This window comes from Notamacropus eugenii, chromosome X, assembly GCF_028372415.1.
Source record: "Notamacropus eugenii isolate mMacEug1 chromosome X, mMacEug1.pri_v2, whole genome shotgun sequence".
NCBI lineage: Eukaryota > Metazoa > Chordata > Mammalia > Diprotodontia > Macropodidae > Notamacropus > Notamacropus eugenii.
The window spans coordinates 94760544-94831404 of NC_092879.1; the positions used below are offsets into that span (position 1 = coordinate 94760544).

Below are 70861 nucleotides of genomic sequence, written 5' to 3' on the forward strand. Positions count from 1 at the left end.
CTCACACTTCTGTTCATGTGGAATAGGGAGGTAAGGTTTACTAAAAGGGGTACTTATATGAAGGGGTGGCAGAACCCTCCCCCCCCCAAATTGTGACACTCTAGGAATAGGTGACATGATGAATCCTTTGGGCTTCAGCATAAATTAATTTATCCCCTCCTCTCCCACTGATTTCGATGGGGGAATTCTTCCATGCTTTAAAGAATGAATGGACCCTAGGGGCAGAGTTGGAGAGAACCTCCAGAAGTCATCCAGTTCCATTCCCACATTTTAGAGAGGAGGGCAGTGCCCAGAGAGAGTGTGACCTGTCCTAGATCACAGGGATCCAAGTGTGAAAGTCTCTGTGAGTTCCAGTGCAGTGCAGCCCACTTGGCGATACACTGGGTGATTTGTGGCTCAACTGGTCTTTTCTCTTGGTTTGCTTTCAGTCCAGTCCAGCTGTCATTTGGGGCAAAGCTACTGGAGTGATTTGCCATTTCCTTCCCCAGCTCGTTTTGCAGATGGGGAAAGAGAGGCCAACAGGTTCCCAGAGCTAGTCAGAGTCTGAGGTTGCATGCGAAGTCAGGTCTTGCTGCCTCCAGACCTGACATGCCACTGTACCCACTGGGGCACCCAGCTGCCCTAAGGAAGCCACCCTGCTGGTGTTGTGTGTGCATTTGGTGCAGGCCCGTCCAAGCCATGTGAGCTGGGCCTGGAAGGAGCGGTTTCAGGTGGGCTAGGCCACGAGCATGGCACTGGTCCCCATCTCTGGCTTGGCACCGCCCCGGCCTGGCGGCCGTGGACGTGGAAGAGTGCGGGCCAGGTATGGCTGGCCAGGGTTCCAGCCCGGGGGGCGGGGTCGCGCTCGAGGCCTACGTCCCTCCAGGACGCCCAAGAACCTGCTTTGTGACCTCATCAGGGGGCACGAAGGGCAGACGGCCGCGCAGACTGAGCCAGGGAGAAGCCGCGGGCAGGCTCGTCGTGCGCAGAGGCAGGGCGCCTTCCTCCTGTCCGCTGCCAGGCGCGAGGCTGGCCGGCCCCTGCCTCGCCATCTCCCTCCCTTTGTGTCCTTCCTCAGTCCCCTCCCGACAGACACTCTCTCCCTCGGGGCCTCCTTCTTGCTTCCCTCACCCTCCCGCCCGCAGCCGTGCCCTGTTCGCTGCCGCGCTGGCCCCCACCGTCCTCCTTGTCCTCGGCGTCGTCAGCGTGCTCCTGTCCTTGTCCTCTTCATCCTCCTCGTGTCCTCGTCGTCCGCCTGTCCTGGTATCCTCGTCGCCTGCCCAGCCTCACCTGGCGCACCTGTGCCTGTCTCCCGACTATGCCTGTGAACTTGGGGCCAGCTTTCCTCCTGCTCAGCGCTGCCATCTTGGCCAGCCTCTCTGCCCTGCTGTGGATGATGGGCTGCAGGTGGTTTAAGGTAGACAGTTGAGCCACAGCTTAGAGAAACAGGCAGACAGAGGCAGAGAGAGAGAGAGAGGAAAGGGGAGGAGGAGGAGGAGGAGGAGGAGGCGGGGCAGGAGAGGAGAGACACCCCATTGGAGAGAGAGAGTGTCACTGCCCCTCCCCCTTCCTCTGCCCATGCCAGGAACCCCTTCCACCCTCAGCCCCTTGCCCACTTCTGCCTCCCCTCACCCCTTCACTCCTCACTCCAAAAAGGGAGACCAAGTTCCTTGGAAGTGGTGAGCCAACCTAGGGAGACCCTCTCCTTCCCTCTTCCCTCCCCCCACAGGGAGCCCAAAATACAGGTAGCCACCAAAGCAGCTACCTGGAGGCAGCTCCTGAGGCCTCTGTTGGGGGCCCTCTCCCACTCCTTATCACTCCAGCTCTGGCCTCCACTGCTTCTCTTGGATTCTCCTGCCTTCCTCTCTCTTTCTCCCCCTCTCCTGTGAGTATGCCTTAAGCTGCCCACTAGCACCTGTTCTCTGTGGGCACCACTGAGGACTTCTCCAGGTAGCTCAGGCCCAGCCTCAACAACACTGAAATGTATTCTTGGAACCTGGGTACTTGAGGGGGAGCAGGTGGAGGGGGAGCGGGAGGGGAAGGTTCTGCTGTGGAAAACAGACTTGGCATTGCCTGCTCCCAGCAAGCTCCAGTAATCAAAGCCTAGAAATGATAGGAGCTAAGGGCAGCTGTACCTTGACCTGGAAAAGGCACTTTTCTATGAAGAATGCATTTCTTTTTGAAAATCAAGCCACTGGTCTTAGTTCATAGGCAGGGTGGCCTTCCCTTGGGCAAAGTCTGTTCACATATGTTGACTTTTAGGTCAACTAAGTGTTCTTGCAACTTCTAGTTCATTTGGCTCCATCCTGCAACCATGCCCAAGGAGAGTTTTGAGCAGTTAGACAAGGAGAGGAGGGAAACCCTCCTGGCAGGCTGGGCTGCTTTAGCATGTCTTCCTGGACCTAGTAGATGTTCATGTTCTCCTCACTGCTGCTGAGACCACTATGGCATGTAGAGCATCAAGAATGCTTCCTCTGGTCAGGAAAGGTGTTTCCATGCAAATTCTGGTGCTGATGAGTTTGAGAATGGGCCAGTAATTGTTCCTCACTGAAAGAGCCTTTGCTGTGTCCTTCAGGAAGATGGGGACTGTGTGGGCATGAGTCTCAGGGGTTGTAAGTCAGTGGAGAGAAATCAGTTCTTAAATGGGGGCTAGTGCAGGCACTCCACATGTACCTTACATCCCTGTGGCTCAGAACCTGGGCACATTGACCTTGATCTGGTTGGTCAGCCTGATCCTGGCTCTTGAATTCTTCCAGTGCTGAGGCTGGGGAGACATCCTGTGAGTTCCTGAGCCTTGTTTTCCCAGCCCAATTTAGAGAAAGAACCCCCAGCGCCTAGCTGGGTACCATGCGCAGCCTAAGTGTTTCATCAGTGTTTACCAAGGGCTTCAGACTCAGAAGGGCCAATCAAAGTATTTTCTACCTCTTATCTTTGGAAAGGTTAGAGGTGAGGTGGAGGGAACAGGCACAGGTTCCACATCCTCTAACTACTGGTCGGAGATTTCCAAAGTCCATAACCACAGATGCATAATTTCTTTCTTTTTCCAGAAAAACATCCATGAAACCACAGCAGACAATCATGATGTTGCCTCAGAAAACAATAGCGATACTGCTTTGTCAATGCGGGAGCTGTCCCAAGGCACCCGGAATGATTTCGCACATTCACGTGCCTTGCAGCAAAGAATTCTGGTAAACCTCAGAGCAGTGGAGCATAACCTGGCCGAACTTCGCCAATTTCTACTTGCTCGGCGCATAAATGCAGAAATAACCTACCGAGAGATGTGTAAAAGAGAGATCCGAACCGCAAAATTGAAGCAAGCTAAGAATAAAAGTCACTGAATACACACAGAACTCTTGATTTTCGTGATATCATAGGTATCTGTATGAGGCAGCTTGGTGGCTCAGTGGCTAGAGGACTTGACCTGGAGTCAGGAAGGGCCCGAGTTCAAATTCATCCTTATATACTTGCTAGCTATGGGAGACTGGGTCAATCAAGTCCATGAAGGGGCCTCAAGTGCAAATTCTCTTAAGGTGCTCTTTGCTCAAAGCCTAGAAAGTGTTAACTGATCATAGTCAGGTCCCTCCAACTACCCTTTCTACATTTTACCCTCCACTCACAGCAGGGGGCTGCCACAAATCCTTTGGAAAGCCTTGACATTTTTAATCCTAAAATCTTCTTAGTGATCTTAAACTTGACTATCCAGCATTCAAGGACTCAGTTTCCTTTCAATCACATAAAGGGTTTTCTATTCTGAGGTCTGTAAAGGGCTTGTAAAGTTTCATCCTTAGACACTTCTGTGTGCACCCAAGGGACATTCAGCTCCAGAGGCCTCAGGTTCAGGCAGAATGGGTGGAGGGGCCTCTAGTCTAATTGCCCTTAAGGTCCTGTTTTCTCTGTGTCTGCAGACCTTCAGATGGTCACACTCAGGTTCCATAAGCTCTCTTTTCTACCTTTTACCCTCCATTCAAAATCCTAACATGTTGTAAGTGATCTGACACTTCATTATCCAGCTCTCTAGATCTCAGCTTCCTTTAGAGGCACATGAAATGCATGGACACTAAGACCTGTGAAGGACGAGACCCGTTTATTCCTTGGACTTTTCAGGCTGATCATGCAAGGACCATGAGGCAGAACTCATGGATAGTGGTCAAGTGCAAATCCCCTTGAGGTCCTCTTTGCTCTAGGCCTGGGAGACTGTAGGTGATCCCAGTCACATCCCTCAATCTCCCTTTTCTAAATTTTATTCTACATTCACAACAGGAGGCTGACTCACAAGAGTTGGACCAGCGTGACCTTTTTACTCCTAGGATCTCATTAGTGATATTACATGGGCTATCCATGTGTCCAGGACTCTGTTTCCTTTAGAGTCATAGAAAGGTTTTGGATTCTGAAGAGTCTAAAGGACCTGCCACTTTTTGTGCTTGGACACTTGTGGGTGCATGTACAATGGACATCTAGCTCTCTAGGTCTCAGTTTCAAGCACATTGCATGGATGGGCCTCAAGGGCAAAAGCCCTGAAGGTAATCTTTGCTCTAGGCCTAGGATACTGTAGGTGACCACCTTGAGTTCCCTCAAGCTCCCCTTTCTACAGTTTAACCCAACTTCACAGCAGGGGGCTTGATAACAGGCTTTGGAAAGCCTGGGCAGTTTTCTTCCTAGCATGTTGTTAGGGATCTTACACTAGGCTCCCAGGTTGCTAGGACTCTGTTTCCTTTATACTCACATAAAGCATTTAGATCCTGAAGACATTGAAAGACTTGTCCCATTTTTTACTTGGACACTGGTGGGTTCTAGTAGATTGGTCATTCAACACTCTAGGCCTTTGTTTCAAGCAGAATGAATGGAAGGGATTGTAGGGCAAATGCCCTTAAAGTCCTCTTTGGTCTAGGCCTAGAAAACTTTAGGTGATCACAGTGAACTCCGTGAAGATCTCTTTTCTACATTTTACCCTGAATTCAAAGCTGGGTACTGGCTCCAAAGCTTTGGAAAGCCTTGACATTTTTCATCTTAGGATCTTGTTCATGATCTAACACTTGTTTATCCAGCTCTCTGGATCTCAGTTTCCTTTAGGGGCACATGAAACGCATGGGCACTAAGACCTGTGAAGGACTAGTCATGTTCATTCCTAGAATATTTCTGGGAGATCAGACAATGGCCATTTGGCTCAGTAGGGCTCACTTTCAGGTAGACATCTTTGAGAGTCTTGTACTGTAAATGGTCGTAAGGCCTCTTAACCTCGAGGACAAGAAAATTTTCGGTGATAACATGCAGGTACCTGAAGCTCCCTGAGTCTCTGTTTACCCTTCATTCACAGCAGGGACTGGCTTAACAGCTTTGGAAAACCTTGACATTTTTCATCCCAGGATCTCATTGGTGAGCTTACATTGGGTATTCAACTTTCCAGAACTCTGTTTCCTTTAGAGTTATAGAACAGTTTTGAATTCTGAAGAGTCTAAAAGACTTGTCACTTTTTGTCCTTAGACACTGGTTGGTGCACGTACACATTGGTCATTGAGGTCTTCTAGGCCTCAGTTTCAGCAAAATGCATGGAGGGGCCTCAAGTGCCAATCCCCTTCAGGTCCTCTTTGCGCTAGGCCTAGGAACTGTGGGTGTTCACAGTCAGGTGCTTCACACTCACTTTTCGACATGTGACCCTACATTCACGGCAGGGGGCTGCCTCAAGAGCTTTGAAAACACTTGACATTTTAAATCCTGAGATATGATCTTCAACTTGGCTATCTACCATCCTCAGACTCAGCTTCTTTTCACTCACATAAAGGGTTGAGATTCTGAGGACTCTAAAGGACTGGTGACTTTTTGTGCTTAGATACTTGGGGTTTTACACAGTGGACATTCAGCTCCAGAGGCCTCAAGTTCAGGCAGAATGCATGGAGGATCCTTGATTGTAAATAACCTTAATGTCCTCTTTTCTCTAGGCCTACAAACCTCCAGGTGATCTCAGTCTGTTGCCTCAAGCTCCTGTTTCTACATATTACCCCCAATTCACAGCAGGGGGCTGGCTCACTTGCTTTGGAAAGCCTGGACACTTCACGTTCTAGGATCATATTAGGGAACTACCACTGGGCAAACCTGCTTGCTAGGACACCGTTTCCTTTAGAGTCACCTAAATAATCTGGATGCTGAAGACTCCAAAAGACTTGTCCAATTTTTTCCAGGGATACTTGTGGGTTCCCATACAATGTTCACTCTGCACGCTAGGCCTTATTTCCGTCTGATCGCATGGAGGGTCCACTGGGGCAAACTGCCTTAAGGTCCTCTTTGCTGTAAGAGAAGGAAGTTTTTGGTGATCACACTCAGGTCCCTCGAGATCCCTTTTCTACATTTTATCCCACATTCACTGCAGGGGGCTGCCTCAAAAGCTTTGGAAAGGCTTGACATATTCCATCCTAGGATCTTGTTAGTGTTATTGCATGGCGTTATGCAGCTTTCCATGACTGTGCTTCCCTTAGGATCACTGAAAGGCTTTGTATTCTGAAGACTCTTAAAGACTTGTCCCTTTTTGTCCTTGTGAATGCACATCCAATGGTCATTGAAAGCTCTAGGCCTCAGTTTCAGGTACGATGCATGGAGGGTCCTCAAATGTAAAGGCCCCTAAGGTCCTCTTTCCTGTAGGTCTAGAATACTGTACGTGTTCACAGTCAAGTCCCACAAGCTCTGCTTTCAACACTTTACCACAAATTCACAGCAGGGGACTGGCTAAGACTGTTTCGAAAGCCAGGACCCTTTTCATGATAGGCTCTTCTTAGTGATCTGACATCAGTTTCCTTTCACTCACATAAATGACTTTGTATTCTCAGGACTCTAAAAGATTGATCATTTCTGTCCTTATGAGGAGGTTTAGGGGTGATCAAGACCCCAAAATACCGACAGTCTGGGGGGTGCTCAAATGAATTCGAGCACACCCCAAAATACCGACAGTCTGGGGGGTGCTCGAATGAATTCGACTCAAGCCTTCTTCAAGTCAAAGAAAACAAAGTTCATTAAAGGTTCATCAAATTTGGTTGGCTCTTAAAGAGCCTAAGCATTTGTGATGCTTGTATGCACAAGCAGGCCAGATAGAATCCCAGCTAGGCAGAGTCTCAGCTGGATTGAATCTGAGCACCTTCATGGAGGCAAGATGGAACTAAGTACAGAAAAGACTATAGGAGGGATCTGGGGGGGGTGATCTGGTAGTCCAGGGTGATGGGAGGAGGGGTTTAGGGAGGGTCCTGGGGAGAAGTCCAAAGAGGGAATTCAGGAGAGTTGGAGACAGCTGGAGGCAATCAGGAGATACTAGACAATGGAGCTTCTGGGTGGGTAGCAGGTGAGGCACTCAAGAAGGAACACATAATGGCCACAGATTTGAGCGTGAAAGGCTGGGTTATGTGAGGAGATTCTAGGATAATTCAATTTAAGTATGACAAGCCAGGTTCTGTGGGCAGATACTAGGAGAGCTCAATTTGAGTATGAAAATCCAGACAATTCAAGAGAGTTTCCAGAGTCTGAACCCTATCACTTATATCCTTGTAAGTGTATACAATGAATCTTCAGCTCAGTAGATCTCAGGTTCAGGCAGAATGCATGGAGGGTACTCTATGGGAAATGCCCTTCAGGTCTGCTTTTCCCTAGGCCTGGAAACCTCCAGGTGATCAGTCAAGTCCCTCCAGCTCTCCTTTCAACATTTTACCCTGAATTCACAGCAGGGGACTGGCTCAAAAACTCTGGAAAGCCTTGGCATTTTTCATCCTAACATCTTCTCAGTGATCTTACACTTTCTCATCTAGTTCTCTAGATCTCACTTTCCTTTAGAGGCACATGGGGTGCATGGACACTAAGGTCTCTGAAGGACTACTCACGTTCATTCCTTGGACCTTCCTGACTGAGCAGTAGATAACATGGAGAGCCTTGTTGTAGAAATGGTTTCAAGGTCTCCTAATCTCTAGGTCAGAAAAATTGTCAGAAAGCACATACAGATACCTGAAGCTGCCTGGGCCTCTGTTTCCCCTTCACTCAGAGCAGGGGCCAGGCTAAACTGCTTTGGACAACGTTGACATTTGTAATCCTAGAATCTCCTTTATCTTACACCTGGGTCTCCAGCCTTCCAGGACTTTGTATCCTTTAGAGTCTTTGAAATGTTTTGGCTTCTGAAGACTCTCCATGACTTGTTCCTTTTTGTCCTGGGACTCTTGAGGGTGCACACACTATGGTCATGAAGGTCTATGGCCTCAGATTGAGGCAGAATGCATAGAGGGCACTCAAAGGCAAATGCCTGCCCTTGAGATCCTCTTTGCTCTAGGGCTAGGAAATTGCAGGTGATCCCAATCAGGTCCCACGTGCTCCCTTTTCTACACTTTACCCCAAATTCACAGCAGGGGGTTGCACCCCAAGCTTTGGAAAGCCTTGACCTTTTGAATCCGAGGATCTCCTTAGCCTGCTTACACTGGACTGTCCAGTTTTCCAGACCTCTGTGTCCTTTAGAGTAATAGAAACATTTTGGATGCTGAAGACTCTGAAAGACTTGTCACTTTGTATCCTTGCACAATTCTGGGTGCACACACAATGGGCATTGAGCTCTCTAGGCCTCAGTTGCAGACACAAGGCATGGAGGAGCATCAAGTGTCAAGGCCCTTCAGGTCCTCTTTGCTCTAGGCCTAGGGAACTGTAGCTGATCACAGTCAGGTTCTTCCAGCTCCCTTTTCTACATTTTACCCTATATCCAGGGCAAGGGGCTGGCTCTAAAGCTCTGGACATTTTCCATCCTAGGATCTTGTCAGTGGTATTCAAACTGGCTCTCCAGCATTCTATGTCTCAGGTCCCTTTCAGTCACACAAATGGTTTTCTCTTATCAAGACTCTAAAAGAGTTGTCCTTTTTGTCCTTAGACTCTTGTGGGTGTATACAGTCACTATTTAGCGCCACAGGCCTCGGGTTCAGGCACAAGGGTCCTTTAGTGTAAATGACTCTAAGGCCCTCTCTTCTCTAGGCCTTCAAATGTCTAGGTGAACACACTCAGTTGCCTCAAGCTCCCTTTTCCACTTTTCAGCCTCAATTCACAGAATGGGGCAGGCTCACAAACTTTGGAAAGAGTGAACCCTTTGCATCTTAAGATCTTATATGAGATCTTACACTGAGATAACCAGCTTGCTAGGACTGTTTCCTGTATTGTCATATAATGGGTTGGGATGCTGAAGACTCAGAAACACGTGTCCCATCTTGGACTTGAAGAGTTGTGACTTCACATGCAGTGGTCATTCTGCACTGTAGACCTCAGGTTCAGGCAGATTTCATCGAGGGGCCTGTAATGCAAAACCCCTTAAGTTCCTCTTTGCTCTAAGGCCATGGAAAATGTAGGTGATCTCAGTCAGGTCCACAAGCTCCCTGTTCCAGATTTTCCCATACATTTTGCATTCACAGCAGGGGGCTGGCTCAAAATCTTGCCAAAGCCTTTACATTTTTAGTCCTAGGATATGTTTAATGATCTTTAACTTGAACATCCAGCATGCTAGGACTCAGGTTCATACAGCCACATAAACTGTTTAGATTGTGAGGACTCCAAAATCCTTGTCATTTTTGTCCTTGGACATTTGTGGGGGCACACACAGTGGTCATTCAGCCCCATAGGCCTCATTTTCAGGCAGAATGCATGGAGAGGCCTCTAGTCTCATTGCCCTGAAGGTCGTCTTTTCTCTAGGCCCACAACATTCTGGGTGATCACCCTCAGGTCCCATGAACTCTCTTTTCTACATTTTACCCTGCCTTCAAAGGAGGGGACTGGCTCAAAAAGTTTGGAAAGCATTTTCATTTTTAACCCTAGGATCCTGTAAGTGATCTTAAACTTGTTTATTTATCTTACTAGATCTCAGTTTCCTTTAGAGGCACATGAAGTTCATAGACACTAAGGCCTCTGAAGGACTGGTGAACTTAATACCTTGGACCTCTCTGGCTGATCATGCAATGATCATTGTGCTGCATAGGTCTCAGATTCAGACAGAACCCATGGAGAGGCATCGAGTGCACATGACCTTAAGGTCCTCTTTGTTCTAGGCCTAGGAAACTGTAGGTGATCCCAGTCAGATCCCTTCAACTCCCTTTTCTACATTTTAGTCTACCTTCACAGCAGGGGGGTAGCTCATAAGCTTTAGAAAGCATGGACCTTTTTAGTCCTAGGATCTCGTTAGTGATATTACACAGGGCTCTCCAGCTTTCCAGGACTCTGTTTCCTTTCAAATCAAAGAAAGATTTTGGATTCTGAAGAGTCTTCAAGACATGCCATTTTTATCCTTGCATGCCTGTGGGTGCCTATACAATGGTCATTGAATGCTCTAGGCCTCAATTTCAGGCACCATGCATGGAGAGGCCTCAGGTGCAAATGCACATAAAGTCCTCTTTGCTCTAGGTCTAGAAAACTGTAAGTTATCACAGTCCTGTCCTTCAAGCTTCCTTTTCTAGGTTTTACCCTAAGTTCACAGCAGGGGGCTTTCTCAGAAGCTTGGTATCGCCTTGAAAGTTTTAATCCAAGGATCCTCTTAGTGATTTTCAACTTCACTATACAGCATTCTAGGACTCAGTTTCTCTTTAGTCACATAAAGGCTTTGGCTGCTCAGGACTCTGAACAACTTGTAACCCTTTGTCCTTGGACACTTTTTCTTGCACACGTTGGAAATTCAGCTCCAAGCCCTCAGGTTCAGGCAGGATTCTCTTTTCTCTATGCCTACAAACCTCTAGGTGATCATAGTCTGGTCCCTCCAGCTACATTTTCTGCATTTTACCCTCAATTCACAGCATTGGGCTGGCGCGCAAGGTTTGGAAAGCATGGACACTTTTGATCTCAGGGTCGTTTGGGGGATTTTACATTGGGTACCCAGTTTGGCAAGACTGTTTCCATTAGAGTCACATAAAGTGGATGCTGTAGACTCAGAAAGACTTGTGCCAGTTTTTACTGGGACACATGTGGCTTCTCACACAATGGTCATTGAGCTCTGTAGGCCTTAGTTTCAGGCAGAATTCATGGACAGGCCTACAGTGCAAATGCCCTTTATGTCTTTCTTCCTCTAGGCCTAGGAAATTTTAGGTGATCATAGTCTGCTTCCTCAAGCTCCCATTACCCCATTTTTCACCAAACTCACAGCAGGGGGCTGGCTGAGAAGCTCTGGACTGCCTTGATGTTCTTAATCCTAATATCACATTAATAATCTTACACACTGGGCTATCCGGCTTTCCAGGACTCGGTTCCTTTAGGGTCAAGGAAAGGTTTTGGAACCTGAAAACTCTAAAAGACTTGTCACTCTTTATCCTCAGATACTTGTGGGAATACAAAGAATGGTCATTGACCTGTCTAGGCCTCTGCATCAGGCAGGACCAAAAATCTATGGTGCATCAAAACTGCTCAGTGCTGATGGAGGCACATTGATCAATGATAAGGACATGATCCTAGAGAGATGGGCTGAATGCTTCCATAGTGTTCTCAACAGACCATCATCAGTCAGTGCTGAGGCCATTGACCCTTTCCCTGAGGTTGAAGTCAATCCCTCCTTAGCTGAACTTCCAACTGAAGAAGAGGTTTGAAGGGTCATTAGGCTCCTTTCATGTGGCAAAGCACCTGATGATCTGTTCCAGCTGAGATTCACAAGGTAGGGGGACCATTGCTCCTACAAAAGCTGACTGAAGTTTCCAGGTTATATGGCAAGAGGAGGTTTGCCCCCAGGAGTTCAAGGATGCCTCCACCGTCCATCTCTGTAAGGGTAAAGGGAATAGGTTGTCCTGTGACGGTCACAGGGGGATCTCTCTCTTAATCACTGCTGGCAAAATTCTTGCTAGGGTTGTTCTTAATAGCTGATCCTTCACCTGGAAGATGGTGAGCTACCTGAGAGCCAGTGTGGCTTCAGAAAGGGCCGAGGAACAGTCGATATGGTGTTTGCTGCCCAACAACTCCAGGAGAAATGTCAGGAGCACAACAGAGGTCTGTACACAACATTTGTAGATCTCACCAAGGCCTTTCACACTGTTAGTCGTGAGGACTTATGGAAAATTATGTCAAAATTTGGTTGCCAGGAGAAGTTCACCAATATTGTGCGTCAATTTCATGATGGAGTGTCTGCCTGGATTCTGGATAATGGACAAAGCTCTCGTGCCTTCCCAGTCACCAGTGGAGTGAAACAGGGCTCTGTGCTTGCTCCCATGCTTTTGAGCATGATGTTTTCATCCTTGTTGACAAATGCTTTCAAGGAGGATGAACATGGCATCAAGGTCAACTACCGTACTGATGGTAAATTCTTCAGTTTGAAAAGGTTACAAGCCAAGACCAAAGTGGAGGGAGTGTTGGTGCATGATCTTCTGTTTGCAGATGACTGTGCACTCAATGCAGCCTCTGAAGCTGAGATGCAGCAAAGTATGGATCAATTCTCTGCTGCCTGTGCTCATTTTGGCCTAATAATTAACACCAAGAAAACACAGGTGCTCCATCAACCACCACCACACCATCCATGCGTGGAACCATCAGTTACCACAAATGGAGAAGTTTTGAATGCTGTGGATAAGTTCACTTACCTTGGTGATGAACTTTCCAGGGATGTACACATTGACAATAAGGTTGATATGCACATTGCCAGAGCTAGCTCAGTGTTTGGGAGGCTCTGAAGAAAAGTATGGGAGAGAAGAGGTATTAGACGGACTACCAAACAGAAGGTCTACAGAGCCGTTGTGCTGACTTCATTTTTGTATGCCTGTGAAACATGGACAGTCTGCCAGCACCATGCCAGGAAACTGAATCACTTCCATTTGAACTGTCTTAGGAAGATTCTGAGGATCACCTGGCAGGATAAGGTATCAGACACTGAAGTCCTTGCTTGAGCTGAACTGTCAAGCATTCAAACTATGCTTTGGAGAGCGCAGCTCGGATGGGCTGGCCACGTTGTTCAAATGCCAAATGTACGGTTGCCAAAAACACTATTTTATGGAGAACTCACATGGGGCAGGCAATCACACGGTGGCCAGAAGAAACAATACAAGGACATTCTCAAGGTCTCTCTCAAGAACTTTGTATTTGACTGTGCAACATGGGAGGCACTGGCACAGGACTGCTCAGCATGGCGTGCCCACATCGGAAAAGGAGACAGCACAAAGTAAACGCAAGATGCTCAGATTTGGGATATCCACCCCAAATATTCACACGTACTATCTGTGCCCAGCTGGTGGTAGAGCATTCCCAGCTCATATGGGTCTGATCAGCCACAGTCAGACACACTGAAATTTCACTTTACCATGGTGATGTCATTTTGTTCCTCTTGAAAGATGAAGGACAACAAGCATCAGGCAGAATGCATTGAGGGGCCTCAAGTGCAAATACCCTTATGGTCCTCTTTGCTCTAGGCCTAGGGAACTGTAGCTGATCACAATCAGGTTCTTCCAGCTCCCTTTTTTACACTATATTCACAGCAGGGGGCTGGCTCCAAAGCTTTGGAAAGCCTTGACATTTTGAATCTCAGAATCTTGTTAGTGATGTTGAATTGGGCTACCTAGCATTCTGCATCTCAGTTTCCTTTCAGTCCCATAAACAGTTTGGATTCTAAAGACTCTAACAGATGTGTCACTTTTTGTCCTTGGACGATTGTGGGGGCACACACAATCACCATTCGGCTCCATTGACCTCAAGTTCAGGCATTAGGCATGGAGGGCAGTCACATGCCAACGCACTTCCTGTCCTGTGCTCTACTCCTAGGAAACTGTACGTGATCCTAGTCAGCTCCCTCAAGCTTCCTTTTCTACATTTGACTGGACATTCACAGCAAGGGTCTGCCTCACACCCTTTGGACAGGCTTGATATTTTTAATCATAGCATATCGTTAGTGATCTTATACTGGGTTATGCAGTTTTCCAGAACTCTGTTTCCTTTAAAGTCATAGAAATGTCTAAGATTCTGAACATTCTAACAGATATGACACTTTCCGTCCTTGGGAGGATTGTTAGTGCACAAACAATGGCCATTCAGCTCCACTGACCTCAGATTCAGGCATTAGGCATGGAGGCCCCTGAAGTGCAAATATCCTTAAGATCCTCTTTGCTCTAGGCCTAGGAATCTGTAGGTGATCCCAGTCAGCACCCTCAAGCTCAATTTTCTACATGGGACCCTGAATTCAAAGCAGGGGGCGGGCTCCAAAGCTTTGGAAATTTCAATGTCACTCTGTGTGCAATAGAAGAAATTGTCATAGACTGTGTGGCTGCTTTTGTTGCTATTCAGTCATATATCAGTTGTCTCCAATGCTTCAGGATGCCATTTGGGATTTTCTCTGGGTGCTGTCCACCTCTCTTTCTTCTCTCCTCATATAAATGCTTTGAAGCCTTCTCTAGGACCATTGGAAAGGACTCACAGGGAAATGCTGAGAGACAGAGCTGGACATACATATAGGTGTCTAGATGTCCCTATCCACAGGGGTCTACCTTTCCTCCCCAGACCAAATCAAGTAGATTCCCAGGCTAGGAGAAAGGAAGTAATTGAAACATCCCTGTCTCCTGCAAGAGACCCTACCCACTGCCCTTTCTGGCTGGCAAGATGTTCAGTAGCTTAGTGCTTTCTCAGCGTATCTTATTCTTGTCAGTGGGGAGGAGTGAGCAGAGCTAGGGCTAATATGGTCTTAGGCTACATGAAGAGAAAGATGAGCCCAACTTGTCCAGAAACAAATGACAGAGAACTGGAAGAGAAAAGGAACACCCGGGATGCCAGAGTGAAGACACACAAAAAAAAACGAGACAGGCTAGAACACTAGGCTAACCCTAAGGTGGGGATGGGGGGATTAGATCAGTGGGAAGGGGGGTGCTTCATCTTCCAAAGATCTAGGCTGAAGTAGGGAACCTGGAGGCCCCAGGGGGCCTTCTGGGTCCTCAAGTGTGGCAGCCTTTGGACTGAATCCAAACTTCAGAGAACAGATCCCCTGAGTCAAAGGATTTGTTCTGTACAGCTTGAAGTCGTGGTCAAAAGGCCCCACTTGAGGAGCTGGGGGGCCCTTGAGGCCTTGGGGCCACAGGTCCCTCAGCCAGGACCGGGTTTTAATGGGCTGCAAGCTCCATATGAACCTACTGTGTGACACAGCAGCCAAGGAAGAGAATTTGGTCTTGGGGTGTGCAGAAAGCTTTCTCCTCCAAGAAGCAGTAGGTCATAGGACTGTTGTCCTTTGTCTGGCTCAGATTCAGCTGTGGGGAGCAACCACACGTTAAGAAGGACCCATGGGGATAGGCCTTGAGTGTGAGCTCTGTTGCCACAGGTTGAAGAAACAGAATGTTAGCCTAGAGAAAAGAAAAGTTGGAAGAGGTGGGAGAAATGGCAGCACGCACTTAAGCATTTGTGGAAGAGGCTTGTGACTTATGTTTGGCCCTGAGAAGGTGGAAGAGGACACTTCCCAACACTTCAAGGTATCCTGGATTACATGTCACCTGCCTAGAGGTCTGGAAGCAACCAAGACAGAGCAGTGAAATGATGTCCCAAGACAGTCATCTCTTGAAGAAAGTGTAGATGTTTAGCGTGGCCAAGAGAGGGCTGAAGGCAGGAATTCCCAATCCGGGGTGCCCTTAAGGCAGGGACTCAAGAAGCTTGTTCAATGGCCAGGGGGAATATTCTCCTCCATCAGTATGGTATCCTCCTGAAATGAATGAAATCTATGATTTTCTTTATTATGTGCATATGTATGATACTCTCACACTTCTGTTCATGTGGAATAGGGAGGTAAGGTTTACTAAAAGGGGTACTTATATGAAGGGGTGGCAGAACCCTCCCCCCCCCAAATTGTGACACTCTAGGAATAGGTGACATGATGAATCCTTTGGGCTTCAGCATAAATTAATTTATCCCCTCCTCTCCCACTGATTTCGATGGGGGAATTCTTCCATGCTTTAAAGAATGAATGGACCCTAGGGGCAGAGTTGGAGAGAACCTCCAGAAGTCATCCAGTTCCATTCCCACATTTTAGAGAGGAGGGCAGTGCCCAGAGAGAGTGTGACCTGTCCTAGATCACAGGGATCCAAGTGTGAAAGTCTCTGTGAGTTCCAGTGCAGTGCAGCCCACTTGGCGATACACTGGGTGATTTGTGGCTCAACTGGTCTTTTCTCTTGGTTTGCTTTCAGTCCAGTCCAGCTGTCATTTGGGGCAAAGCTACTGGAGTGATTTGCCATTTCCTTCCCCAGCTCGTTTTGCAGATGGGGAAAGAGAGGCCAACAGGTTCCCAGAGCTAGTCAGAGTCTGAGGTTGCATGCGAAGTCAGGTCTTGCTGCCTCCAGACCTGACATGCCACTGTACCCACTGGGGCACCCAGCTGCCCTAAGGAAGCCACCCTGCTGGTGTTGTGTGTGCATTTGGTGCAGGCCCGTCCAAGCCATGTGAGCTGGGCCTGGAAGGAGCGGTTTCAGGTGGGCTAGGCCACGAGCATGGCACTGGTCCCCATCTCTGGCTTGGCACCGCCCCGGCCTGGCGGCCGTGGACGTGGAAGAGTGCGGGCCAGGTATGGCTGGCCAGGGTTCCAGCCCGGGGGGCGGGGTCGCGCTCGAGGCCTACGTCCCTCCAGGACGCCCAAGAACCTGCTTTGTGACCTCATCAGGGGGCACGAAGGGCAGACGGCCGCGCAGACTGAGCCAGGGAGAAGCCGCGGGCAGGCTCGTCGTGCGCAGAGGCAGGGCGCCTTCCTCCTGTCCGCTGCCAGGCGCGAGGCTGGCCGGCCCCTGCCTCGCCATCTCCCTCCCTTTGTGTCCTTCCTCAGTCCCCTCCCGACAGACACTCTCTCCCTCGGGGCCTCCTTCTTGCTTCCCTCACCCTCCCGCCCGCAGCCGTGCCCTGTTCGCTGCCGCGCTGCCCACCATGGCCCTCCTGGTCTTCGTCGCCCTCGTCGCCCCTGCTGTCCTCGTCACCTGCCCACCTGTCCTCACCTGCCCACCTCTCACCTGGCGCACCTGTGCCTGTCTCCCGACTACGCCTGTGAACTTGGGGCCCGCTTTCCTCCTGCTCTTCGCTGCCATCTTGGTCAGCGTCTCTGCCCTGCTGTGGGTGACGGACTGCAGGGGGTTTAAGGTAAACCGTTGAGCCACAGCTTAGAGAAACAGGCAGACAGAGGCAGAGAGAGAGAGAGAGAGGAAAGGGGAGGAGGAGGAGGAGGAGGAGGAGGAGGAGGAGGCGGGGCAGGAGAGGAGAGACACCCCATTGGAGAGAGAGAGTGTCACTGCCCCTCCCCCTTCCTCTGCCCTTGCCAGGAACCCCTTCCACCCTCAGCCCCTTGCCCACTTCTGCCTCCCCTCACCCCTTCACTCCTCACTCCAAAAAGGGAGACCAAGTTCCTTGGAAGTGGTGAGCCAACCTAGGGAGACCCTCTCCTTCCCTCTTCCCTCCCCCCACAGGGAGCCCAAAATACAGGTAGCCACCAAAGCAGCTACCTGGAGGCAGCTCCTGAGGCCTCTGTTGGGGGCCCTCTCCCACTCCTTATCACTCCAGCTCTGGCCTCCACTGCTTCTCTTGGATTCTCCTGCCTTCCTCTCTCTTTCTCCCCCTCTCCTGTGAGTATGCCTTAAGCTGCCCACTAGCACCTGTTCTCTGTGGGCACCACTGAGGACTTCTCCAGGTAGCTCAGGCCCAGCCTCAACAACGCTGAAATGTATTCTTGGAACCTGGGTACTTGAGGGGGAGCAGGTGGAGGGGGAGCGGGAGGGGAAGGTTCTGCTGTGGAAAACAGACTTGGCATTGCCTGCTCCCAGCAAGCTCCAGTAATCAAAGCCTAGAAATGATAGGAGGTAAGGGCAGCTGTACCTTGACCTGGAAAAGGCACTTTTCTATGAAGAATGCATTTCTTTTTGAAAATCAAGCCACTGGTCTTAGTTCATAGGCAGGGTGGCCTTCCCTTGGGCAAAGTCTGTTCACATATGTTGACTTTTAGGTCAACTAAGTGTTCTTGCAACTTCTAGTTCATTTGGCTCCATCCTGCAACCATGCCCAAGGAGAGTTTTGAGCAGTTAGACAAGGAGAGGAGGGAAACCCTCCTGGCAGGCTGGGCTGCTTTAGCATGGCTTCCTGGACCTAGTAGATGTTCATGTTGTCCTCACTGCTGCTGAGACCACTATGGCATGTAGAGCATCAAGAATGCTTCCTCTGGTCAGGAAAGGTGTTTCCATGCAAATTCTGGTGCTGATGAGTTTGAGAATGGGCCAGTAATTGTTCCTCACTGAAAGAGCCTTTGCTGTGTCCTTCAGGGAGATGGGGACTGTGTGGGCATGAGTCTCAGGGGTTGTAAGTCAGTGGAGAGAAATCAGTTCTTAAATGGGGGCTAGTGCAGGCACTCCACATGTACCTTACATCCCTGTGGCTCAGAACCTGGGCACATTGACCTTGATCTGGTTGGTCAGCCTGATCCTGGCTCTTGAATTCTTCCAGTGCTGAGGCTGGGGAGACATCCTGTGAGTTCCTGAGCCTTGTTTTCCCAGCCCAATTTAGAGAAAGAACCCCCAGCGCCTAGCTGGGTACCATGCGCAGCCTAAGTGTTTCATCAGTGTTTACCAAGGGCCTCAGACTCAGAAGGTCCAATCAAACTATGTTCTAACTCTTATCTTTGGAAGAGGTTAGAAGTGAGGTGGAGGGAACAGGGACAGGTTCCACCTCATCTAACTACTGATCAGGAATTTCACAACTCCACTAAGCACAGATGCATAATTTATTTCCTTTCCAGATACAGAGCAATGAAACAACATCAGATGATCCCGATCTTGCTTCAAAAGGCAGTATTGAAAATTGATTTTATGTGCGCAACCTCACCAAAGATATCCTGAATGATTTTCCCCCTTTAGTTGCCATGTTAAAGAATTCTCTTAAACCTCAGGGTGATAGAATATAAGCTTGCTGAGTTGCACGAATTTCTGGTTGCACAGGGCCTAAGTGGAGAATTAGAATTCCAGAAGATTTGTGACAGAGGTCCGGATTGTAATATTCAAATGAACCAGGAATAAAATAATTGAAGAAACTCAAAACTGTTTATTTGTTTGTTGTTGTCGGAATCAACATGAGGCAGCTTGGTAGCTCAGTGGCTGCAAGACTGGACCTGGAGTGACACAGGACCCAGGTTCAAATCCAGCCTTACACACTTGCTAGATATGGGACCCTCGTTCAATCATTTAACCTTGGTCTGCCTCAATTTTCTCACTTGTCAAATGGGTATAGTGGCACCCACCTCTCATGGTTGTTGAAAGGATCAAGTGCAATAATATTGGTAGTATGCTATGTAAATGCTAGCTATCATTTTTTTATTCCTGATGAAAGTATCCTTTGAACCTTAAGCTATAGTAACTCTAACCTCAGTGACCATCTGCTGGTGGATTTTAATAAATTCATGTTTATTCATTGATAATGGACTTGGTGGCATCAGAAAGGAAGAAGTTTAAGCAGATGATCTACATGTTGAAAAAGTGATCCGAATTGTGATATCACTTAGATGGTATAAATGTTCCCTATCCTTTCCCTCCCTTTCCCACACCATGGGGTAGTCCTAATAAGAAGCTATGATAACAGGAATGGAAAGGTATGCCTGGGATCCATAAGTGCTTTTTTTAAATCCTGAATAGCATTCCCACATTCCAGTGGTATTAAAACACACTGAAATAAATGAATGGAAAGAAGCATTTATGAAGTACTTACCATATAGTAGGCCCTGTGTTAATCACAGGGAATACAAAAGCAGGCGAGGCAATCCCTTGAGGAGTTTCCATTCTCATGGGGGAGAAACAATATAATGGGAATGGTGGTCAGGGAAGGCATTGTCAGATAGGAAGAAATAATGGTCATTTGGTGAAATATCACTCAAGTCAAATCCCATTACAACAGAAACCTATTCAAGCTCTTGCTGATGCCTTATTATTTAGAGTAATATTTGATTCAGAAGAATTGCAATATACAAACAAGGACTGAATCCTTTGGGTTTTGTTTTAGCAATGTTTGATTATAATACACTTAGCACTTTAAGATTTATGAGGTCAGGGGCAGAGCTAAGATGGCAGAGTAGAAAGACATAGATACAGAGGCTATTCCTATATAGCCCATAAAAAAACTGTAGAGAGAGACTCTCAACAAATTGTGGAGCAGCAGAAGTGGAGAACAACAGAGTGGAGGAGATTTCCAGCCCAGGGTGACCTGAGAGGCCCATGGGAAACATCTGTTGCACCAGATGCAGAGTGGAGCCCAGCCCAGCCTTGGCCGTGACACGACTCCCGAACAGCCCTTGGGGGTGGAATCTCCAGTCGTGGAATCCGAAGTCCCAGCAGCAGCAGTTCCAAGATCTCTCAACCCACAGGTGCCAAAGATCATTGACGGGGGTTTTTTCAGCTGGCCAGGAAGGGAGAAGGGCCTTCCCATAGCTCCAGCAGCAGGCAGCGGCCACAGAGGCTGCACAGCAGCCCGTACAGACCGCTCCATTGTTGGACCGAAAAAACCCCTGGGGGCACTGAAGAGCTGAGTCTTACCTCAGCCCTGAGTAGAGGCCCTGAGGCAGCTGGTCTTTGTCTCGCACTGAATGGCAGCCCTGCCCATCCAGCTTATCTGAAAATCAGCCTCTAGTGCTGACTTGGCAGAACTGGAGGCCAGGAGGCTGTGGAGAGGTAACTGCTAAGATTCTGGGCACAAAAGTCCCTTTCTGCTTCCAGACCGGTACATGTTTGATTGTGCCACCTTGGAGGAACTGAGATCTTACAGATTCCCAGAGTATACCCTACTCTTGACAAAGGACCCAAAAGTCATGTCACTGGTTGGGAAAAGTGCCCAAGAAAGGGAAAAAAAGTAAGACTATAGAAGGTTACTTTCTTGGTGAACAGATATCTTCTCCCATCCTTTCTGATAAGGAAAAACAATGCTTACCATCAGGGAAAGACACAGAAGTCAAGACTTCTGTATCCCAAACATCCAAAATAACTATTTAATGGGTTCAGGCCATGGAAGAGCTCAAAAAGAATTTTGAAAATCAAGTAAGAGAGGTGGAGGAAAAAGTGGGAAGAGAAATGAGAGAGATGCAAGGAAAGCATGAAAAGCAGGTCAATACCTTGCTAAAGGAGACCCCAATTAATGCTGAAGAAAATAGCACCTTGAAAAATAGGCTAACTCAATTGGCAAAAGAGGTTCAAAAACCAATGAGGAGAAGAATGCTTTAAAAAGCAGAATTAGCCATATGGAAAAGGAGGTTCAAAAGCTCACTGAAGAAAATAGTTCTTTCAAAATTAGAATGGAACAGATGGAGACTAATGACTTTACAAGAAACCAAGAAATCACAAAACAAAACCAAAAGAATGAAAAAATGGAAGATAATGTGAAATGTCTCATTGGAAAAACAACTGACCTGGAGAATAGATCCAGGAGAGACAATTTAAAAATTATGGGCCTACCTGAAAGCCATGATCAAAAAAAGAGCTGAGACATCATCATTCATGAAATTATCAAGGAAAACTGCCCTGATATTCTAGAACCAGGGAGCAAAATAAATATTGAAAGAATCCACCTATCACCTCCTGAAAGAGATCCTAAAAGAGAAACTCCTGGGAACATTGTGTCCAAATTCCAGAGTTCCCTGGTCAAGGAGAAAATATTGCAAGCAGCTAGAAAGAAACAATTCAAGTATTGTGAAAATACAATCAGGATAACACAAGATCTAGCAGCTTCTACATTAAGGGATCGAAGGGCATGGAATATGATATTCCAGAAGTCAAAGGAACTAGGACTGAAACCAAGAATCACCTACCCAGCAAAACTGAATATAATACTTCAGGGGAAAAATTGGTCTTTCAATGAAATCAAGGGCTTTCAAGCATTTTTGATGAAAAGACTAAAACTGAAAAGAAAATTTGACTTTCAAACACAAGAATGAAGAGAACCATGAAAAGGTGAACAGCAAAGAGAAGTCATAAGGGACTTATTAAAGTTGAACTATTTACATTCCTAGATGGAAAGACAATATTTGTAATTCTTGAAATTTTTTTCGGCATATGGGTAGTTGGTGGGATTACACACACACACACACACACATACACACACACACACACACATACACACACAGAGCACAGGGTGAATTGAATAGGATGGGATCATGTCTTTAAATAATGAAATTAAGCAGTGAGAGAGAAATATATTGGTAGGAGAAAGGGAGAAATGGAATGGGGCAAATTATCTCTCATAAAAGAGGCAAGTAAGACTTTTCAGTGGAGGGAAAAAGGGGGGAGGTGAGAGAAAAAACATGAAGCTTACTCTCATCACATTCGAGTAAAGGAAGGAATAAAATGCACACTCATTTTGGTATGAAAATCTATCTTACAATACAGGAAAGTGGGGGAGAAAGGGATAAGCAGGGTGGGGGGGATAATGCAAGGGAGGGCAATGGGAGGAGGGAGCACTCTTGGGGAGGCATAGGATCAAAAGATAGAATAGAAGAAGCAGGGGGCAGGATAGGATGGAGGGTAATATAGTTGGTCTTACACAACACGACTATTATGGAAGTCATTTGCAAAATTACACAGATATGGCCTATATTGAATTGCTTGCCTTCCCAAAGGGAATGAGTCAGGAGGGAGGGATGAAGAGAAGTTGGAACTCAAAAGTTTTAGGAACAACTGTTGAGTATTGTTCTTGCAACTAGGAAATAAGAAATATAGGTAATGGGGTAGAGAAATTTATCTTGCCCTACAAGACAAAAGAGAAGATGGGGATAAGGGAAGGGAGGGATGTTAGAAGGGAGGACAGATTGGTGATAGGGGCAATTAGAATGCTTGGCGTTTAGGGGTGGGGGGAGGGGAGAACTGGGGAGGAAATTTGGAATCCAAAATTTTGTGGAAATGAATGTTGAAAACTTAAATAAATAAATTTAAATAAAAATCAAGATTTATGAGGTTATTTGATCATAACCACCCAGAGGTAGGCAGTACAGATATTACTCCATATTATAGATCTGAAAACAGGCTCAGCTTGTGACCTGTTCCTGGTTATATGGTTAATAAATGTCAGCTCAGCTTTGAACCCAAGTCTCCTGTCTTCAAGTATGATGTTCACCATGCTGGCTCTGTGATAACAGAACCATATACACTAAAAAAATCCATGAAATGTTAAGCGCAGGTTAATTCTTTTTCTAAATGCTATTTTGCTTTTTCCAATTACTTGTAAAGATAGTTTTCAGCATTTATTTTTATAGGACTTTGAGTTCGACTTTTTTCCCTACTTTCCTTCCCTCTTCCCTCCCAAAGATGGCAAGCAATCTGATACAGGTTATATATGGGCAATCATGGAAATGCTTCCATCTTAGTCATGTTGTGGAAGAAGAAACAGAACAAAAAGGAAAAGCCGAAAAAAGTGAAAATAATATGCTTCAGTCTGCATTCAGACTCCATGGTTCTTTTTTTCTGAATGTGGATAGCATTAGCTAAGTCTGAAATTCACCAACTCATCATTTCTTACAGAATAATTGTATTTCATTGTCGTCATATACCGCAGCTTGTTTAGTCATTCACCAATCAATAGGCATCTCTTCATTTTCCAATTCTTGGCCAGCACAAAAAGAGCTGCTATATATATTTTTGTACATGTGGGTCCTTTTCCCTTTTGTATGATCTCTTTGGGATACAAACCTAGTAGTGTTATTGCTGGATCAAGGGGTATGCACAGTTTGCCCTTTGGATGTAGTTCCAAATTGGTCTCTAGAATGGGTGGATCAGTTCACAGCTCCACACCAATGCATTAGTGTCCCAATTTTCCCACAACCCCTCTAACATCATTTTTCTTTTTTCTTATATTAGCCAATCTTATAGGTGTGAAATGGTACTTCAGAGGTGTTTTAATTGGCATTTCTCTAATCAATAGTGATGTAGAGCATTTTTTCACATGACTATAGATAGCTTTGATTTCTTCATCTGAAAACTGCCTGTTCATATCCTTTGACCATTTATCAATTGTCAACTTGTATTCTTAAACATTTGACTCAGTTATCTCTGTATTTGAAAAATGAGGCCTTCATCAGAGACCCTGGTGGCAAAAATTGTTTCCCATCTTTCTTCTTTCCTTCTTGGTTGCATTAGTTTTGTTTGTGCAAAACCTTTTTAATTTAGTGTAATCAAAATCCATTTTACATTTCATAATATTCTCTATCTGCTTTGATCATAAATTCTTCCCTTTTCCACAGACCTGACAGACATGCTACTCTTTGCTCTCCTGATTTGCTTATGGTATCAACCTTTATGTCTCAGTCATGTAACCATTTTGACTTTATCTTGGTACATGTAAACACAGGTTAATTTCTCCGGTTGGCATTTGCTCCCGAGAACCTTTTTCCCATGTGGAAGTAAGCCTGGGTTCTTGAAGGCTGTAAGGAAAGCAAGCTATAATAGGTCTTATCCAAAGCTGAAATATTTCAAGCATTGGCCTTGCACAATAGACTCTTCCCTTAAGCCCTACACCAGTATGGGGAGACTCATCACTAAAAGACCACAAGGTTGTGAAGTTTTTGGTCACAGCAGTTTCTGAAATGTAGAAAGTCTGGGAACTCAGTTGATGGAAGGAGTATCCGGGTTCAGGCAGAGTCCAGTGAGGGCCCTTGAGTGTGATGCTTCTAACGCCTTGTTAGCTCTAGGCCCAGGAACCTGAAGGTGAACACATACAGGTCCCTGAAGCTCCCTAGGCCTCTATTTCTCCTATGGTCAGAGTAGGGGGTCTGGCTCAAAAGCTTTTGATATTGGGAGTGATCATAAACTGGCCAATCCAGGTCCCTAGGACTCAGTTTCCTTTCCAATGATATAAATGATTGGACTCTAAGGCCTCTGAAGGACTTGTCACTTTTTGTCCTTGGACACTTGTAGGTACATATGCAATATTCGTTCTATTCTGTAGGCCTCAGTTTCAGGGAGAGCCCATGGATGTGCCTCTAGTCTAAATGCCCTTAAGGTCCTATTTACTCTAGGCCTAGGAACATGCAGATGATCACATTCAGTTCTCTCAGGCTCCCTTGTCCTCATCTCTTCCCCCCCTACCCTGCCACTTACTGTCACAGGAGGGGGTCTGGCTCTAAAAAGGCCTTGATATTTTTCACCCTAGGTACTTGGGAGTTTTCTTACTCTTGTCTATCCAGCTTTCTCTCTATCTCAGTTTCTTTTAGAGGCACATGAAGTGCTTGGACTCTAAGGCCTCTGAAAGACTAGTCATGTTTATACCGTGGACCCTTCTGGATGATCACACAACGGTTATTTGGCTCACTAAGACTCAGTTTCAGGAAGTTATCTGGGAGGAAGTTTTAGTCTAAATGGTCTTAAGGACTTCTTACCTCTAGCTCTGGGAAATTGTCCTTGATCACATACAGGGCCCTGAAGCTCTCTAGGTCTCTGTTCTCCTACAGTCACAGTAGGTTGTTTGGCTCTAAAGTCATTGGGAGCTTTGATCATTTTCATCCTAGGAGCTTAGGTGTGATCTTATTCTTGTCTATCCATGTTTCTAGGACTCAGTTTTCTTTAGAGGCACATGAAGGTTTTGGATTCAGAGGACTCTGAAAGACCTGTCACTTTTTGTCCTTGGACACTTGTAGGTGCATATTCAATGGTCATTCTGTTGTCTACACCTCAGTTTCAGGCATAGTCCATAGAGGGGCCTCTGGTCTAAATGCCCATAAAGTCCTCTTTGCTCTTGGCCTAGGAACCTGTAGGTGATGAACTCATGCTCCCTGGTCCTCATTCCCCCCCACCCACCTACAGTCACAGTAGAGGGTCTGGCTCTAAAAAGGCCTTGATATTTTTCATCTTAGATTGAGAGTGATCTTACATTTGTCTATTCAGCTCTCTAGGACTCAGTTTCCTTCCAAATCTCATAATGGATGTGAACTTTAAGGTCTCTGAAGACTTATCACTTTTTGTCCTTGGACACTTGTAGGTGCACGTGCAATGTTCATTCTGTTATCTCAGCTCAGTTTCAGGCAGAGTCCATGGAGGGGCCTCTAGTCTAAATGCCCTTAAGGTCCTCTTTGCTCTAGGCCTAGGAAACTGTAGGTGATCCCATTCAGGTCCCTCAAGTTCCCTTGTCCTCTTCCCTCCCCCTGCAGTCACAGTAAGGGGTCTGCCTCTAAAAAGGCCTTGATATTTTTCATTCTGGGTGCTTGGGAGTGATCTTACACTTGTCTATCCAGCTCTCTAGGACTCAGTTTCCTTTCAAATCACATAAAGTGTTTGGGCTCTAAGGCCTCTGAAGGACTTGTCACTTTTTGTCCTTGGACACTTGTGAGTACACGTATAATGTTCATTAGACTCTCTAGGCCTCAGTTTGTGGCAGAGTCCATGGAGGGGCCTCTAGTGCTTTTCATTTTCAATACCCAAGTTCCACTTAATGACTGTCTTAGAGTGGTTATCAATAGTGACAATTTCTCTTTCCCTCCCAGTGTGATTTAGTTATTTTTTTTCCTTTGCTCATTAAAAGGGCCTTTCCCTGACTACTTCTTAAAGAGTCCTATTCACTCAATGGGCATTACCTCCCTCTAAGTGAATGCCTGAAAAGGCCAAGGTCCCCCATTGCATCCTGGGCCATCTTGACTCATCCTGATGAATATCTGGTTACTGAATCCAGATGGCTCAGGAGGAAAAGTGAGGATGCTAACTTTGCACAGCCCTCCCTCACCGAAAGCAAAGTGAAGTGCAAGTCATGTCGTCATTTCTCTGATGTCATGGTCTTCTTCGCAAACAAAGGATGAACACAGCAGCAACCTATATGTGACACAGTATGTCTTCAGTATAATAAGAGTTCAACTGCATACCTACCATTTATTACATCCCTTCCTGTACACATTAAGTTTCACTGTTAAAAAATGTCAGTCATCGCAGATGTAAATGATAAGAGGAATTGGGAATCTATTCTGTCTCTAGAATTTTTCTTCACATTTTTTGACATGACAACACTTAGAACAATTGCCAATCAAGATCCGACAGTTTCAGAGTGGGATAGCATGGACGCTGTCTATTCTTTCCCAAACTGTTTCATGGAATGCTGGTATTGTAGGATGTGAAGTGTTGACCCATGGAAAAATTGAGGTTAGCAATGTGTTCCTCTGCAGTATTTAAATATGAATTTTTGTATATATAAGAAATATATGAGGCAGTTTCCTACTAGAAAATATTTGCTTGCCCCATGTTTTCTCTTACCTCCCTCCCTGGACCAGCGTTGATCAGTTTTGTAGTGCTTTGCATGGTGACATGAGTTGTTATTTCAAACTGCATGTGCGTGTTTTTTTCAAACTGCAAATATGACTTGTGTGTTATTCCAAGCTGCACAATCCTCTGGGGCTAGATTGGGAAAATACTGCCTTGGAAGTGACTGGGAATGCAGCTTAAACAGGGTTCATGTGAGTAGCCCATATCATTTCAGTTACATTTCATCTAAGGAGTTAGAAACATCATATAAGCCTGTTTGTCCTGTAGCTTATGTTTTCATTACTTTTGACAGGATATAATATTTAGGCCAAGAGATCACTAGTTCTAAACAATACCAATTCTGAGTCAAAAGACCCTAAATTCTTGATGGTCAGTTTAGAGGGCCTACTCTTAGTAGGTCATCGATCTGAGGTATGTTGAGGATTAGCCTTTTTGGATCAGCACAAAATGTGTGCGTATTAACCTGTCAGACATATATGATTGTTTTAAGATCACTGACCACTAGGTTTGACTATAGGAAATGGATCATAGGTTTCAGAGTATCCCCCATCGATATTCATAAAGCACAGTAAGGAAACCAGCTAGGTTCCAATGTTTTTCCCCATATGCCATATATCACAAGCAAAAATAAATGTGCATATATGTGTGTACATAGCTATGTATATGTCTCTATACACATGTGTATGTATGCATATATGTAGGTATTTATGCCACACCAGGTGTGGGAAGGTGGTTAGAATTAAATGAGAAACATAGAAATCAGGGATTCAGGATTCTGCTGTTCCATCATCTCCTGGATAAAGAACCCCTCTCTTCTGCCTTTTTTTCACCCCTGTAAAATAGCAGTCATTACCAATTTCACAGTGATCATTTGAGAGATAGTCAATGCTTGGAAGTAGTATTTTCAACTTATATATGTTATATGACCAATCTCCGTCATCTCATTTAATGGTCTCCCTAGATATACATAATTTCTGAGAGAAACTTGTTTGTATCATGCCTTTAATATCCTAGTTCATTATTTCCTCACTTTATTCAAAATCATACACTGCACTAAGAAAATATAAACATATGGCTCAAAAATATTTGCATAGAAAAGACAGCCTTTTGCTAGCTAAAGAACTGAATGAAAAATGAACTTCAGTTATTAGAAAAACATTAAAAGAATAATTTATTACAAAAAAATCATTGTGCAACATAGACAGGTGTGTGCATGAGGAGAGACAGATACAGAGCAATGACCTGAAGAAAATTCGGATAAAGATGCTAAATCCCTGCGGATTCACTCCATTATGCTAAACACCCACTCACATGGCAAGAAAATGTCATAACTAAATTGCATATGCAGTATATACATCCTTTTACTTGATGAGCATAGAAATAAATACTGTGGCTTTTCATTTTCTGTATTCTCTCCATTTTAAAAAATCACATGAAATCTGCATGTCAAAAGGATCTTATTCTGGTTTTGTATTGCCACTGACAGTTGGTATTTCATGGTCATGCTCTTTTTTGGGGTCCACCATGCCACTGTATCTCTCACCACGATGCCGCTCTAGGTATGGACCCCAGTTGGAAGCTGGTCTGCAGCAACTTATAAAACGCTGAAAGGTGAAAAAAAGTTTAGTCTGAGAACTTAAGTATTGCAGGCTACGTATGGGATTTTCATTTTTAAAAAAGATTGCAGTTGATCATCGCTAAGCAAAGATGAGAACAGAATGTACAAATTCACAAATGGTTAGGCAAAAATCTTATTTTCTGCATGAAAAATGATTATCCTTATTATTGATAATGCATATTCCACTGAGGATGAAATTATATTTTAATTTAATTACTGTTAATGAAATTATGTTAACTGAAGTAGAAAATCTGATTATGTAAATTATTTCATAAGCCAGAATGATGTTCCAGTGCCTGGCGCCAAGGGATGAGGAGGAAAAGAGTGTTCTGGGACTAACTGCTCTTCATCTTACTCCCCCTCCCCCTCAAATTCCCAATAATCTCTCTGGTCCAGGCTCAACCCCAGAGGTAAGGACCTGCATGAGGGTATTTCTGGGGGATCTGCTCAAATCTAGAGTCACCCCAGGAAGTCCAGCCTAACCAAGCCTGATCGCTTTATACTTTTGCAAGGGGACAAAGAGAGCAAGAAAGTTCCAAAGTCATGCTATAGTGAGTGGAAAGGTGTAGGTTTGATTTCATCCCCCAATAGGACATAAGCAGTTGACCTGTGCCAGCATGGAGAGTGTCCCTGGGCAGGTGGGCATGAGGCTTCTGTCCTGTCTATAACTTCTCAGTACATAGAATTTTTGCATTTTCTCTCCCCTGTTAGACCATGAGCTTTCTGAGGGCATGGACTGTCTTTTGCCTTTCTTTGCATTCTCATTGTTTAGCACAGTGCCTGACACATAGTAAATACTTCACAAGTGTTTGTTGACTGATTGGTGGATAATTGAGATTAATTTTTTTTAATTATCACTTTATAACTTACTTCATTTACGTTGTGACCATAAGTAAAATACTTGTACAGCCCCCTCCCCCACCCTGGAACTCACCTGAACAAAGCTGCCTTTGGCTTTCATTATTTTCACCATTGCCATGATAGGGATCCATATGATGCAGAAAATAATCATGCACCAGCCTAGAGCAAGTGACCAAGTAGGATATGGAATTTTCGCATACTCTGGTTTCTGAAACGTCACCAGGGACCAGATGAAAATGGTCTGTTGGGGTGAAATTGAGGAAATCCAAAGTTAACTTCAAGATCAGTGTTCTCTCTAAATGCCATCAGCACTAAAACATCTAGTCAGACCTTTAAATTTAAAAATACCAGTCATTCGTCACGAGCCATTCAAATTTACAAGAAGTCCAGGAAATTAGGTGGGCATTTTAGAAAGTCGTTGGCAGTACTGTTTTTTGAAAAAAAATTATTTCAGAGATAGAAGATAAAAATAGTATGTGGTCAAACTAAAGGAATGTGTTTTTGTTATGAATTTCCAAAAATAGCCATTTTGACAAATTCTTCCTATCTCCAAGTAGATGGGTGTTCTACATGTGTTCCAATAAATGCCCTGCTGTCAGTGTACTTGCTTAAAAGTCAGATTCTAAGTGGGTATTATGGCAATGGGGTAGGGGGAAGGGCTTGCATAGTACTTTTTTATTCTGGGAAAATCTGGGACATGTATCAATTCGTGTAATTCCACAATGAGAGAGTCAAATATGGAACAAGCATTGGACAAGCTCCATCACCCCCTGCTGGGAGGCCAGGGTCCTCTTCTTCTTGCCTATTCATTTTCAGACCTCTTGGAGTGTGTACAGGGGAGGAAACAAGACTCAGTGTATGTTTCCATAGAGAAAATTAACCATTGAAAAGGAAGAGCTTGTAAGGCCAGTCCATGCGACACCCAAATGAAGGTGCTTTAAAGTCAAAAGTTAATTCCAACTAGATATTTCAAAATATGTAGATACCAGTGCTATCACCTGGGTTGTATGGTTATTAACCTTGTCCATTTTCCTTCGATGGAATGCAGCGGTGGACCCCGGCTAAATGTCGCCTCTGCGTCAACTGAACATTCCACAAGTTTGCTTTTGGAAATCAATGCAACTTTGCAAATAAAATCATTGATATCGGATTCATGTTTTCCATACTAGTATACGGATATCTGGCCATGACTCTGGAGTCAGTGCTTCTTCACAAGAAACCAAAATGTATTCCTAAAACTTACGCATGAACTTGTTCTTTAATTTTAAATGTAAATGCTTATATTTGGATAGAACTAACAAAGGCAGAAATGATCATAAGTTTACTGCAATATGCACAATCATTTTCTTTTCAGCAGCTGGACTTGTGATTCTGTCCATGTATGACACTCCCAGTGTGGAGCATTCTTTCTGTTAATGGAGACTGACAACTTGTCTGAAACTTCGAGTCTTAGATAATCGCCTGTGTCTGAAGCATAATAATTGGTCAGGTCTTCCTTATTTAAAGGATGGCCCTCACCCTGTACCCATACTATCTCTCAAACAGTTATATATAATAAACCAAGGGTGGGGAACCTGGAATAGACCATCATAGCTATTTATTTGTTTAAACAATTAAATGATGTTCTCAATTAATTCAGCTCCATAATAAATCCTCTCCTTTCTGATGGACATTTTCCTGGTTTGAGACATTTTTAAGAATTGTAACTGGGTGTCAAGCTTTCCAGGAACTCAACTGTGGCTTCTCGTAAAGCCTGGGTAGCTACAAAAACAGCACAAGTGAAAGGTTTACAGCATGACTGTAAAACGCATGTGTTGACAGCAACTGGGCTGGCTTAATGCAAAATGCTGCCAGAGTGATTAAAGTAACCAAAAAAGGTTTTTTCAAAGGATATTCTCAAGTTAAATAGAATAATAGCTGCCATTTTATAATTCTTTAAGGTGTACACAAAGCTTCATAGGTATTACTCCATTTGATCTTCTTAACCACCTTATCAAGTAGGTTTTTTTTTTTATCTCCCCCACCCCACTTTATAAAGCAGAGGTTTGTAAAGATTGAGCAACTTGTCCAGACACATGCGATGGGGGTCAGAGAGAGGGTCTGACCTCAAGTTTATCCTGACTCCAAGACCAGGACTCTTTGCAGTGTGATGTCATGGTGCTTCCTTGGTTCAATTTCCATTTCCCTTGGGGATGACTCAGACTACTAAAATGCCAACTCAACTCACAAGAATTTTCATCCATTGCTGTCATAGGTCTCATATGTTAGGGTTAAAGTTTAAGGAATCTATGTAGGAGCCATACTATTAGAAAACGAGATTCAGCCTACTTTCATTTTCTATAACCAAGAAATGGAAATCTCTGGATAGGTTCAAACTAACCTTTCTAACAAGCGGACAGGTGTTATTATGGAGATCTTACAAATGAAAATAGCAGAAGACAAGCACCTTTTGTACTAGTCACTCAGCAATGAGCATGCATAGAAGGATAATTACTATGATTTCCTTTTTCTGTTGAAAATGAAACTCACTAAAACACAAGTCCTCCCTCTCAGATTCTACAGAGGAAGAAACTGAGGACCAGAAAGGGCAGTGACTTGGCCAAGGAAACACAGTTAGAATCAGAGGATCCTAGTCCGAGGGCTGATGAAGGTCAATCTCTTCATTTCACAGATGAGGAAACTGAATCTAGAGACATTAAATGAATTGCCCAAGGTCCTACGGAGAACGCCAAGCAGGTTTTCCGTCACCAAATCTAACTTTCCTTTCAACCTCCCAGTTGCCACTCACTGTGAATATTTGAATCGTTCTTGAAATGTCTTGGGGTTATGTGGTTTTGTTTCCCTGACAACCCTAGAAACTCAACACAAGGAATTTGTGTTCATTCTTCTGTGTTCCCACAGCACCTAGCTCAAGTGCTAACAGGTACAAAATGGGGAGGTTTAATAAAATATTTCTTCAGTTGGTTAAGTGGGCATCTACCCCACTCTCTGGGAAGGACACAGTACTAGCCCTTCAGAGGACTCTTGCATGTATCATGTTTGATTCCTCAAAAGAAAACTGGTAGAGTGGCTACATAGTGTGGTGGATAGAGCACTAGCTATGGAGTCAGGAAGACCTGAATTCACATCCAGCCCTAAACACTTACTAGCTGTGTGACCCTGGGCAAGTCACTTAACCTGGGCTGCATCCCCCCACCCCCAATAAGTGGCTATTTCTTACTGCTTTTTTCTTTACCCTATTGTCTGATCATTTTTAAAAGAAACAGCAAAATGTCAGATACACGTGTATGTTTTTTGCTACCAGGTATGTTTCATAGTATTACTTACCATCAAAAGAAGAGGAGTAATGAAAAACCAGCAGATTCTCCACCACAGCCAGAATATCCACCTCTTTGTTCCGATCATCATCTCTATGTCTTCAATGAATCTGTTCCCACCTAACAGAAAAACCCAGCAAAGAATGCATTGTGGCCAGCAATCACTTATATTTCCGATAGGAGTTTTTTGTCTCCAATTCTCTTGGCATGCCTGAATTATTTTTGTCTTTTACAACAGCAAGGATGCACACACCTCTAAATACATCTGCTTAACAGAGTGGACAGCTCCATGGAGTTCCAAAGCACAGGAGTGAAAAGTGATGAAAGGGAAGTCATGTAAATAAAACATCATAGTAATAGCCTTTACAATAAGGCTTTTGCTGTCAATTTCACAGATGGCTTACCATAAATCCATATGATCCCTATTATTTCCAGTATGGCTGCAATCAGAATGCCCCATCCAGCACAGAAATGGTCAATGAGATGAACCCAGTAAATTCCAGCCTAGCAAAGAAAACAACAAATCACTTCTAGATATGTGGGGAGGGGGGGGTGGAATTTCATAATACAGTTTTTTAAGGTGCTCCATTGTGCTCATTGCATTTAAATAGGTTCTGTAGCATTCTACTCCACCCAAGAAATGTGAAAATGACAGGTTTTCAAATGTGAGTGCAGGGTGCCTATAGAGTATGAAAGCAGGATTGAGCCATCCCCTCTCACTCTTTCCTGTAAAACTCAATAAGAAGAGGTGCCCAGAAAGGTTCCTTTAGAAATTGCCAAAGACATTTCTTTAGGATATATCTATTCTGTGATGATACTGGAGAAAGATATGGCCAAGAAAACCCCATGGGCATTATGGACCACCGGGTCATGAAAAGTCAGACATGACTGAACAACAAAAAATCTGTGATAATAGATCTTGAATTGGAATAGAGGTCATCAAATCTAACATCCTCATTTTGCAGATGAAGAAATGAGGGCCTGGAAAGATGGAATGACTTGCCCAAGGTCACACAGGTTTAATGGCAGAACAGGGATTTGAACCCAGGTTCTCTGACTCCAAATTCAGTATCTTTTCAATTATGCCACATCATCATCCAATAGAGATCAAATAAACACATGCATATGTTTGGCCAAGTCCAATAGTTTATCATAATTTAAGAACTGATTTATTTGATCCATTTGCCTCTGAAGAAAGGCAAAACATAATTGCTATGAAAAAAGTAAATGTTCTACCTGAGTTACACAGACCAGACCTAGTAAAAACAAAATGAAGCAGCATCCCAAAGTTATGGGAACTCTCATTCTCTTCATTAGTTGGGGAAATACATCTTGAATGGTTGTTGTAATTGTTTCTGTAAAGAAAAAAATAATTTAGATATCAGCTCAGTGATCAGTAGGGTCTCGTTATGATTTGCAGAATTCAGATGCAGTGAATCCACCTCCAGCTGGTTATCAAGCATATCACTTTGGGCCACAGGGCCAGTGGAATCTCTGGGGACCCTTTTCAGTCTTATGTCAGGCCCCTCATCACTCTCCACTCAGAGCTGCTGGCCAGGAATTTCCTCCTCTCTAGGCCACTGAAGAAGAGATAGCAATACTCCCTTTGATTTCTCCCTTGTTTTGTTATGGAAGGATTTTCTCCTCCTAGTAACGATAGAAAGTAGAAAAGGGTTGCAAAAATGGAAATCTGGGGGTTAGGGTTGCCAAAGTAGAAAACATCTCAGAATAACAGTCCGCCCCTGCTCTTTACTGGAACGTAAATGGAGGTAGGCCCTACTTTCTCTTTGCTCCCATTATGTTATCGTCCTGCTACCATTAGCTCACACAAACTCTCCTTCCCTTGAGGAATTTTCAGCCATAGGCTGAGGCCACCATACCTTCTGCAATTAACCCTATAGGGACAAACAGAGGCACTCCTAGGTATTGAAAGTGAGGTATTCAAAAGGACTGAAGTCAGATTTATTCCTACTTTGAAGGAAAACCTTAGCCTCTTCAATTATCTTCCTTCTGGACTATGGACGGCTATCCTAGATGTTTCTTTACTGATACTGTGAACCCAAGTGCCATGGTTGGTGTTTTCAGAGATACAGAAAAGACGTAAGATGGGATTCCATTCTTTAATGAGCTTATAATCTAGTCCAACCATGACACTAGTACCCATGAACCATGAGCAAACAAATGTAAAACAAGGGATATTCAAGTACTTAGCTGTGTGGTTCAGATTATGTACGCTTTCACCTAGTACTTTACTTCAAAACTCTCTAATGCAATCATTGGTCATAGTACCATTATGCATAATAGTGTGCGTGTGTGTGTGTGTGTGTGTGTGTGTGTGTGTGTGTGTGTGACATGCCTCCACTTGGGAATGAGCTCCAAGAGGGCAAGGATCCTGTCTTATGTAAACTTTTTATCTCCCAAATGTGAGTCCCAGTGCTCTTCCTGCAGCTGGGATTCAATAAATGTTTGACTGCAATAACGTCAATGTAAAGAACACTTTTTTGAAAAGAATGTTATGTAAGAATAATCACCAAGAAGTTTGGACTTGGAAAAAAGCTGAGAAAATGCACTTCCTTCCTTTCTTGGCAGAGGTGGGGGACCATGGGTATGTTACGTTACATATACTGCCAGATTGACTTGATATGTTGCTTGGTTTTGTTAAGTTGGTTCTTTGTTACAAGATACCATGACTGGTGAGGGGAAGAGGGAGGGATATCTTTACGATGAAAGTAAGTAATGTAAAAACAAAAGATACTAATAATTTAAAAATCAAATGAATGGGAAAGTCAAAGTACTGATTTCACTAGAGAAAATGTCCATGCTGGGAAGCCATGGAAATTGAATTAGGACCCGATGATGCAGGGTGACAACAGAAAGTCATTGAAGTCATTGCACACTGGATAGGACAGGCATTATAAAAGTTGCATTTAAGGAAGACTAGTATGGAGCAATAGGAGACACTCTAAAGGAGGCTGTTGGGATATAAAAAGGGATTGAGTAAAATATAGGAGCCAAAAAATTGCTTACCTATTGAAGCAAACTGAGAGTCAAGACCCAACGTCAAAAGCATGAAGAAAAATAATATAGACCAAAATGGGGCAACTGGTAGCTGTGCTAGAGCTTCTGGATAAGCAATGAATGCCAGATCAAAACCTAGGAAGAAGTTAAAATATTTGGGTTTATCTCGGTTAAAAACAAAACAAAAACGCAAAAACAAAATAAAACAAAAACTTATACACACTTTCCTATTTTTCATGTTTCAATTTGGTCATAATATTCTTTATCAACAGTGACATTAAAAAAATTGATTTGCTCCATGATGGAAAATAAAAATATTCAACTTCATCGAGCCAGTCTTAGGTGTTTCAATAATTATCTTTGGAAATATTTCATGTTTTGGGGTTCATGAGGAACGGTACTACGCTTTAATGCCGAATGCTCAAATGCGCTTTGTCACTTTACTTTAATCAGAAACACTGGCACTCCAAGTTAATTCCAGGGTCAGAAAAAGACCAGTCTGAGGGATCAACTTCTGAGTATTCAGCCTTGTCTCTAAATTTTCCCCATGAGTCACCCAATCTGCAACATCCCTCTACCCAATAGGAGATTCCAGCCAAGTTGTAGGTAAAGGAAAATTCTATAAATTGAATTGTTTTCACTTTAGTGGTGCATTACAGATTCAGAGATAATTCATCTTCACTTCTGATTTATCTTCAGTTGCCCAGAATCAGAGAAGAAAAGATTTAGAACTGGAAGAGACCCCAGCTAGGCTACCTGTAGCCTAACCCCTCTCATTTTACAGATAAAGAAACTGAGGCTGGTTTCCTTTAAGTCCCATCTAAAATCCTTCCTTCTACAGGAAATCTTCCCCAATTCTTCTAACTTCTAGTGTGTTCTGTTCATTATTTGCTATTTTCTCCCGTCTATAGCTTGTTTTACAGGGATTTGTTGGTATGTTGTCTTCTCCCCCCATTAGATTGTAAACCCCTTGAGGGTTTACACAGCTGGAACACAGCTGGCGCTTAATCATTGTTGAATGATGGATCAGTTGAACTGACTTGCCTAAGGTCCTACAAGTTATACCCGTCAGGCTTCTAAGACTGAAGTTCCTCTGGCCTTCCCCAGCACTGGAGTCAGGTACTCCAGGCTCTGGTCCCAGTGGCACCACCTCCTGGCCAAGATTGGGTGGCCTTGGGCAAGCTATTCAGACTTAGGAGCTCATGATCTTTGACAAGCCTGATAACCTCTTTGAAATTTAGCCTCCTCAGTTGCAACACAGAGACTAGAACAGCAGGTCTTTGTAACCATCCATTGATGCTGCTGCCATCATCATGATCATGATCATCATTCTTATTATCTCCTTCTCTGGGCCTCAGTTTCCTAATCTAGAAAACAAAGTCATTGATTGAGAAGGAATCACAGATTTTAGAGCAGGAGGGGACCTTTAAAATCATCAAGTCACTGTCCAGGTGAGAAAGCTGAGGTCCAGAAAGGTTAAGTGACAGCCAGGTCTCCAACTCCAGCTTTCTGCACTGTAAAACACAGCTGCTTTTCTTGTTTAGTCCATTAGCTGTGACCCGCCTTTGGGCTTTTCTTGGCAAAGATCCTGGAGTGGTCTGCCATTTTCCTTTTCTAACTCATTTTACAGGTGAGGAAACTGAGGCAAACAAGGTTAAAGTAACTTGCCCAGGGTCATCCAGCTAGTAAGCGTCCAAGACCAGATTCAAACTCAGCTCCTCCAGACTCCAGGGCTGGCATTCTATCTACTGCACTACCCATTGACCCCAGCTGCAGCCCATTTCTAAGATCCGCTCCAGCTCTGCAATGGGATGGTCTTAGCTCCTTCCTCCTGCTCTGTCAAATGAGCGAATATTTTAAAGGCACCTGGGAATGGAGCCTGTTCCTCCATCCTTCAATAAGGTGAATAATCATCCCTGATTAATCTATTTTGTAACCTGGGATTTACATCTATCAATTTTTCTCATAGAATATGTTCAAAGAAGGTTATTTTAACTTCCAGCCACATGACCTGGAGGTATTTTTGAAGCTTAAATAAGAGTACAAATGTAGAAAAAAAGCATATGGTAGATCTGTTTGTTGAATCTCTCCAACTTTTACAGTTCTTCAAATGCTACCTCAGGTATGAGGAATGCTGCAAGTCTCCTCCCCTCGTCAATGATGGCTGTTGTAGACGGTGGGCTATGAATATGCTGTCAGACTTGGTCCACTTCACATCTATCTGGGGTCCTCCTCCCAGCTTCATACAGAAGTGCTCTTTGGAAGATTGGGTTTTTAGCTGAATCTTATGCCAAGCTCTGGGTAGGCTAATTTTTAATTCCTCTTCCCTGTTATGTAAGGCAACATGATTCAGAATCTTCTGCCTCCTCCTCTTTAGTTTTGCAAATGAGCTTCCAGAGTCACCCTTGGCTGCCATGTCCTGTTTGGTGAGGAGAGTGAGTGTTTGCTTGCTAAGGCAGTGTGGAGCTTCCTTAGACTTTATTGTTGTAATGACTTTCGCATTGCTAAACTTACTTAAGAAATGGTGATTGAAACAGGGTCTTAGCTTGTTTAAGCAAGCCAGGCTAGAGGTGCTGTAACTATGAAAAGACCCATCTCCTTTTCATCTTCTTTCTAATTTGGTGTTGATTTTGACCTTCAGAATAAGAGGCAGGGATCTGATTTTGAAATGCCTATGGCACTTGGCATTCATTGCCATCCTGTTCAAATAGAATCACTCATCGCTTTCTGTGACACAGATATCTTCCTCTGAGAAGTCTCCAAGCTTTGGGATGCTCTCCTTTCTTGATTACAACCTGTTTTTTCTCCCACAGCCTGGCCATCCTCCCCTTTGACCATCTTAGCACTGGAGTCCCTGGGTATCAAGGAAGGTATTGACTCAGTTTGTAGGACCTGGTAGAGTTCTTCCTAGACCATTTCTATTTTTTCATCCTCTGCAGTGGATGTTGGCTCATGAGAAGTCATTTTCTCCTATGGCCATCCACTTGATCATGCTCAATTTGAGTACTGCATGGGTACATGCATGGTGAAGCACGTCATGAAATAACATTCCATATCGACTTGGATGCCTGATGAAAACAACAGCATGGAATTTCTTGTCCTCTTTTGAGGGGAACTGCAGCAAAAGCCAACCTTTCATTCAGTCGCAGCTTCCTTTCATCTGCTCATTTCATTCATAAGCGTTAGCTTCTGAATGCTAGCTCTTATAATTATTTAGGACACACATATCAACATGGAAGTAGCTCAGTCCCTTGAGTTGTTTATCAATTCATTGGTGACTGGACAAAGATCTCATTTAGAATAGGTATTCATTGAATATTTGTAGACAGTCTCAGAACTTAGACCTAGCATCCTCTGGCTCCTTCTCAGCTTCTCCACTGCCATCGCTGCATAAGCAAAATGGGATGGCAAAAAGGTCCATTTTTTAATTGTGTCTGTTCACAAGGCACCATCTGCCAAAGAAATCGCCACCTTGTGGCCAAGCTGCTGATCCTATGCCTCTTGGCTGGGCTGACTGATGGGAGATGCTACCTATTGTCAGACCTATACTCAAAGCCTCTCCAGTCTGGTAGGAGCTGCCAAAGCTTGTATTCTAATGGCAGAGGCTTTGAGAGCCCAGAGTCACCTCTAGTCCTCAATGTTTGAAGCAAACCTTTCTACGTTTCTAAAAGATTTATAGAAAATTCATGGAATGAGCACTAGATTAACTGTAGTTGCTAAAACAGATCATTTCATACCTGATTTTACAACCTGGGAGACCTCTTTTCCAGATATGTGAGCCATGTGTCCCAATATGGAAAAAATGGCAAAGCCAGCAAACACACTGGTCAAGCAGTTTGTCAGACAGACCACAATGGCATCGGAGTAGCAGTTGTTATTAAACTTATTGTAGGACGAGAGAGCAACTAAGCCCCCCCAGGCCACTGAGAGCGAGTAGAATATCTGGGTAGCAGCATCTTTCCAGACCTAAAAATGAAACAAATTGGATGAAATGGGGCCCTGAAGGATGACCCTTTTCATGCAGCAGGCTGCCCAGCACCCCCTCCCCCTCCTCAGGCAGCAACTCTCAGCCAGACCTCTGCCCCCTTCTCTTTCTCCTTCAACACATCTGACCTTTCACATGTTCCAGCCCCTCGGGGCCCTGGAACTAAATTCAGAAATGAAGTCATGGTAATATGTGTTCATAGTTAATGTGGTATCCCCTCCCAGGTAAGACGTTGGCATTTTAATAATGCCTTTCCGACGAAAATAACAACCTCACTTCTTAATGGAAAGGTAGGAATTTCAGAGACCGTCATCATGCCAACCTTACCCTTAATCTTTGGTTAATTTAATTTGATCTTTTGGCTCCAATTCTGCCCCTTAAAAACCCAGTATCACGAATATTGACAATGGGAGGAATCTTTGAAGGCTGACCCCTGTAAGGGAGGTCATTAGAATTCAATTCAACAAATATTTACCCATCTTATTCTAATAATACATTTCAATGACAGTTACTAACACGTACAATTAGAAATAACTTACATTCCTATAGCACTGTAGAAGTGAAGGAGCACTTTCACGCCCATCATCTCTGCACAGTGGAAGGAGCATTGGCTTTGGAGTTGGGACCTGGGTTCAAACCCTGAGTCTGCCACTCCCTCCCTATATAACCTTGAATAAGTCATTCAAACTGTCCAGATCTCATTTCCTTTCTGCCTTATAGTTTACTTTTCTGTAAAATGGGGAGATGATGCTTGCATCATCTCCCTCATACGACTGGAGGTGGGTGGGACAGGGAGAGAGCTTTTTAACCTTCTAGCATCATGGAAATGGGAGCTAACATAATCATTATGTAAACATACAAATGCGCTCTGATTTTTCTCACTCACAGTCCTTCTTGGGCTTAGGCAGTTTGTCCTAAACAGCTGCCTAAGTATTAAGAGGTTAAAAGACTTGCCCAAGGTCACACAGCCAATAAATGTCTGAGGTGTTATGCGAACTTAGGCCTTTCTGACTCCACTACTATATCTGGTTACCCCATCCTCAATAGTCTCTGTAAAATGAGGGATTGGACTAGTGACCTCTGAGTCACACATGCACTGCCCCACCAAAACACCCATCCGGTTCTAAAGCTATGCTGCCCTGATCACTGTTTTATCCTCATAACAACTCTATAAGTTAAGTAGTATTAATATAATTATCCCCATTTTACAGAAGAGGAAACTGAGGCTTAGAGAGGTAAAGTGAGTTACTGGAGTGTCATTGAGCTAGGTCATCAGAACTGGGACTAGAATTTGGGTCTGGCTTCCATTTGTACTGTGCTTTGGAGATACAAAGTACATGCTATGTACATTATGAGCTAGCCTCCGTGCTGCTGCCCCCAGCTGCTAATAGCTACCTCTGTTTATTTCTCATTTGCAGGATTTGAATGTAATTAGGGTTCCTCAGAATAGAGCCTGCTGTTTTATTTTCATCTTGTCACAATTTTTAGTTAAGGCCTTATGGGAAGGAAAGAATGTGTCTTCCTTGTCACTGCCTGTACATGTTGGAAAGATGGAGATAGATAAGAGAAAGGAGGAAGGTAGGGAAAGCTAGAGACCAGGAATAAAGGGGAAGAGTGAGCTCCAATTTTTGACACACACACACACACACACACACACATCATACACTGGGTCCATGTGCAACGCGGGCTTTTATGCCATCTCTCCATTGCTAGTATAGCCCATGGGGATAAAAAACATTGCTTGTACCCTCCCAAGGTCGTGAGGAGCATCAGCTAAGATGGTGGCTCTAAAATGCTTTGGAAACAAAGCTCTGGCTATGTGAGATATGTTGAATTTTTTTCAAAGTTTGTTGTTAAAAAAATCGGGGAGGGTACTTTGTTTTCAGAGAGAGTATATGGTTCAGGAGAGAAGTGTTTGGTTAAAAGTTGCATTCGAGTTTCACAGAAACATTGAGAAACTCACCTAGGCCTCAGTCTGTCGATGGAGGTGTCATATGAGACTGTTTAGAGGTAGCGTTCACTTTTACGTATGTTCTTACTCAGTCATTCAGGAGGAGGATGATGGCTAACCTTCATGGTGCTCTTTACGGTCATAAATTTTGAGGTGAAAGAGACTTTAGAGGTCAGCCAGTCCAACCCTCTGACTTTACACACAAGGAAACTAAGGTTCAGATATGTTATGTGACTTGTCCAAGGTCATACAGGTGGTAAGCAGCAGAGGCAAAAACTGATTGCATTCTCTCTGACTTCAAACCCAGCATTCTTTGCACTGCATAAGGTTTGCCAAGTGTCTTACATGTATCATCTCCTCCAGTCACCTTGAAAGCTGGACTGGACCTTACCTCTGCTTCCTTCAGTTTTGTGAAATTTGACTGCTGACCAATGTAGTAGGAAATGCCTTTGGAGGCACCTTCCAGGGTTGCACCTCGCACCAGCAGGATGAACAGGACCACGTATGGGAACAAGGCTGTGAAATAGACCACCTGTCGAGGAAAAAAGAGATTGAGAATGATGGTCATCATCTTTGTAAACATCAGGTCTGGGACCATGGCAGCTAGAGGATGCTGCAATGGATAGAGTGCTGAGCCTGGAGTCAGGAAGACCTAAGTTCAAGTGCAGCCTCAGACGCTTACTAGCTGTGTGACCCTGGGCAAGTCACTTAAACTTGTTTGCCTCAGTTTCCTCTTCTTTAAAATGAACTGGAGAAGGAAATGGCAAGCCCCTCTGTGATCTTTGCCAAGAAAATCCCAAATGGGGCCATAAAGAGTCAGACACAACTGAAAAAAAACCAACTTAACAACAACAAAGGTCTACATAAAGAAGAATGACTACCCAGCACAAATAGAAGCTAGTAACTTCAAAGCAATAGAGAAATCTTCCAAGGGACCCAGAGATACAAAGGTCATGCTGCCTTCCATAATGATTAATTCTCCTTTCTGGCTTTTCTCTCAGGATCCATTTAAAAGAAGAAACAAGCAAAAACACCTTAGAAGAACATTTCCAGTTCTGCTTGTAAGTGAAAGCATAGAGAGCCATGATAATCTTAAAAGTAAATATGAAAACATAGTTCTTCTGGGAAAACTAGATTAGGCCTGCCCTTCTTGGTTAGAATATGTGGAAACTGGTGCTGTAGGGTGCCATCTGTGAGAGGCAGTGTGGCATAGTAGATGGAGAGCCAGCTTTGGAACCAGGTTCAAATTTCACTTCGGAACCATTACTGTGGCTGTGTGACCCTGAGTAAGTCACTTAACCTTTTATTACTCTAGGCAGCTTTTTAAGTTGCAAAAAATTTTGCCAACCTGCAAGTTCCCTATTACCAAATGAAATCACAGGCACAGTCCCCATCCCTATCTCCATTTTTTGCATGTAGCCCTCAAAGAGAAAATCAAAGTGCTTGGAAATGTATCCTCCCATTCTCTAAAGCAACTGCAAATGCCCACTGGACTTCTACTGCTAACATATTAGTCCAAGAGTCAGAATCCCAGTGTGAGGCTTGGGTGTCCTGGATTATATGTGGTTCTAGCAAGCAGTCGCTATGACTGTGGTCTGTCATAAATAGTGGCTCTCTTTAGAACATTCTCCCAGAGATAGCTCCAACAAGTGCCTTGAAAGGCTCTCCAGATTCAGGCAAGATAGTACGCAAAGGGATTCTCTCAATATTGATAGCCCAAAGAAGTGAGGTGCTATGTTTTCAAAATGTTCAGTGGCAAAGGCAATCCTGGGATGTTGCCCCTGGGTATGCGGGCACTGCCAAAGTGTTTACAGGAGCCGACAACAGGTCCACACCAAGGTGGACCTCAGCCAAGCTTCTTCTGTCCTAGCATGGGTAATTCTAATGTATAGACAGACCCAAGGTGGAGTTCCATTTGCTGCCTGGAATAGGGGTAGCCTCTAAGAGGAAGAAGGCCAATTTAGGAAACCTTAAGGTTCAGTGTTTGGAGTTCAAGGAAAATATAGTGTGATCTCTTAGAGCACAAATCTTTTGGTTTGGTGGAGGAAGGGAGGATTCAGAGCTAACATCCTAGAAAGCTTCCTAATCCTCCCTCCCAAGGCCCTCCCAGATTCCAGAACTATGGGACTGATCAAATCCCAGAAATAGGCATGGAGGATGTTCTCTGGTAACATAGGAGTGGTAGGGAGCAAAGAGATTTTGAACTGGAGCCTTGGCATCCCTAAATGGAGTGACCCTCCCGAGGGTGGCCAAAGGCTTGGCTTTGACCACTAACTGCCAAGGGAGAGCAAATATAGAGTCTTGCCAAGAAGTTTGCCCAAGCCCAGAGGACAGGCCCACTCTACTCTCCCATAGAAGTCTCCTGGCCCAATTTCTCAGTCCGAAAACTCTAAGACTCTTAATCTCAGGGTCCTGGCTTCACACTGGGCACACAGATAAGACAGTCAAAGTCTCTCCTTGTGGCAAAACTGTACTAGTCACTGCTGAATGACTTAGTGAACTCAGTGATCTAGGGCTGGATTTTCCAGTTAGAGGATTAAAGGTAAACATTTTTTACATATTTAAACATGACTATACAGCATATACAAACATGTATGGCTACTATGCTTGAAACTGACTTGCTATGAAACTGGCAAACCTGCCCAGTCAACAGCTGCCAGTAAGTTCCCTGCCCACCACTCCCCTGTGTGTGTGTAGGGGGGCTTCCCCCATCAGGATGCGGGCTCCTCCAGGACTCAGATGTCTCTGCTTTTGTATTTTTAGCCCCAACATTCATTCCAGTGCTTGTTTTTCATTCCTTCAAATTACCTTGCCGGAAGATTTGATTCCTTTAAACAGCGCTGCTCCGACTATAAGCCAGGCCAGAAGAAGGCAGAGTGCCAGGTACCATACAATCACACCAGTTTCATCCATGCCACTGGAACGCTGGAGTGCCACCTTGCTGAAAACACAAAAGCCTGTTTATGAACATAGAACCACTCGTGGGGTCTTTTATCTACAGAAAAGCTTTGGGTAAGTATCATATAAAACATCAGGCCTGGAGTCAAGAAAAACTGAGTTCAAATCTGGCCTCAGACACTTACTTACCTGTGACCCTAGGCAAGTCAATTAACCTCGCTGTTTGCCTTAGTTTCCTCATCTGTATAATGGAGCTAATAATAGCACCTACCTCTCGAGGTTGTTGTGAGGATCAAATAATATGGTCATTGTAAAGCACTTAGCACAGTGCCTGGCACCCAGTAAGCACAATGGTAGCTGTTGTTATTTTTAATTCATTTGCATCCCAAGCTCATCCCAGAAGGCTTATGGAAGTCAGTAATTGACCCTTTTTTACAGAGTCACCAAAACAGCTCATTGTCAACCAGAACCAAAGTCAGGCATTGGCTACTCGGAACCCCAGGAGACAGAAGGGTTGGATGAAATCCTTCAGTGTGCATTTGGGAAGCATTTCTAGCCTTTTCTGGAGAAAGGGGACTTTCCTGTTGCTGTCATTATTTCCCAAGTTACAAATGAAGGGGAGTGCATTTGAATTGTATTTCATGTTTCTAACCTCATCCCATTTTGAGACTTCACCTGATCCCAATAGTTCTAAAATTGGTCCTCAACCATGAAACATCCCCCCCCCCCCAAAAAAAAACAACCTGGCTACCTGGAACAGGGGCCTCTTCCTTGGTGGGATCCCTTCTGGGGGCTGTGCCTAATATTACTAGAGGGTGACTAGGTGAGGGAGGTGGATGAGGGATAACTGAAGGCACCAAGGAGGCCAAAGCCTAGAGGAATGTAGCTTTAAGTCATTGAAGGGCTGCAGCATAGAAGACAATCAAGTGTTCTGGGGGCTCAAAGGAGCAGAATTCAGAACAATGGGGTGAAGGTACAAGAACGCAGATTTCAGTTTGCTGTAAGGAGAGATCTCCCAGCAAGCAGAGCTGTCCAACAGTAGAATGAAACGCCTGGGTGAATGGTGAGTGCTCTGACACTAGAAGTCAGAGTCATAGGTCCAAGAGCTGGAAGGGACCTTGGTGATCATTCCCACAGGAGGGAAATGAAGAGCCAAGAGGTTAAATGACTTAGTTGCCCAGGGTCACTGAGGCAGTACCAGAGTCGAGCTCTGATTCCAAAGCTAGCCCACTTTCTACTTCTCCGTGCTTCCCATGACAATGTTCAAGCACAGGCCAAGCAAACATTTAGCAGGTATCTTGTGGAGGGGCTTCACAAATTATGTAGCAGAGAGGCTTCAATGACCTCTCCTGGCCTTTCCACCAGTAAGACTTTCTAAAGTGCTTTCTAGCTAGTATGTACATTGTAAAGCATACAATTGACTTTTTAATCAATGCTTGGAGAATGAATTGATGACAAACCAGGTTTGCAGATAGCCCCTCACTGAGGGAAGCCATTAGTAGCAACCTTGGTGCTAGGGCAAGGGCCAGAAAAGCAAGGGAGGTAACGGGGGTGGGGGGGAGTCTCAAACTTCAGGACACTAGGACCCTTGCTGGGGAGACTGAAATCCCAGGTTGCTAGCTCCTGGGATCAGGGGACCCCAGATATCAGGACGACACTGCTGGAGAAGCAAAGAGGGTGCGGACCAGCTAAGGAGAAAGAATCTGGGGGGGGGGGGCGGTGAATCCTGCACCCCAGTCTAGAGTTTCCTGGTTTAACCAATTATTTTCACCATGTGTTAGGCTCATTTGTTTATTCCACTGCTGAAAGAGTGTCCTCAGCTCCTCTAAATGTCAACAACATGGGGGAAAACTTCAGCCCCCTTCCCCGACTTTAGTTGTGGCTCCCAGGCTGTGTGGGTAGTAAGATAAATTCCATTCATTTTAACTCAACCAATACTTATTAGGAGTCTGTTTTGTGTACTGGACAAAGCCAAACATGAAAGCAGTCTTTGTCCTTAAAGAGCATATATTGTACTGGCAATGGAAACCACTCTGATTTCATTTCTTTAAGTTCTTCGGAGGGCTAGATGAGGAGACGAGGCTCTATTTGGCCCTGCCTCTCTAAAAGGCTCTCTGGCATTCTGCTGGCCAATTGCTCAGGCCCAGATTATGGGGGGGTGTCTGTGGGGGGGTACTTACTCCCAATACTGCTCACTGGGAAGCTGCCCGGGTCGTTCCACCTGAGTGCCGTTTATGCAGGTCAGATTGCTGTCAAGTACCGCTGAATAGTTCATTTGGATACTGACTCCCATATCCACGCTCACATTACAGTGAGTTACTGAAGAGAAAAAGGTATCTATCATCATTGCTGCAAAAGGCCGTATGCTTTTCCTGAATTCAGTTGTGGGTGTGAATGTGTATTTGGGTCTCATGTTTCTGAGATCGAAAGTAGCATTTCAACTGTTCATTTCTGAGCAGAAAAAACCCAGTGTACTTCTAGTGGAATGAAAATAAGAATAACCCCTATAAGTTTCTCCTATTATCCTCAGAAGAACAGCTAAGGGGCAATTGTTCCCATCCCCAAACCTTCACAGGAGCAACAGTCTTGCTAGAACTGTATGAAGCTGAAATGGCAATACTACCATAGTGGCTTCCTTTGGTTGAGATTTAGCTAACATCTGTTGTGAGTAGCACAGCAGAAAAAGTTGCTCCTAAGGTCTAAACGGTGTCTGCTTGCCACTGTTGTCCCTGAAATGTTCCCCGAAGTCCTGAGTTATCTGTTGAAGTGCTTTGTTTCCGGCAGTGATGGCACTGAAGGATTTACTCTGGCTCTCCTCTCTATATCAATATTTTCCTGCTTCTCCCTCCCTCTTCTTGCCTTTCCTCTCTTTCACTGCCTCGTCTCCTCTTCCTGCCTTACTCCGTTTCCCCCACCTTTCTTTCTTCCTTCTCCATATCTTGTAAGGGAAGCCTACTAATGGTCAGTCCAGGCTTTACTCAGCCACACTGGCGAGACTCAGAGTTCGATAGACTGCTGACACGTCTGCTCTTCTCTCCCAGGTCATTTGTCTTACTCAGATTTCCCTTGCCCTCACCAAAAATCAAACCCAAACAAACCATTACTTCTTTACTGTCAAGAAGAGCACTTAGGCCTTCAGGTTTCTTCTGCACAACCTAAGTGTCCCCAGCCCAACTGTGTCCAAGAGGGTACTTTACCTATGGGGGTTCGGCTGCAGTTGCTATCTGCCCAGTAGAAGCATTCAGACCAGGGCAGGACTTTTTGAAATGAAGCAAATAAATAATAGAGACTATAGGCAATGATGACGTTGTAATAGATGGTTACAAATATTGAGATCAAGATCATGGTGATTCCCACACCTAGAAGAGAGGAGATCTGGTCACCGTGAGCACAAACTCGAAGGAAGTGAATGATGCAGGAAACCCCCTCAAGCGACTGGCCTCAGGACTCAAGCCTGGGAGGAAGAGATCTGTGTGGGACTAGTCTGATTGAAGGCTCTTTGCCTGGATCAAAGTAACAGGACCATCAGCGACATGTCTGGAATGTCTTCAAGTTTGCAGAGTGCTTTCTAGACATGAACAACCTGGAGCCTTTCAAAAGCCCAGTGAGGCAGGCACTGATGATGGTATTTGCTCCATTTTACAAAGGAGGAAAGCAGCTCAGGGACAATGGCCGTTGACACTTCACTTTAACAAGGGTCAAAGTATCAAACGCAGAATATGAACCCAGGTCTTCCAGCCTCAAATCTGGCACTTAACCTGGGCTAGTTGAAATCTCTGCCTCTCCTTAGCCCCAGCTAAGGATAAATATATCACTGTCTTGTTGCCAGTAGGGCCAGCAACAGAATGGGATGAGCTCACGTGAATGACATCAGGAGCAATAGAAATTGGAGACTTGCCTCAAACAAGGTGAAAACGTTTGCTGTGGTCCTTTCTATGGCAGTTTTTCTAACATGCACCAACCTATTAGCTCCGTCACCTTTCTCAAAATGTATTTTCATGGAGCATTCCAAATATTCCTGACACTTTTTGGGAGTTAGCCCATAGCAAAGCATATCTGGGGTCCCGGGATTGGAATGGAGCCAAGGAATGCATCCATTGCACAGTGGAGCCCTGTTCTATAGGGTCCATCCAATACACACAGCAGAGCGCGCTGAGCTCCTCTGAAGCAGGCATTGGAAAAGAGATATGGAGGAAGAGATGCCAAAGGCAGTTACAAATCATTCATCCTCCAACCAATCAGGTTCTGGACACCAGGGCTGTGTCTCAGGGCAGTTGGAAGAGAGGAGAGAGGCAACTGAAGGCTGCTATTCTAGCATTGCTATTATACATCATATAGTTGGTTGACCCCAATCCCTCTCCTAGAAATTCGAGCATTCACTAAGGTGACCTTAGATGTAGAGACCACTTGATAGCTTTTGCAATATGCTTTTGTATTATCTCATCCGAGCCTTGCCCCAGCCCTTCAACATTAACTAGGCCAGCTCTAGGCTGGAGAGGGGCAGGAAGAGGAGGCCAGAGAGAGAAAATGAAAGAGTGCTGGGAGAAAGTGAAGGCAGCGGAGGAGGGATGTGTCAAAATGAAGCATGAAGGCTGATGGAGTCCCAGAAGGGCCAGAGGAAAGCTGTAAAACTGGGGAGTGGGGAGGTTGGAAGAGGGCTGTGAGGAGGAAGGGATTTAACAAGGAAGTAGCTCTAATACCTACCTTGAAAAAGTGGCAGAACCCTCCAAACTGAAACCGGCCCCAGGCTGGCAAACTGTCCCAGTGAGCACTCCAAAAAGAACAAGGGCAGCCCCGCCAGTGCCAACATTATTGCATAGGGTATGAGGAAGGCACCTTTCAAAGGGGAAAAGAAAACAAAATCATGTTTGCCTTCTCTGACTAAGGCATCAGGGACAGGACTTTTTGTTTCTGAAGTCGTTTCCTTTGGAATGAAATGGTCGACTTCTAAATGAGAAGATAGGTGCTTGTTAAAAGCTTCCTTCCAGACTTTGGAAAGAATTTCTCATTCAGAATTTGGATTCTAGTTTGAGTAAAAAGTCAAGCATTCAGCACTGCTTCTGATTGCAGGGAATGGTACCTGGAAATGTTGCTTGCCTCTTCGCTCAGTTAGTGGAAGAAACTGATCTAACAGTTCCTCATTACGTAAAGAGTGACAAAGATTTTTCCCCCCGATATTCCTGGTATTGTACAAGAACCTCAGATCTTTTCCTGATCATTAATGTTCATAGTCACTTCTAGATTTCTTGGGGACGGATTAACTTGTGTTTGAGTAATCAAAGTTTCTTGCACTTGATATGGAGCTTGCAGTCCACCAAAGCCCATATCTTTTTCAGACAGAATCCTGTCTAGCCCTGCCCTTAATCTGTGTTTGGAAAGTGGGTTTTGGAGTCCACGTTTAAGACTTACATTTATTCCTATTATGTTTCATCTTTTTTGCCGTAGCAAAAAACAACAACAACAAAGCCTAGCTTACCTTACCAGATGGCAGACATGAAAAGAAAATTGCAGATCATTGGCCAGCTTTTCAGTTTATTGGCTTTGTAAAATGTTGGTGGAAGTAATCAAACTAGAGGCTAAAAAGAAGCTTGTGTAATGCAGGCAAGACATTTCTTCGCCCCATGGCCCTCTCCCCTACTGAAATGGATAGCAGAATCTTTAACTTCACATATGCTAAGGAACTCCAAACTCTAACTTTTCCATCACTTAACTGGAAAAGTCTGAAAGTTCCTTATATTCACTTCCAAGTGGACATACCCTTACGATGTGAACACCTAAGCCTTATTTGCATTGGTTCGTTGGGACCTGTGTAGGGGAGGGGGGATAATACAGTGAAAATCATCACTAGGAATGATCTAACCTTAAATTATACTGGTGGTATGATGGAATATCTAGTGTCAAACCAAAACCAAAACTACTTCATTGGGAAGAGAAAGAAAATACCTATTTTGAATTATTATGAAATTTAAGTGCTAAAGGGATTATTATCCCCATCTTTGAAATGAGACAAATGTCTTTTGCCTCTTTTTGTATCCCTAGCACTTAGCATAGGGCCTGGTACATAGTAGGCATTTAGTAAATACTTACTGACTGACTGAATATGAGAACAGTCACTGAAATGCCTAGGCTACGCAATTAGTAAATGTCAGAGCCACAATTTGAACCCAGGACTTCTTGACTCTAGGTCCCGGACCAGTACTCTATCAACGACTACAAAGTGAGTTAAAACTTTCAGCTGGATAGTTTATCATTTCATTGATTCCTTAAGAGGATGCTAGCACATTTGGTTTATATTTAAACCTGAAAGAGAGGTAACATGTTCTAAACTGCATGGTGAGGGCAAGTTTGAAAAATTAGCTTAAGTATTTCTATGGAAGAAAATCTACCTGTTCTAGATAGTTTCGGAAAGAGGAAACACAAATTATGAATGGCCATGTGAAAAAAACAAAGTTCAGTTCGATTCAGGGATTCCACCTTATACCCATCAAATTAGCAAAAGGAGTGAAATGCTGAGAGCCAATGCTGACGTGGCTTTGGAAGAGCAAGTGTGCCAAGAGTCTGTAGCTGGAAATCACTAAAGACCTCAACAATAAGTCTTACAGATGTATCTGTCCCCTTAGACCCAGTAGCCTAAGGATCGTTGTCCCACCACTGTGAATGAGGGTATAAACCCTCTGGAGATTATTAACAGGCAGTGAAAACCTATCAACATTAAAATGTTCTGAGCTTGGCTATTTGTCAGAGTAGCAACCCCTCCCTCCTCCCTCCAAATAACCCTGAAAACAAACTCTAGGTCTAACAATTAAGGAATGACTGAACAATGCATGACATATTATTGTGCCATAATAACAAACAAATAGGAAAAAAAAATCAAAGAAATATGAGGAGACCCAAGTACTGGCATACACGTAAGAAGTCAGATCCCAAAGAACAGGAAACACACAGACTCGAGCTGTGCATTTAAAGAGATCGGTCCCAGCAATGAATAATACGCAGAAAAAATGCTCCAAAGGGATGATGGAAACAAATGCAAAGACATTGGGGCATCTTTGGTTTTTCAGCCTATGTGCTTAACACCTGGTGGACTGTGGCAGACCAGGAGCACCTACACACTTGTTTCCAAGCTCTTCTTTTGTTTGCTTGTGTTTATTTGTCCTTTGTTTCTGATTTCTAGGTTTGAATACTTGCACTTAATAGAACGCAGAATAAAACTGATTTTTTAAAAACATAAAACAACAATTGTCCTTTTTCCCTGACTATACTAAAGGCAAAAATCCTGCTTTCTGGCTCCTGATGTGATGAGGCCACCTTGCAAAAACACGATTGTGCTGAAGTATAGGCTAAAGTGGCTGCTCTCGACTCTAGAGGCTGTTAAACCCAAGCAGTATTCAAAGAACCTGAAATGCCTGCCATAGCTTTTCAACCTCAACTAAATGTCCTGCCACTTGACCTATGACTCCTTTTCTTAATCTACCCACCTACCCCTCTGTTGGAGGTAACCCTGATTGGTGAAGTGATCCAAAAAAAGATCAGTGGGAGGGAAGAGATATTTGAGAATAGTATGTGACTTCCGCATGTGTTAACTCATCTGAATAATCATATTCCCAGAATCTCGGAGCTGTATGTACCTCGGAGGCCATCTAGGCTAGCAAATACCTTTCCAAGAATGCCCTCTCTGGCATCCCCAACTGTTAGAGTTGACTTTGGAATCCATAGAGCCCAAATATGTTTTCTTTTATCCTGGTCAGAAAGAGAGGGGGGAAAACCTGTTGCAGGGTGCTAAGTTCAGGGCAACTACTCGCTAGAATACACCACAAGGACTTAAAACTGGGATTGAGACTAGGGAGCATTTCTGGGGTCAGTCCTGGAAGAAACTTCTCATTGTAAGATGCATGTGGACCCCTTCCCGTGGGGCAGATCAGAAGAGGTCAACAGATTGCTCTACATGTCTCTCCATCATCCCAAACAGTTGATCTCTGAGCCACTGTAGCCAAACAAGGTCATGGCTCCTGATTCATCTTCTAGCAAAATCACACACGTGACTAAAAGAGCTTAAGCCAGCCGGAGTGGGGTTTCTGTGAGCAGCACCTAAGCCTGTAGTAACCAGGGCTCTTTTTTCCTTATCTGAAGGCCAGTATAAAAATTGTCATTCACCCAATTAAAAAGGGGACATGACACTAGAAGATCTCAAGCACAAAATCCTATTGTACTAAACAAAAGTCATGACAATGGCACAGTTTCATTGGTACTGGGAGAGAGTTATGAAATATAAGGGCACGTCACCTCTGCACTTTTATTGGAACCTGTAATTAGCAAGCAAATAAAATAGGGTGTAAGTGAAAAGTTGTTTCGACAGTACCAAGGGATTGTGCAATGCCTTCTTGCCTCCCTTTGTGTATCAGATTAGGATTCCATCCCCCCCCTTCTCATCATGGCCTACAAGCTATAAATAATGCCATGCACACCCTAGGCTTGAATTAAACTAGAAAAGCTTTGAGAAGAACCTGATTCAGATACTTCCCACTTGGATGAACTTGGGCACATCCCTGCTTAACCTCTCTGAGCCTCAGTTTCCTACAATGTCAAATCAAGGGATTGAACTAGCTGACTGTTGAGGTCTCTCCCAGTTCTAGGTCTATCATCATTTAAGACCTTGCTTTATCCAAAAACCCACAAATTTTGCAATTCAGTCTCTTCTGGCTCCAAAACGATGGCCATGTAGTCTTGTGCCTACAGGCTACAATGGAAGCAAATTGAGCATTTTAAAAGACTCCTCCTCCTACCTTTCCCTCTAGGAAAAAGTAACATAATGTTGTGGTTCAATAGACTTCCTAAGAGCTAGCTAGAGTCCTCTGATCTCTTCTTAGATTCAGATGGAGTAGAAGGAGGAACCCTTTACACGACACACTACTTATACAAGAGGTAAAGAAGCTTTCCACAAAGAACTTCCCACCTCCAGTGGGCAGAAGGTCTAATTTAATAGCCCATCTAGGATGTCTGCCTTCCAGGGACCTCGACTTCCCTGCCCCCTCCAATTTGTATTCTATAGACTTTATTGGTCACTCAGTGGACAGTTCTTTTAAAAGTATATTTTTAAAATACCTCCTCCATTCTGGTAAGTCAAATAAGGGAATCTCCAGACATTTCCCAGTCCTACTGCATATCCAACCATGGAGAGAAGATAATCAGATTTTTGGGACCAGTTCCCACGTTCCTGGTTCTCATCATTTTCATCCACATGGAAATTCTCCGATGAAGCAGTCACTTTCTGAAGGATGAGAGAAAAAACATCTTTGGTCACTAGATGAGCTCTGTAGCCTAGGAAGCATCATACAAGGCATCCTTTCCCAAGGCCAGAGTGGCAGGGAAGGGGGAAGTCCAGAGGAGAAGAGTGGACCATGTGCTAACTAAAAGCTCCATCGAGTTCTGGAGATTGCTAGACGTAGCTTATCTCACTTGGCCACTGGGCCTGGCCCCTGTCAGGACTCAAGTTTGGAAGGGCTGAGAGGGAAGGGAGGCTAGGTACCTCCTTCACTCAGTTCCAATTACATTTGATGAAAAATCAACAAGCCTCGATCCCATCCCAGGAAGAAGGAAATGGGGAGAAATTGAGACTCCAATAACAAATTCCCTAAAGGAGGAAAGTGCAAAGTCAACACCCTGAAGGCTCCTGGGAATCTTTGACAGATTGGATCACTAGGGGATTTCTGCCAAGAATTCACAGAGGGGGTCACTGGTACTCTCTTGGGATGTGGACCTGGAAAAGACAAGACCCTTTCTTCCCTGCCCAGAAGAGGGCAAGCAGAATGATTGGGGGGGGGGGGGCAGCACCAAAGAGGGAGGAACCAGCCCTCTGTCTTAGAAGGCACCCCATTCTGCCCTCCCACTGCAACCATTAGGATAGCGTGGGGGAGGAGGGCAGAAAGGAAGGGCAGAGACGATTTGTGAACTGCAATGTGGCACTCCAAGATGCTCAAGGGAACGAGTGAGCCAGAGAGGCCCTGGCTCTCAGTTCTAACTGTTATCTCTGTGGCTCAGGCAGTCACCTGGCCTCGTCCTCCTGGTAAATAAGAGGGTAGGACTTGAGGGGCTTCTCAGACCCTTCACACTTCTTCATCTTTGATACTGAGTCCACCTCAGCCCAGGAAGATCTCACCCCCCCCCCCGATTTCTGGGGCTCCCTGCCAGCCGCACTTGAACTCGCTATGGAGTGGGCACGGAGGGCAGACACGGGACGGACAGAGGGAGGGAGGGAGCCGCGAGGAGGGAGGGAGGTGGAGAACGAGGACCTAGAGCAGGCGGAGTGAGGTGAGAACTGCCAGCTGCCCCAGCAGCGAAGCCCCCAGAGACACCCCCAGGCTGCCTCCACTGGACAGCCTCCGTCCTGGCCCATACCTCTTTGCCCCGTCGTAGGAAGGCAAGTAACTTGAACTTGTCCATGCTGTGCTGGCTTTCGCGTCGTGTGTCTTCTCTGGGCTCTCTGCGCCTCCGAGGCAGGCTGGCTGGCTGGCTGGGCTGGGCTGGGCAGCGCCTTGGCAGGTGCAGGCTCCTCGGTCCCTACCTGGCAGACTGATACACCTTCCTCAGGGGTGGGACCATTTATGGAGGCTGCTCTACCCTCCCGCCCTCCAGTCCTCCCTCCCTCCGCCCCCCTGCCCCAGGCCCGGCCCGGGCGCCTTGTGTCAATCACGGGAAGGGCCCGACGGGAGCCCAGCTCTGACTTGGCCCGGGTTTGCCTGCACCCAGCCCGACTGGTGAAGGGCAGGGGTCACCTCAGAGCCCCTTTGCAAGCCTTCCCCCTTCCCCAGCCCCTGCCCTCCCCCTCCTCACCTGGGCTGCGATCCTGTCTCCTGGACTAGTGCTGATCCTTCCCCCCCCCCCCCCGTCCCCTCCCTCTCATCTTCCTCTTCCCCCGCCCCATTCGTTCTCCTCAGACTGTCCAGAACACCTGGTACTCTCCTAACCGGCCGAATCTCTGCCCCACCATTAGCCCCCTCCAATTCCCGCCCCCCTAAAGCCCTCTCTATGCCTTCCAATCCTCCAGGACTTTTTAGCCCCCATCCCCATCCCCCAATGCTCTCTCCCTGCCTTCCTCGCAGCCTAGAGGGGCCTTAGTCTTTAGGGGACTCGTGCTCTCCTGGGGAACCCTAAGCGCATTGTCTGTTTTCCAAATGGAGCCAGCAGGGAGGTAAAGTGAGCTGCCTGGCAAAGTGTAATAAGAGGCAGCTCAGCTCTGGAACCTGGGACTCTCTCCCTTCCCAGGTGAGAGCTCTGTGCCCACAGGCATCCTTTGTGTGACTTCCAAGAGACCAAAGGGAAGCAACTTAGGGAGAAGGGTTATGGGAAACCTAAAACCTAACAAAGACTTATATACTCCTTCCCACTCATAAGCATGGTGAGGGCTAAAAGGAAACTTGGAAGACTGGTCCGGGCTTGCTGACCGGGGAGGGAACGGGCAGCGAGGCCATTGTCTTCCCCAGCATCTTTCCCAGGAAAAACTGCCAAAGCTTTTCCCCAAATTCCCATCCTCAGCAGCAGATGAGAGAGAGCCACTGCTGGGTGCCCCCAGATGACTGGTTCCCACAGCTGCTACCCGTTCATAGTGAACACTTGCCTTGGGGTGTTGAGACACTTTGGGAAAAGGAGAGATCGGAAGAAGGGTGAGGTGACTGAGACTTGGGAGACAAAGGATTAAGTACAACTCAGAGAGTGCAGAATTTAGAGCTAGGAAAGGGGCTAATGTTATCCTGTCCAAGCCCTCTTTTTCCTGCAGAAGAAGCAGGCCCCAGGAAAAGGCAGGTAACTTGCCCCAAGGTAGACTGGTAGGAAGCAGGGGAGCCAGGACCCAAACTCAGACCCTCTGTCTCCCCATTTGTCCCCTCAGCTACACTGCCTTTCTCTCGTGGCAGTAGTGGGCAATCCTTTAGGACAGGGGGCTTGACTGAGCAGGGGAATAACCTGTTCCAGCTAGTAGGGGAGCTATGAGAAAGAAGTGTCCAAAGCACCACATAGGATCTCATCTCCCCCAGCTACTGAAAAGCTGGACTTTCAATAGGGGGTCACTTCTCTGGGACACCCAAGAAGGCAAGGATATGTGATGGCAGAGGATGAGAGGTGGTGTTTTCCCATACACCTGACTAAAACCAAAATCGCCACTGCTGAGTGTGAAGGCTGAAAAATTGCCAGGCATTTGAAAGTAGCCAGTATTTGTGACTTTGTTCGAGAAGCAAAGGAGACAAACACTCCACATAGCAATCTCCTCTCTTCTTATTTAGATTAAGTCTATGTGGTAATAGTGTGAAGTCATGTTTTGGGGGCAGGTCTTCCAGGCATCGCTATTGGCAGTTAAAGAAAGAGGGTACCTGCCACCTTAAGCCTGAACCCAGTCCTTTGGAAGGGCCTGACCAGACCCCCGAGAGGGGACATTAGCACACCGACCTTCAAGATGTTCGACCACTTCCATGATACCCAACAATATGTGGGTTTCTGTTGTCTTACCATGAACTTCTCCCAGCACAACTCCTGTTACTTTTAACAGATGAAATGAATGGGAGTGGGGTGGGGCGGGGAGGACAGAGACACAAATCCAGACATCAGGGAACTAAATGTGAATGGATTTGGTAGATGAAAAATTGTTTGATCAAAAGCTGTTTCTTCCATGGAAACTGGACTACGATATTCCAGGGTTCTCATGGATGTGGGCATGCTCTCCAGTGAGCAGATGACAGCCCATCCCCACTGGCCTATCCTGATCTCACCATATGGACTTTACCCAGCCCACTGTATGCAACTCTTTTCCTTGCCCTCAGCTAGCTTAACCTAGGGGTCTATTCAAGGTCCCAGGGGCTTTCCTTTCAGTCTCCTAATTGAAAATCCCTTGAAACATGTGTATTGGCTCATTGACAAAACATGGCTCCCAAGTTGAGTTCTTTGACCCCTTGGAAGCATGAGCCAGGGTGCTGATCATTACAAAGACAGTCCTGCTGCCAGTCTTCAATGTCAGGATTCCAGATGGATTCTCCAACATCTCTAGGCCACCAGAGAAAATAATTCCCAAGTCCTCTGTTAGTAGGTAGAAAGGAAATGGTCAGTGTCTTTCTGCCTCAGTGTCACCCTCAGCTCTTCACTCACAGTCATCCCACATAACGAAGCCATTGGCAAACCTCATTGTTTCCACCTCCACAATCTCACTCAGATCCATCCCCTTCTGTCCACTCACACAGCCACCTCCCTAGCTCAGGCCCTCATCACCTCTTGCCTGGACTATTACAACAACCTCTTAATTGGCCCTCTCATGCCTCTCCCCTCTCTAATCCAGCCTTCATTTGGCTACCAAAGTGATCTTTCTAAAACCCAGGTCTAACCATGTTACTCCCCACCCCCAACCCCACTGTCTCCCTATTATCTCCAGGATCAAATGTAAAATCCTCTGTTTGGCATTTCAGGCTCTTCATAACCCATGAGAAGATGGCTACTGCCACTTTTCCAGACTGCTTCTTCACTCCCTTCCCTACCTTTGTTGACCCAAGAACACTGGCCTTTTTGATGCTCCTTACACATAGCACTCTATCCACCCTCTCTGTGCCTTTTCCCTAGCCCCCACCTGTGCCTGGAATGTTCTCCTGCTGCTTTTTAGTTTCCTTGGCATCCTTCAAGAGCCTGCTCAAATCCCACTACAACTGCTGGTGCCTGTCCCCCCAGCTGCTGATGTCTGCCCCCCCCCCAGTTGCTGGTACCTTCCTCTCTAAGGTTGCTTTCCATCTACTCAGTGTGCATGTTGCATGTACCTAGTTATTTCCAGGCTCTCTCTTCCTCTAGGATGTAAGCTCACAGAGAGCAGGGACCAAGTTTTCATCTTGCTTTGTGTCCTCAGAGCTTCTCCCAGTGCTCAGTACCAAGTAAGCCTTTACTGAGTGTGTGTTGACTGCCCGGTTTCACTGAAGCCCTCTTCTGACACATGGCCAGGGTACAGAGGTCAGGCTGGCTTCTTGGAGGCTCTACCAATCAAGTTCAACCTCTGGTCCTTCCAAACTGGAAAGGCTTCAAGTATGGAGTGAGCACCACATGGGGCCACCTCCGTGGCCCCTCACAACCAAGCTTGGAGAGGCTCAGCATCTGGTTTGCCTTGAGGGGCATGAATTTGGCCACCAAAGCAGCTCCTGAAGATCACCCTCCAAGTCACTGTGGCAGTCATCAGCCACCCTGGTGAAATCATTTAACCTTGAGCTGGTAAAGAAAAGCATTTCCCTTTAAGGCTTCTTCTGCCTCTAAAAGGTCATGTGTTTCAATGACCATTGGAGACAGAATGAATTGAAGATGTAGAGCTCAAGGGATCTTCGAGGTCTTTACGAAGGGAATAGAGAAGGTGTCTTGTCCAACTCCATGTACAGATGAGGAAACTGAGGCTTAGACAGAGAAACTGAAGCGAAGTGATTTCCCCAAACCACACAGCAGCATCAAGGTCAAGATTGGCCAGAAGGTCAAAGCTCTTCATTTGGTTTCCTAATTCCATGTGAATATGTGATCTTATAGTGACCACAGCGGAATCTATAGCCTTAGAAGGCCCTAGGGATTGGGCCAAAGAAGGGAAGAAAAAAAGACAAGGGGAAAGAGAAGGAAAAAAACTAGCTCCTTGTTAGGAGAAAAAGGAATAGCAGGGGTGGGGAACATGTGGCAGATTCCCCATCCCTGGACAACAGTAATAAGGAAACAGGTAGCAGCCTGGAAAATCCTGTACACACGTGGCATTTCTGGTGTTTCACAGGAGCCTGATGCTCCATATCCTGGGCTAGTCATAAGCTTAACAGAAAGAATGACCTCACATGGCTTGGCTGCACCCACTCCTCCTTTGCCTATGGAACCCTTGTCTGTTTCAAGACATGGGAAAGGCCTCAGTGAGATTGAAGAAGTCTTTTCTATCCCCACATGACTCAACTGTGTCCTTCTTGGCCGACTTCCTGATGGCTTGCAGAGTGGACCACTTACAAAGAGTCACCTGCTAGAGGTCTCACAAAGTCATTGTACATTTAATATCCACTAGTCAGTTCCTTCCGCAGCCTAGATTTCAGCCCTTCTGTGCTGGAGATAAAAAGAGAATGGCAACGAGATCTACTGTATACATAACCTTGGCCAACTTTGAATGAAGGTAGGATGAAGCTTAATTCATGAGTGTAGGAGTGGGGTGGGGTGGGAATGGGAGACCTGAGATAACTGAAAGGAGAAAATTCTTACAATTCAGCCTTTTAAATGCCCTGCTATAGGCACATGTGGACTGCCATCCCTTAAAACTATACCCAGTGTCACCAGGGGAGACTTTTGTGGAATAGCTCCATTTGGTCCACAGGGTGAATGATTGCCTTGGGGTTTGCCTTTGAAAGAGGAAGCTCACTTTTAGTGATGTCATCATTCTGAACCCCGCCTACCAGAATCCTTTGGAAAGATGGAACCGCTTGTTTGGGAGCGATGGTGTTGATTTACACTGGAGATGGCTCCCACACATTTTTAAATGTCTTCCTCAAATGAAAGACAATGACACTGAGGACCTCAATGTGGTCTAAGTGGGATAATCCCAAGGGTTCTAAATTAGAGGACAAGACTTCAAATCCTGGGAATGGGAGTGGAATATGGGAGATGGTGATGGCAGGCTGTACAAAAAGTACTGGCTTTAGGAGCCAAGAAGCAAAGTTTATGTTCTTACTCTGTGGCTTGCCAGCTGTGTGACCTTGGCTAACTACTTGCCCTCTCTGAGTACTGATTTCCTCATCTGCAAATGGGGGGTTGTGGTGGAGGGAAAATAGGTGGCCTCAGCAGTCCCTTTCAGCTATAGGTCTTTGATCTTATGACCCCTAAGTGCTTTCAAGGGCTGTAAATGTGGGCACAAGCAATTCAAGGGTCTCTCAAATCTCTGTCATCAAATCACTGGCCACATGAAATGCAACTTCTCTCAATTCACCCTTTCTATATTTCCCATGTCCTTTAGTTCCATGCTAACTTTGACCCCATACACGCCGGCGCATCTCTTCCCTCCATGCTTTTGTCCAGGCTCTAGTCCATGCTTGGAATGCTTGCTGTCTGCACCTCTGCACTTGGAATTCCTAGCTCTCTTCTCCGAACATCCCTTACTAGAGGTCTCTGTGAGGATGCCTGAGTGTTGGTGCCCCTAATTACTTCGAATTTTCTTTCATGTATCTGTTGTTCCTCCCCTAAATGTTGGCTCCCCAGGGGCTTGGATTATCGTGACATACAGTACACATTAGATGCTTAATCAGTGCGTGTTGAACAAAATTTAAATACAATCTGGTATGGTACAGAAAATTTCCAGTCCACTTCTCTCAACACAATCATGTTGAGGGGGGCAAATCAGCTGATAAAGCTTTCAAAGGCGTGTTTGTCATGGATGACAATGTTATTGGATAGCATCTTCCGCAAAAAGGGTTTTTAAGCATCCTACACACGCAATGACAGTGACACTGAGAAACTGGAGTGTGGTACTATTGGGTTTAGAGCCAGAGGGTCTAAGTTCAAATTCTGACCCTGAAGTTTCCTAGCATTACCTCCTAGAACAAAACTCTTCCCCTCTCTACCTCAGTTTCCTTATCTGCAAAATGGGAGTGAGGTTGTCAGATGATCTCTCTGGTTTCTTCTGGCTTTCATATTTGAGGAATTAGGGAATTATCCCACTGAAGTAAAAAAAAAAGCTACAGAAGTTGGAAAATCTAGAACTCCTTCTAGTTCTATTACTAACTAGTTGTGTGACCCTGGGCAAGTCCATTTCCCTGTCTGAGCTTTAGTTTCCTCACCGGTAAAATGAAGCTGAGTGAGGTTCCTGGCCAACTCTACAGCCTGTGAAAGTCTCTGCTTTTTCTTCTTTACCTTTCTCCTTCTCCCTTCCCCTTCTGTCAAGTACCAAGCAAACAATCATTAATATCCTCCCTTCCAGGACCCGCCTAGCTAACCACTTAACACCTGCTTGCTATCTCAGTCCACAAGCTCTGGAATTCGGGGACAGTGGAGAAGGAGTTCTGGGCTTATCCACTTGGAAAGGTGTCTTGTGACTTACCTACCCATCTACTTGCCTTCAGTGAAAACTGAGCTCAGAAAACTTGTAGCTTAGGCAGGAGCACCTAGGAAATGAGGAAGCTGCCCACTTGGGGCAGGCCACCATCTTGGGGCAGGTCCTGGTGGCCAGCCACAAAGCCGATCTGCTACCATACTCACCCCTACTACCTAATATTACCTTCTCAGTGGCTAAGTTGTTGTTGTCGAGTGAGGCTGGGCACCCTGAGTAGCTGGAAATTATGCAATATCCGCCAGGGGAGGCTACATTGGGATTATAACCTGACTCACTTGTTTGTGTTGTTGGTGTCTGGAAGTAAAAGGGAACGGTGTCTTTAACACTTGCTTGTAAAGTGTTGTCAAAAAAATGTAGGAAATCATCTAAAAAGACCACACATTTCTATAACACCTTTTGTCCCTAAGAGTTTTTAGTGATCACAGTGTCTCCCTCTAGGAAGGTCAGTATGGAAGACTTATGTTATATATGGAAGTTAACTTCTACCTGGGTCATTTACTGATTCTATGACCTTGGGCAAGTCGGGCAGCTAGGGAGTGCTGCAGTGAATAGAGGGCCAGGCTGGGAGTTGAGGACTTAGCTCACTGGGTTCAAATCTGACCTCAGATTCTTACTAACTGTGTGACTCTAGGCAAGTCACTAAACCCTGTTTGCCTCACTTCCTTCTTCTGTAAAAAGTACTAGAAAAGGAAATGTATCTTTGCTGAGAACACATCACATGGGGTCATGAAGAGTCTGGAAATGACTGAACAGCAAGTGACATCACCTGTCTGAGCCTTGGATTCCTCAGCTCTAAATTAGGATCAGAATCCCTATAGCCCTTGCCTCAGAGGACTTAGGATTAAATGAGATCTTGGACATAGAGAGCTTTATAAACCTTAGAGAGACTAGGCAAAGAATGACATCAGAAATACCCTGATGACAATGGCAGCAGGATGGTGGTGCTGGGGATGATGACAACAAAGTGACGACAAGGATGGCGACAATGAAAATGATGATGACGGGGATGGTGGCGACGATGATGATGGTGACAGGGATGGTGATGATGATGTTTCCTTACATGACTTTATTGGAGCCTCAGGACAACCCTGTGAGGTAGACACTACAGGCATTATTGTCCCATTTTGCGGCATTTGTTTTTCTTAGTGATGGTTTTCACTTTGACACTTGTAGTTTCTGGATATATCCACCACCACTACCTTGTAACAAACCAACATCTCTTCAATGCAATCCAAGGAGCATTTATTAAATGCCTATTATGTTTGAACCATTATTCCAGGTTCCCTATGATGAAACAGTCCCTGCCCTCTGATGATTTCACTTGATGGTGTGTGCACTATTCTGTACCCATAGTGCCCCACCTGTAAAGAGAAGGGGGGGATGAAAAGTGGTAATTACAGTTACTCAGTGTTTAACTTCTATTATCCTCCCTTCACACGTGAAGGAGGTTCACGAACAATGAAATGACCCTCCGGTGCTGCCATGGCTGATAAATGGTACTTCTGAACCCATACCTTCCAGGTGCCAAGGCTGGCATGCTGTCCACTGCACCATCTTTTGCCTCTCACTTTGAAAACTGCATAGATCCATACTGACACAGAGCTGTAGAGTACTGGGTGGGATGGCACATAGTAGGACTGCTATGGAACCAGGAATAAAACTGTAGTTTCTTGGCAAGATTTTAGCTCCCAATCCAGTCAGCAAGTCCTAGAAATCTCTTTGCAGTTGAGCAAACCTCTATCCCCAGAAGCAGAAGCAGCCCCTTGGAAGGCAGGCAGTGGGCAGGCCCACTGTCAGGCCTCCTAAATTGTGGTCACTTGGGAGCTCTCCCCCTATCACACTCCCCACCTGAGGTTGTAGGGAGGCTGCTTGCCTCCAAACAGCATGCCCTCTAGTCCACGGATGTCCCTTCCACTTCTCCTGGGGTAGCAGAAGGCACACACAGTCAGCCAGTTACAAGGAAAAACAATAATCATGTGCAGACATTTCCTTCCCTTACAAATTATAAGACACATTAGGTCAATTGCAGGTAAACAATCCCATTATTTAAATTAGCTGGCAGCAGCTGACTCAGAGCACAGGCTGCTGATCTGGCTCTGGCTCCCACCTTTTGGCCCCAATCCTGGGATTCCTCTGGTCTTCCATGCTGACCTCCAGGGCCTGGCCCCACCCTGGAGCTTCCCTCTCCTTTGCCTCCCAAATGCTGCCTTGTTGGGTGGGCTTCCTATCCCCAAGATCCCTCTCAGCATCTCTTTAGCAAATCCTCTTCTCTGGCTCCTTCCTGCTAGCTTTTCATTCTACAGGACCACCCAGTTTCCTTCTGATCAGATCTGCACTTCTCAACTTCACTAAAGTCCAGCTCACTGGCTTGTCACCAGAGCTTTTGGATTTTCTTTCATTTGTAAGTTGCACCTTTCCTTTTCCAAGAAGAGCATTCCCAGTGAGACCTATCACACAGCCTTGCCTGTCAAACAATTCTTACTCAGTGTGAAACATTAGAATATCTGAAACCCAGTTTACACTGTGATTAATCCTGACCCACACAGATAGGTACCTCCTCTTTCCACAGCTGACAAACAATAGGCAAGCTGGATGCCAACCCCTGGCTGGGCAAGTATGCCCAGCTCAGAGTAGAAGGCTTGGCACGGGACCCGATGGGTTATCAGAAGTTCCTCTAGACCACATAAGACCAGGGAAATCCCAACACCACTTTTTAACAAGGACATCCGCCTAAGCTAGAGACTTTGTAGACAGTTAATAGAGTATAGACAGCAGATAGAATGCCAATCCTGGAGTCAGGAAGATCTGAGTTCAAATTTGGCCTCAAATACTTCCTGGCTGTGTGACCCTAGGCAAGTCAGTTAACCCTGTTTGTCTCAGTTTTCTCCTCTGTAAAAGGAACTGGAGAAGGAAATGGCAAACCAATTCAGTATCTTTGCCAAGAAAATCCCACATGGGGTCACAAAGAGTTGGACATGACTCAACAACAACAACAAACCTTTCCTTTCAAAGGCCTTCTCTGTATTGTCCAGAAGCCAGGGACAGAGTAGCACCAGGCAATAGATTACAGTGAGTTTTCAGTGAAGTGACTGAATAGCAACAATAAACCCCAGCAAGTACCTCTGCTTCAGGGACAGGGAAGTAGTGGAATTCCATTTCTTAGGTGGCAGGTGCCCCCTCTGACCTTGTATCTCTAGCACCGAGCACAGGCCTTGGACAGAGGAGGCATTTAAAAATGCCTATAGTATTGGATTGAAAAGAAGTGTTTGCTCACTTTTTGTGACAGCGAAGAACTGGAAATCCAGGAGCTACTCATCAGCTGGGATAGAGCTAAATCACCTGGGGTTCTCTCCTGTCATGGAGTCCAACTGACCATGCTGTAAGAAACCATCAGAATGAAGTAAGCTGAGCCAGGAAAAGAATATGTCCAATGACCATAACGATGTAAATCAAATGAACAACGGAAGGTTGTGAAATGACAATGAGCAAGCTTGGTCCTCTCACAAAGATATGGGAGGCCATTTCTCCCCACTTCTTGGAAGATGCTGAGGTGGGGGGGTGGGATGGGAGGGACTTCTGTATGGATGGAACACAGCGCAGACTGAGATTTTGGCAATATATTGATTGGTTTTGCTGATTGTTTTATTTTTCTTAAAAAAATTTTTCATAAGGGAGGACTTTCTAGACAGGTGGGAGGGAATTAAGAGAATTAATAGAGAAATTCAGGCGATATACAAACAAAATATGTCAATACAATTTATTTTAAAATAAAATAAATGCCAAGAGGAGATCTGGTTATTGATTTGTGAAAACATGACAAGATATGGTCATTCAGAAACATTTATCAACTTCCATTTTGCTTTTTGAGACGAGAGGCTGAACCATAACTTGAACTGAATATATATATATATATGTACGTATGTACGTATGTATGTACAATCTTGATGGGGCAGTTAGGTGGTACAGTGGATAAAGCACCAGGCCTAGAGTTAGAAAGCTCTGAGTTCAAATATGGCCTCAGACACTTTCTAACTGTGTGACCCTGGGGAAGTCACTTAAACCCTATTGGCCTTAGTTCCTTATCTGTAAAATGAGGACACACTGGAGGAGGAAATGGCAAACCATCCCAGTATCTTTGCCAACAACAATATCTTGGTAACTTTCCTTAATATGACCAGTTTTGTTCAGATGTGCCAAGTCCTTCTAAAGTGAACCTGAGATGAGCAGACAAATGTAAAATGATGAGAAGCTCTTGCTTTGTTTGGCCCATTATTTGGTAATTAACAGAGTGGGAAGGTCCTACCATATTTATACCCCTGGCAATCACTTAGTGCTCACAGGATCCTAAATTTAGAGCCGAAGGGGATCTCAGGGGTGACTTGTACAATCCCCTCCCAATTTTGAGGGCCAGAGGAATAAAGTGACTTGCCCAGGGACATACTGCTAGTCAGTAGCAGAACCAGGTTTTAAACCTTGTTGTCCTCTGTCTCCAAATGGAATGTTCTTCCAACTGCCCCATACTGCCTTTCACTTTGCTAAGAAAAATACCTGATGGATGGTGGGATTTTCAAATATAAACACAACGCTTAATAAGTCAACTCACCAGGAGAAGACAGATGAGATTAGAGCAGCCTTTGAAAAGTAGGATGTCTAGCCTAATGCCAGTGGTTCTGAAGTGTTTGTTATCTGTTCCTCTATCCATAGTCAGGCAATAACTTCTTTCATAAGGTTGAGCATGAATGCTTATCCTTGGGTCCTTATCTGTAAGCCTTGCTGAGAGATATCGAAAAGGGCCCCACAGTTATCTGAAGGCAGCTGACCTTTCACAATCGGAAGGTAGAGAGGCCTCAAGAAGTATAGTTATGTATATATATGTGTGTGTGTCTGTATGTGTATAGGTAAGTGTGTGTGTATATATGTGTGTGTGTATAGCTATTACTTCCTGATTACTCCCCTCCAGCAGAGCAGAAAGTCTAAACAAATAAGTTAACTTAAGCAACACAAATCAATACATTCTTTACTGTTAGTATTATCCCAGTTTCATAGGCGAGGCTCAGAGAGATTAAATTATTTGCTTGTGGTCACACAGCACACTGGACTCCAAGGCAAGCTTTCTCCTCCACAATACCTGACTCTATATTACCGTACATACCCTGAAATCTGCCTGAAATCTACTTACCACCATCAGAAAACTGGCACAATAGGATCTGGTGTCTGGGGAGCAGAGATTGTAGGGGCAACTAGGTGGCTCAGTGGATAGAGTGCTGAGCCTGAAGACAGGAAGAGTTCTTTTCCTGAGTTTAAATCTGGTCTCAGACACTTCCTAGCTGGGTGGTCCTGGGCAAGTCACTTCACCCTGTTTGTCTCAGTTTCCTCATCCGTAAAAGAAATTGGAGAAGGGAATGGCAAACCACTCCAGTATCTTTGCCGAGAAAAGCCCAAATAGGGTCACAAAGAGTGGGATACGAAGGAAAACTGACTGAACAACAATGACAGTAATGATTGTGATGGGATATTATTGTGCTATAAGAAATGACAAAGCATGGGATGGCTTCAGAGAAACTTGGGAAGAATTTGTTGAATCGATGGCAAAGTGAAGTAGGCAGAGGCAGGAGAACATTGTAAGGATTATCAACTGTGAAAGATGTAGCTACCCTGATTAAGATAATGATCGAAGACCATTCCAAAGGGCCCATGATGAAAAATGCTATTCAGAGAGCTGATGGAGTCTGTGTTCAGACTGGAGCATGCTTTCATCATGTTCTTTATTTTTCTTGTTTGCATGTGTACATTTTTTTTGCAATGTGGCTAATATGGAAATTGTGTTTTGCATGACTTCACATGTGTAATTAATACACTACTTGCCTTCTCAAGGGGCAGGCAGAAGGGAGGGAATTTGAGACTCAAAATTTTTTAAAATTTCTATTAAATTTTTCAAAATGGAATTGGGAGATACTTAATGAAACAAAAAAAACATATATTTTAAAATGTTGGTTTATTGATTTCTGTTGGATTATGTGCCAGGCACTGTGATAGGCTGTGGGGACATAGAGTCAGGAAGGACACTGTGCCTGGCCTAAGGGGGTTTTCATCCACTCTCCAAACAAGGCTTTGCCTCACACACCACAATACTGCCAGGTGCCATGAGGCGAGAAGGGCATTAACGCTCGACGGTGGCACCCAGGAGCATGAGGGAACATGGCTGGCACAAAAGGATGCTCTGGGACTAAGGTGGAATAAGGAGGGAGGGAATCCCAGGAGGCCATTGTGGAGGAAGCCTTGGGTTTGTATGGCTCCCAGAATTTGCATCTCACACCAAGCAGGTGAAGTAGGGGCTATCCCCTCCTTATTTTACACATGAGGCCACTGAGGCTAACGACAAGGCATTCCTTTCGGGGCCAGTGCCCTGCTGCCCTACTTTTCTGCACAAGGGAGAGTGAGTATATTCAGCGAGCTCTCACAGCAGAAGTACCTGGCTCCTGTGGCCTCTCCTGATAGGCTAGCTTCTCTTAGACCTTCCCTTTGAAGGAAGCTGCCTGGGCCAAGTATGGCTTCAGTCTCTCGGGGCTGCAGGTGCCCCTCCCCTGCCTCAGCTACCTCAGTAGAATGTAAACTCTTGGAGGGCCAACCTAGCACATAGTAAGGACCCAGTGAATGCTTCTTGACTTCACTTTTCTTGAAGTGAGGTGAAGTGACCTGCCCAAGGTCACTCACACATCTAGTCAAACGTTTATGACAAGATTTGGGCTCACATCTTTCTGATTCCAAATCTAGACCCCCAGGTTGCCTCAAGTGATTAACATGAAGTCAGACCTGAGCCAGATTCTAGAAGGCCTTTACTTCTGGCTAAAGCATTGGTTTTTATGCTAGAGGCCCTGAATAATGACCTGTGATAGGGGACTTGTGATTTGGGAGTATCCCTTTGGCCACTCTGAAGGATGGAATGAAGAAGCAGGGAGACTGATTTGGAGGCTACTGCAATACTCCAGGTAAGAGGTGATGAAGGTTTGGCTTGTGTTCCAGTGCTGATGGGAGGAACATACATTTGGAGCTTGAAGGAACCCTGAAGACACTTCAGTCCAGCCATTCCATTTTACAGATGAGGAAACTGAGGCCCAGAGAGGGATGGGGGAGGCAGAGAGAGCTGACCTGGGGAAATCACGGAATACTATTCAGCTGTAGAAAAAGCTGCCACTGTGGGGCCTGTTAGCCCCTTAACCTGAGGTCCAAGGCCTCTAGGCCTCCAAGCTAGCCCCTGGGAGGAGCCTGTGTTGCTCAGGCTGGCCCCTGTCAGTGAAATTATCTGTGCCCCGCTTGTTTTATTCACATTTGAGTGACAGACAGTCACTCCAGTTGTGAGGTCCTGGCTAACTGACCTTGCCTCTCCCTTTTACTGATATGGACAAGTTCGCACAAGAGATGAAAATCAAAGTATTTCAAATTATTTATCATCCCCTCTCCCCACACAGGCCCTGGAATGCAAACAAGGGGACCCCAGCCCCCTAAACAGGAAAGACAAATCAACCAGGAGGACAGGCGGACATGCTGTCAATAGAAATTTAAGGGTAAAGTCGTAAGATCTCCAATGCTCCCTTTCTCCCATTTCTCAGCCCTAGCCGCAACCATTTAGGCCCTCATTTGAAGAAAGCCCCCCTTCAGAGGCATGACAGTTCTCAAAGCTTCAATGATAAGAGGTCCCAAAACACTCTGTTCTTCTGGCCTCACTAAATAACCATCTAAGAACAATGTGGATATGAACTCCACATGCCCCAGATCTCGAACATCAAGATCCACACAGCGGGAAGTCCATTAAGAGCCCTTGGAGGCAGAACCCTTGGCCTTTTGGTATGTACCATTATGCCCAGTGCTGAGTTTAGGTCAACTTTAATAGGCCTTGGGTCTTCAGCCTGGAACTAGTTAGGAGGCTGTGGGGGAACTATGGAAGCCTTTCTTCTCCTGCCAGCTTTGGGGGGACTGCTAATCTAGAAGGCTGGACTTGGTCTCTGGAAGGCTCAGATCCCATTTCTGAGGCTCAGCAAGTCCCTGCACCTGTGTTAGCCTCAGTTTCCTCACCTGTCAAACGTGGTTAATAATGCCTGAATTACTGGCTTCACATGGTTGTGGGCCTCACCAGAGATGTAATCATTCAAAGTGCTTGGGAACGTTAAAATGCTAAAAAAAATCTCAATTGCTGTTATTATTGGCCAGATTTAATCTGTTTGACCTTAAGAGCTGGTACAAGTCCCTTAGGTTAACTCAAAGTTAGGCCTGACCGGTATTCAGGTATTCTTGCAGGGGAATTTGGGATTGAAAATAATAATGATAATAATAATAAGTACTTGCATAGCCCTTTAACATTTTTTTACTTTGATATACAATTTATTTATTTTTCAGTTCTTAACATTAACTTCCACAAGAATTTGAATTAAACATTTTCTCCCCATCTCTCCCAACCCCCCACCCCAGGACAGCATGTACCCCATCCACCCCTTCCTCCAGTCTGTCCTCCCTTCTATTACCCAGCCTTCTTCCATCCCTTTTTCCCTCTATTTTCCTGTAGGGCAAAATAGATTTCTCTACTCTATTGCCTGTATACCTCAATTTCCAGTTGCATGTTAAAACAATTTTTAACATTCATTCTTAAAGCTTTGAATTCCATATTCTCTCCCTCCCTCCCCACCCACCTTCATTGAGGAAACAAGCAATTCAATATAGGTCATACATGTGTAACAATGCAAAGCACTTCCATAATAGTTATGTTGTAAAAGACTAACCACATTTCCCTCTGTCCTATCCTGCCCTTAATTTATTCCATTCTCTCCCTTGACCTTTTTCATATTCTTCTTGATTCTTGTATTTGAAAGTCAAATTTTCTATTCAGCTCTGGTCTTTTCAACAAGAATGCTTGGAAGTCCTCCATTTCAGTGAAATTCCATTTTTTTCCCCTGAAGTATTATACACAGTTTTGCTGGGTAGGTGATTCTTGGTTTTAATCCTAT

The 70861-nt window shown here is 45.0% G+C and overlaps 3 protein-coding genes across 3 annotated transcripts; 2 read left to right on the plus strand and 1 right to left on the minus strand.

Moving 5' to 3' along the window:
• Positions 1–934: 934 nt before the first annotated feature.
• LOC140515221 (kita-kyushu lung cancer antigen 1 homolog) lies at positions 935–3343 on the plus strand. Its single transcript, XM_072625824.1, has 2 exons — positions 935–1396; positions 3027–3343. Exons 1-2 carry the CDS (start codon positions 1298–1300, stop codon positions 3315–3317), a joined length of 390 nt encoding a protein of 129 aa, XP_072481925.1. The 5' UTR covers positions 935–1297; the 3' UTR covers positions 3318–3343.
• Positions 3344–16467: 13124 nt separating this feature from the next.
• On the plus strand, positions 16468–18968 carry LOC140516389 (uncharacterized). The gene is made up of 2 exons (XM_072627330.1): positions 16468–17028; positions 18671–18968. Exons 1-2 carry the CDS (start codon positions 16468–16470, stop codon positions 18734–18736), a joined length of 627 nt encoding a protein of 208 aa, XP_072483431.1. The 3' UTR covers positions 18737–18968.
• Positions 18969–28287: 9319 nt separating this feature from the next.
• On the minus strand, positions 28288–55371 carry SLC6A14 (solute carrier family 6 member 14). Its single transcript, XM_072626940.1, has 14 exons — positions 55187–55371; positions 53894–54059; positions 49496–49627; positions 47989–48150; positions 46972–47110; positions 44702–44834; positions 42285–42425; positions 39695–39923; positions 35967–36092; positions 34176–34294; positions 33344–33443; positions 32950–33059; positions 29696–29863; positions 28288–28747 (listed from the first exon to the last, which is right to left on the minus strand). The coding sequence occupies exons 1-14, from the start codon at positions 55229–55231 to the stop codon at positions 28601–28603; spliced, it is 1917 nt and encodes a 638-aa protein (XP_072483041.1). The 5' UTR covers positions 55232–55371; the 3' UTR covers positions 28288–28600.
• Positions 55372–70861: the final 15490 nt, after the last annotated feature.

What these genes read in the sequence shown, in the direction of transcription:
- LOC140515221 (XM_072625824.1), top strand. Translation starts at nt 1,298, where the DNA reads ATGCCTGTGAACTTGGGGCCAGCTTTCCTCCTGCTCAGCGCTGCCATC. An exon ending in TGGGCTGCAGGTGGTTTAAG is followed by an intron (nt 1,397 to 3,026) that starts GTAGACAGTTGA and finishes TTCTTTTTCCAG; the next exon opens with AAAAACATCCATGAAACCAC.
- LOC140516389 (XM_072627330.1), top strand. Translation starts at nt 16,468, where the DNA reads ATGGCTGGCCAGGGTTCCAGCCCGGGGGGCGGGGTCGCGCTCGAGGCC. An exon ending in CGGACTGCAGGGGGTTTAAG is followed by an intron (nt 17,029 to 18,670) that starts GTAAACCGTTGA and finishes TTTCCTTTCCAG; the next exon opens with ATACAGAGCAATGAAACAAC.
- SLC6A14 (XM_072626940.1), bottom strand. Translation starts at nt 55,231, where the DNA reads ATGGACAAGTTCAAGTTACTTGCCTTCCTACGACGGGGCAAAGAG. An exon ending in GGTTCTGCCACTTTTTCAAG is followed by an intron (nt 48,151 to 49,495) that starts GTAGGTATTAGA and finishes CCTCTCTTCTAG; the next exon opens with GTGTGGGAATCACCATGATC. An exon ending in GAATCAAATCTTCCGGCAAG is followed by an intron (nt 42,426 to 44,701) that starts GTAATTTGAAGG and finishes TTTCCTCGACAG; the next exon opens with GTGGTCTATTTCACAGCCTT.